General features: G+C 44.4%; 5 protein-coding genes across 8 annotated transcripts; 4 read left to right on the top strand and 1 right to left on the bottom strand.

Annotated features, from left to right (window-relative positions):
• Positions 1-5,308: 5,308 nt before the first annotated feature.
• tsr1 (TSR1 ribosome maturation factor) lies at positions 5,309-9,973 on the bottom strand. Its single transcript, XM_061281440.1, has 15 exons — positions 9,793-9,973; positions 9,447-9,550; positions 9,119-9,347; positions 8,895-9,029; positions 8,377-8,807; positions 8,164-8,308; positions 7,921-8,084; positions 7,273-7,502; positions 7,053-7,212; positions 6,874-6,984; positions 6,662-6,794; positions 6,477-6,593; positions 5,988-6,128; positions 5,843-5,917; positions 5,309-5,753 (listed from the first exon to the last, which is right to left on the bottom strand). The coding sequence occupies exons 1-15, from the start codon at positions 9,908-9,910 to the stop codon at positions 5,575-5,577; spliced, it is 2,472 nt and encodes an 823-aa protein (XP_061137424.1). The 5' UTR covers positions 9,911-9,973; the 3' UTR covers positions 5,309-5,574.
• A 1,487-nt stretch (positions 9,974-11,460) lies between these two features.
• Positions 11,461-23,809, top strand: taok1a (TAO kinase 1a). 4 transcript variants are annotated; one of them, XM_061281955.1, is made up of 23 exons: positions 11,461-11,799; positions 14,279-14,537; positions 14,659-14,730; positions 14,815-14,916; positions 15,018-15,063; positions 15,143-15,239; positions 15,371-15,484; positions 15,577-15,668; positions 15,751-15,844; positions 15,916-15,997; positions 16,072-16,239; positions 16,331-16,531; positions 16,643-16,771; positions 16,870-17,106; positions 17,190-17,318; positions 17,476-17,679; positions 17,760-17,999; positions 18,226-18,438; positions 18,536-18,718; positions 18,974-22,644; positions 22,984-23,109; positions 23,366-23,447; positions 23,507-23,809. In XM_061281955.1, the coding sequence occupies exons 2-20, from the start codon at positions 14,406-14,408 to the stop codon at positions 19,523-19,525; spliced, it is 3,087 nt and encodes a 1,028-aa protein (XP_061137939.1). In that variant the 5' UTR covers positions 11,461-11,799; positions 14,279-14,405; the 3' UTR covers positions 19,526-22,644; positions 22,984-23,109; positions 23,366-23,447; positions 23,507-23,809. The 4 variants fall into 4 exon arrangements, with proteins under 4 accessions (XP_061137939.1, XP_061137937.1, XP_061137940.1 ...); XM_061281953.1 differs by having other exon boundaries at positions 23,366-23,809; XM_061281956.1 differs by having other exon boundaries at positions 18,974-22,648; positions 23,366-23,809.
• Positions 23,810-23,932: 123 nt separating this feature from the next.
• Positions 23,933-27,859, top strand: paf1 (PAF1 homolog, Paf1/RNA polymerase II complex component). Its single transcript, XM_061281958.1, has 14 exons — positions 23,933-24,148; positions 24,496-24,528; positions 24,613-24,705; positions 24,785-24,906; positions 25,026-25,092; positions 25,184-25,285; positions 25,360-25,465; positions 25,957-26,025; positions 26,136-26,239; positions 26,308-26,424; positions 26,500-26,628; positions 26,710-26,815; positions 26,908-27,019; positions 27,254-27,859. Exons 1-14 carry the CDS (start codon positions 24,102-24,104, stop codon positions 27,691-27,693), a joined length of 1,647 nt encoding a protein of 548 aa, XP_061137942.1. The 5' UTR covers positions 23,933-24,101; the 3' UTR covers positions 27,694-27,859.
• A 399-nt stretch (positions 27,860-28,258) lies between these two features.
• Positions 28,259-37,450, top strand: LOC133156152 (protein Smaug homolog 2). The gene is made up of 13 exons (XM_061281957.1): positions 28,259-28,405; positions 29,367-29,883; positions 30,127-30,603; positions 30,709-30,945; positions 31,012-31,121; positions 31,608-31,694; positions 31,833-32,088; positions 32,325-32,410; positions 32,560-32,675; positions 32,756-32,957; positions 33,045-33,171; positions 34,181-34,264; positions 34,363-37,450. The coding sequence occupies exons 2-13, from the start codon at positions 29,688-29,690 to the stop codon at positions 34,389-34,391; spliced, it is 2,007 nt and encodes a 668-aa protein (XP_061137941.1). The 5' UTR covers positions 28,259-28,405; positions 29,367-29,687; the 3' UTR covers positions 34,392-37,450.
• Positions 37,451-37,590: 140 nt separating this feature from the next.
• Positions 37,591-39,839, top strand: socs9 (suppressor of cytokine signaling 9). Its single transcript, XM_061281959.1, has 2 exons — positions 37,591-37,730; positions 38,201-39,839. The coding sequence occupies exon 2, from the start codon at positions 38,207-38,209 to the stop codon at positions 39,710-39,712; it is 1,506 nt and encodes a 501-aa protein (XP_061137943.1). The 5' UTR covers positions 37,591-37,730; positions 38,201-38,206; the 3' UTR covers positions 39,713-39,839.
• Positions 39,840-69,820: the final 29,981 nt, after the last annotated feature.

Below are 69,820 nucleotides of genomic sequence, written 5' to 3'. Positions count from 1 at the left end.
TGCTTGCAATCAGTTGTCTTAAATAAAGTGAAATATGTCGAGTTGACAGGACTTTTATGACACTTGTGACCAGCTTGTTCTGCTGAGGTCCGCTCGAACCACAGACGGACACTGACACTTTATGCCCCACAGTGACACCTAGTGGTAGAAATATAGCAGGATGAGCCCCTTGAATTGGGAAATATTCTTTTTTAATTATAACCTAATTCAGTTGATGTGTATCTATCCATTATCTGAACTGCTTATAAAATAAATACAAAACAACAGCAATCAAATTAATAATGATAAGGAAAATATTTTTCAACCACGAGTCAAGAACATTTTTATTTAATTAACTTTGGAATAATTTTCCATGTATATTTTTTTCATATACATATATATATATATATTTTTTCATATATACATTTATATGGAAGAACATTTTATCTAATCTAACTTTTAACATGAAATATTTTTTCATATGTGTATATATAAAAAATATGTATTTAATATTAATTAGATAAAAATGTTCTTGATTTTATATATATATATATATATATATATATATATATATATATATATATATATATAGCCTAGCATCACTTCTTTTAACTTTTTACACTACACTTAGCAAAGGTCACGACCTCCATAAACAAAGAGTGTTCCTGAGATTTTAATCTGCTCAGTGTCAAGCACTCGCTGTGATTGAAAGAACTCGAGCTGATTAAACGTCTCATTTTTCAACCACGGAACGGCTCGTTCCTAAGCGCGCCTTTGTTTCATTTTGATGGCAACAGCATGCGATAATGTCACAAAGGCCCCCGGTGGCTTCCTCTGGGCGGCTGATCCCGGTTCAAGGTGCTGGCCGCCGGTGTGCGGAAGTGATCCGCAACACCCCGAGGAGCCCGGGCCGAGGAGAGGACGAGCGCATTGTCTCGGGCTTCCATGTTGCCCTGATGAACTGCTGATAAACTGGCAGACAGACATGGAGCGGCCTGGAGAACCCATACGCTTTGTGGAGGATGTGACTTTTTCATCCAAGGTCCAAAATAGTTTCCACGTAGAGTACAGTGTCATTCCAAAACTTGTCACATAGGATACCGACGTTTACAGTACGGCGGTCGGGCAAACCTTTTAATTCCGCAATCAAATTTTCCCACCCCATCTCTGTAAAAATTTCACGTGCGCCTTTCGAGCGCAGCTGTTGTCTTTGCAGACTTTATCTAACTTATCAATCAGGCTCCTGAGGCCTGTGCTGGACTTTTAACTTGTCAAAACACAATTTTAGCCAGCCGTAGTCTGGCGCTAATAAACCCCCTAACGTTGAACTTTTTATGAACTGCTGTAGGATTTTTTTTTTTTTTTTATAAGCACCAAATTGCTGGTTGTAAGGAATAATTGGGCTACCGCTAGAAGAGCGTCCAGTACGGGGCAGCTTTCCACCCAGAACAACACAAAAGTGGACAGAAGACAGAAGCTGTACAAGCTCAGCCACTAAATTACACAACATTCCTGCAAGAGTTGCAGGTCCACGCCATGTGACGCGGCGCGGAGCTTGCGCAGGGAACGGAAGATCAAGTGGAAAGCATCTTTCCACGCGGACGTCTGGCGGCAGATCGTCCGCAGGCCCCCATCGGCTGCCTGAGGCCCCGTCGCACTTTGGATTTCCACTGGCCTTTATTGTCTTGCAGACACACGGCGGAGGCTTGACACGATGCAGGACTGCGCCACGTGTAAACTTAACACCTCAAAAGCAGACGCCATCGCCATTTGAGAGAAAATTCTCAAAGCTTGGTGTCTCCTCTCTCTTACGTTGCCATCAATCACTGCAATGTGTTTGTCGGGCAAAACAAGTTAGTTGGATAGATTCGGTACATAGATGGATACGTGTGTACGTGGAGATGGAGAGAACCCAAAATCCACGTTCCCGATACGAATTGACGGTAGAGAACGGGCTCCGGTTGTTTTCTCCCAAAAATGTGATTTTTCGTGAAGCATTTTTGACCCCTGTGGATGGATGGATGGATGGATGGATGGATGGATGGATGGAGGGATGGATGGATGGATGGATGGAGGGATGGATGGATGGATGGATGGATGGATGGATGGATGGATGGATGGATGGATGGAGGGATGGAGGGAGGGATGGAGGGATGGAGGGATGGAGGGATGGAGGGATGGAGGGATGGATGGATGGAGGGATGGAGGGAGGGAGGGATGGAGGGATGGAGGGATGGAGGGATGGATGGATGGATGGATGGATGGATGGATGGATGGAGGGATGGATGGATGGATGGATGGATGGAGGGAGGGATGGAGGGATGGAGGGAGGGAGGGATGGAGGGATGGAGGGAGGGATGGAGGGAGGGAGGGATGGAGGGATGGAGTGATGGAGTGATGGATGGATGGATGGATGGATGGATGGATGGATGGATGGATGGATGGATGGATGGATGGATGGATGGATGGATGGATGGATGGATGGCATGCCACACTTGGAGAATCATCGCAGCCGACCCATTTAATGCAAATGACCTTTCAGGCATTGGCTTAACCGTTCACTAGCTTCAGGGAATAACATTAGCCGGCAGGTGTACCTAATAAAATGTCCAACGTGTGTCCGACACATGGACCCCAAATTCTCCTCGTTAAGCCTCACACAAAGCAGGAGCCCCTTCACCTCCTCCCCCTTGCGAATCTTTTGTTTTCCCTTGTCCGACTTGGAGCCACGCGCGCACACACTTCCCAGACCTTCTCGCTTCTTTCCGGCTTGCTATTGCTGAAAACCATATGGAGTGTGACATCATGAGGGGCAGGAAGCAAGGGGAGAGATAGAGACAAGCTTGCCAGGTTTCTGCGAGGTGATGTCAGCTGCAAAGCACTCTGGGAGGCCCATCGGGGGTGCGCGCGGCGGACGTTGGAAATTCTATCCCTCCCCTTCGCTTTCTATTTCATTCCCACCTGGATAATCAGGCGGGTGGAAAGTCGGGAGGTGGATGAAAGGTACGCGTGCACCTTGAAGGGTGAGGGGGCGCGGGGGGGGGGGTCCGGAGGCCAAATAATTAGCGGTTACACGGCAGGTCACGTCATGCCAGCTCGGATCGACTTTGGTGCCAAAACATCCGAAGAATGTTGCGTTCGATGAGTCTCACGTGTGGTTGTTACTTTGCAACGTGTTCGCCAGGCGTGTCACCTTCTTGAACTTTATTGATAACAGAATTGTGACTCCGCCGCCATCTTGCACCCCTCGTGCACCCCTTTCGTTGTGCGATGCCGTATGTATTTGAGGCTCTTGCCCCCCCCCCCAGTCCGGATACTCTTTACGGCTTGTGTGCTGCGGCTCGCTGACCTCGCTCTCAACCCGGTGCCACCCAGCCGGTGCATGATTTAGGCGCGCGAGGGCCCTGCCAAAACCCCACAGCGCCACATCTGCAATCCATAAAGCCAGCCACTCTCCCACATTCTCTCACTATTTTTTATTTTAATTTGCAATTTTTTTTTTTACACACACACCCCTTTCCCCTACATTCCTCCAACTCCTTCCGCCCACATTTTCTTTTTAAAAGTATTTTATATATTATTATTATTATTAAAGCTGGCCCTCGTCTTATCTCTCTTGCCGTCTTCTTCCGCCCTCTTCATCTGCGTCCAATGGAAAAAGATCTCACCCGTTATATCTTCAGCAGGGCGCCTTCCAAGTGTGGTGGCAGTGAAGTGGGAACCGCAAGACATTCTTGGGCCAACCAAGCACTAAGTCACCAGCATTCATGTCTCCTGACTGCAGACATGTGCCAAACACTCAAAGTCACGGCTTGGATTCGGCGCTATGTACCACGTTGCAGTTGGTCTTCGGAATTGAGCTCGGAAGAGAGAGCCGGCCGGGGGAATGGAGCGTGCGAGGGCATCCCAATCTGGTATAGTGGGACCTTCGAGTGTGCCAAAAAATTGGAAAAAAAATAGCTAAAGGAGGATTTTTTTTTTAATCATAGAGCTAGAAACATTTAGGAGATGACAACATGCAGAAAAATCTTGCAAGACCAAACTGTACCAATAGTGGCGTGCTGGCTCCCTCTAGTGGTGTGTGAAAGAATCAGTTCAGTTGTATTTAACTTGAAAGTTCCAAATATTTGCCTTTTTTTTAGCTAAAAGAGCTGTTTAGCTAAAAAATAATTACTAATCATTTGTGATACATATTAATCGAATCACTATCAAATGTTTTGTTGAGGTTTGATGACGGTGACAGTTTACGCCTGGAACAAATGAATTCACTTTACATGATTTCCTATGGGGAAAACTACATGGAAGTCAACCGTGTTAGCCGCATATGTTGCTGCATTTAGGGGATATCCAATTGCGCCTTCCCTCGCCGTGACCTTGAAAACGGCACACGTATCGTCGTTATCACCTAATTCGTGCAAATAAAGTGAGTGTTGGCACAAAAGTATGCCGCTCCTCCAAAAAAGTACGATACATCACTCGAGTGTATCGTCTTTCTTTTCTAATAATACTTTTATATTTTGGAAGGGGTGGGGGGGGGGGAGCACAAGGTGAACTTTTGCTCTACTTTGTATCACGTTGCCTCCATCTCAATGTCTTCGCCCTGCGCTTGCTCATGCAGACATCTTGGCATGCCCGCGGGGATGAATCATGTTTCTGCAAGCATGCAAAAAAAAAAAGGAGGGGAGGGGGCTGCGATTTGCGATAAATACTCAGATTCATAAATCAAGCATTTCCCCCGTTGCATTTTTTTGGCCTTGGGTCTTGACGGCAACAATGAGGCTCCATCGGGTCAAACGTGGGGCAAGCCACAGTCCCAAACCACATTTTTTTGGAGGGCATAATGATTTCATTTCTCAAGGAGTCAGAGGCGACAGCTCAATGGATGTGTGCACAAGTATTGTTCGCATGGGTCTCATGGAGGTGCCAGGTTTCTTTGCTAAGCTGCGATGGGTTAAAAAATAAATTGGAAGGCTTTTTCCATCCCTCTCACATACTTGAGCTATTGTTTCATACTGTAACAAATTTGTTATGGGACAAGTGATTAAATACATTATACAAAACGGCTGAAGTGAATTTGTGAATTCAGATGAGCAGCTGTATTTTTTTGAAAATAGCTTTTAGAACACACATTGGTATTTTTCTTATTGATATTGTTACGAAAACAGCAACCAGATGGGTGAAGAAGTCAGCGAAAGCAAAAAGCCCTGATTAAAGAAATACCAGTGTGTTCTAGAAATACTCAGATGTGTATTGTTAGTCATAATTTAAACAATAATGCATTAAGCGAATAATGAAAATAAATGAATAAACATCGATAAAAATCAATATGGAAGTTTTAGTTGTCTTTATTCTGCAACTTTTTATACAGGATCATATCTACTCATGGAATATTTATACATTGCTGCCCTCTAGCGGCCAAAACCAAGATAGCAATCTAAAGGCTACAGAGTCAAATCAAAAAATGTGCAGGGTTTAATTTAAGATGGGATTTTATTCTTTTGGAAATGATGATACCAAATCTGCACCCACTTGTAGATCAAACATATAAAAAAATTAAACCGGGTTCAAGACCAATTGTGTATTTGTTGTCTCATGCTACTCCATGTCCAAGTCGTGCACGTCCACCGTGGACTCCCGTTTGAACCAGGGCAGAGGCAAAGGCACATAGGGGTCGTACGTCCAGCGTGGATAGATCCTCTTGTACAAGTTCATCAGCACCGTGTCTTGAGAGCGCAGCTGACTATCAAACACGCACTTCATGTGACCGTGTGTTCCTGTTTAAAAAAAAAAAACATATGAGTTTAAAAAACACAGTTCCTTTTTTTCCACAAAAATGTATTTACACCATGAAAGTTTTTCTTACCTAAAGCTTCCTTAATGTGGCCCCTCCGACCCCATTTCGTTCGCAGCTCCACAGGTTTGAACCACATGATGTCATCTAGCACGCAACGGAGACAAAAGCAAGTCGTACTCGCTTCGGTGCAGAAGTGAAAGGGAAGAAGGCTCACCTCTGTTGAAGAACATGTAACGCACGACGGCAGAGCGCCGGTTGATTTTGAACGGGTGCCCGCTCAGCACGATCCTCTTGAGCACAACGCGCTGAGGGTCACAACTGAGCAGGCTGCCGGTCGCCACCAGGTCCTGCACGCCTATACAGACATAAAAAAAAAAAAAAAGAAAGATGTCACCTGTTAAAGGCTTCATATCACAATAAGAGGCGTCCATTTTAATTCTGTAATATTCCAGAGAAGTGTCATTTTCAATTTTTTATTATCGAACAAAAAACTATTTTTCATTTCCATTTTAGGAGGATGATTGATAATAGCATAGATTGTAATTTAGAGAGGAAAAAAATGAGAATTTCTTGGGTTATTATACAAGAAAAAAAGAAATGTACATTCCTTATTTACAAGGACAGAAAGTGACGCCACAGTGAGCAGCTATTTTATAAATGTCTTCATTATTTTTAAAATATTGAAAAATTCTATTGATCTCACCATCATCTCTCTGTTTGAAGAGCAGGACTCCTGTCGGGGGGAAGGTGATGGGCGCGTACACTGACACCACAAAGGGGGTGTCGGGCATGAGGAAGCGCTCCATCTTGTGTTTATCCGCTGAATAGCAACGACAGTCAATCCCTCGGTCGTAAACTTGCACCATCAGATCTTACCGTCCATCTTACCTGAAGTGTGTTGAGAGAAGATGGGCGAGGCCCTGAAGCGGCGAAAACCGCAGTGGAGCACCAGCTCCTCTTTGGATTTGATGGGATCTATGTTGCTGGGGTGTCTCCTTACCAAAAGGTGCATCACTGACATCTAAATATATTAAAACAAAAAAAGTTACACTTGCTTTTAAAATGGACATTTTGGTTGAAACATGGAGGTGCACAGGGACCTTCTGTTCATGAGGGAGAAGAGACACCAGGACCAGTGGCTTGCCCGCCTGCACGCCTTCCATCACCGAGGAGGGCACGTCACACACGTGGAGCGTGACGTACCAGCCCACCTGCAACGGCAGAGTGTTAGGACAACGCTCTAGAACACAATTCAAGCAAAAACATTTTTTTTTTTAACCATGGCGCCTTCCTCCTCTTCGGCGGCTTCGGCCAGGATGCGGCGGCGGGTACGCTCGAAGCTTTGGAATTGGAAGATGCGCGAATAGTCGTGGGGCAAGTTCTCCATGGGATCCCAGGGGGACGAGCGAAAACTTTTAAGACCCCTGTAGCGCTGGAACCTGGAAAAAAACAATCATAATCAAAATCAAGCACCCTAAATAGCACACGTCCGAACCCACCTGATTTTGGCGGCCACGTCGAGAGGCGTGTCCACCTCGTCGGGGAACATCTCGTTGGCTCGCGCCTCGCGGTAACGTTTGAGATCTTCCTCTTCGGCCACCTCATCCACGTGTTCGTCGTAGCGCTGGTCGGCCCCCGCTCGCTCCGTGGAGCACAATTCTTCTTCCTCTTCCTCCTCCTCTTCTCCATCATCATCGTCCTCTTCTGAGGGCAAGTCGGAACCTCCGTCCTGAACAAAGAGGAATTCTTTTAAGCAAAGCTGGAAATAAATCATTTTGGGCCAAGTCTCCCCCTCCCTTATTGCTCCCCGCCCGCGTCCAGACAGGAAGCGAGTTGTGTGCGTCGAGCAGGAAGGCAGGAGGCTCCTCTCGGGACGACTGCTCTATTGTTGTGGGCTCGGGCCCACCGCGGCGGATGCTTGGATAAACAAACTAACAGCACCTCGTCAAAGCAAGGTGCACCGAGTATGAGTCACGTATGCACGGCAACACGCTAGCCACATTGTCACAACTTTGAATTTAGGAGAGGCAAATATTTGTCAAAATTGGATTTAGTAATATAAAACAAAATTTGGATAAAAATCAGAATTAAAAAAACAAATATTTTTGTTGCTGTAATTAATCCAAATAAACTAGAATACAATTTACCTGGGATTCATTGTCGGGGGCCTCATCCATCATTTCGTCGTCATCGTCGTCTTCGCTGCTTTCTTCATCCGGGTCATCGTTTTCATCGTCATCCACAATCCACGCCGCTTGGTAGTCGGACGTTCCCTTTGGGACTTTCATCACGCGTTTGGTTTTTCTGGCCTCTAAAAGACACCGATTCAATTTCAATTGTTTTTTACATTCTGTCAAACCAGTGGACTGAGACTTGGTCCCATTTTGTACCTTCGGCCTCGAGCAGCTCTGATTCTGTAGGCCAAGTCTGCTCTCCATCCATTGGGTCCACCTCAGCCTCAGTCTGCAGGCTTTCCCTACAAGAGGGGTCAGCTTTCATCAGCACCCGCACAGGGGCATCCGCTTCGCCACCATCCTGTAAAAGAACCCGCAAACATCAATTCGTAAAAGTTCTGAGCAATCAGTTTTTAATTTAAATCCTACCATCATGTCAACCGCCCCATCCTTGCCGGGCTTGCTTGCTCTGGGCACAGTTGCGTTTAGGGGGAGTGGGTCCATTGGAGCGTCGATCTGGCTCAGCTGGAAATCTCCGTGTCCGCTGATGTGCACGAGCCTGTCCACTCGAAGAGGCCGCCCACGGACATACCCAGAGACGCAAAGGGTGCCGAGACCGGCGGAGTCACTCGGCGTAAAAGTGACGTGTTGGCCCAGGAGATGGGAGCGTCTGGACCGGAAGCCCAGCTTTCGTTGTCTCTGCGTGCCCAGATGTCTGAGCAGAAGGGTGACGTCCTGCTCCGTGTCCAGAGAGAAGAGCCGAGCATCGGGGAAGCGGATTTCTGTGACTTTGGACAGGGCCCTTCGGCAATCCACCTTCTTCTTTACGGGGAGGTCGGACATGCCCTGACACACGAGAGCTACCAGGGTGTGGATTTTGATGACATACAGATTATCAATAAACCTTGATAATATACAGATTAAGATGTGATAAGGGTTGATCTTACCATAGCTAGGGAGGCCCTGGGCAAAGAGACAGGAGAGACAATAGTCTCCATAACTGTCCCAGCCTTCAGCAGAGTCCAGCACAAACACAAGGTTATCCGCCATCTTTGCTACATCGAGCAGTGAATGCATGTCATCTGGATAGAAAGAAAACAAACGCATATTATTTGTTTTTGTGGGAGGTCGGCGTGGCCGAAGATTCTAACACGCAAGCACCCATCCTTACCTGTGTTGGTTCTGAGAACGGTAAATCTTTGTTTAAACCGAGGCACAACCAGTCCAAAACTGTCACTGGCGCCGCTGACAGAGTGCTCCTGGTGTACGACGCCGCCGGCGCCCTCTTGACGAAGCAATTTGGTTACAGCGCCGGCATCGACTGCTGCGTGAAGAGACACCACGGCGACCAGAATAGGAGGACCATCTCTGCTGCCTAAACGCCGCTTCTCTGTTAGGACCTAGGAGGATAAAGAATATATGCATGGGAGTTTTGCAGTATTGGGGATGTGGACCTGTAGTGTCAATACAGCCTCATTGATTATCATTTAAATAAATACCATGTCTCTCTTGTTCTTGCGTAGTTGATTAGCTTTGTTCTTTCGGTCATTCTTTCGTTGCTCTTTTCTCAGTTTTTTCGTGAGGGCTATCACCGACACCCTTCCTGCAAGAGATCGTTTAGATAAAATGGGGGAAAAAACAACACTAAACCCGGATGTGAAATATACAAATTGTGTGCATTCTAAATTAATGTACACAACAATCACATTAGCTTCTCCACTGACATTCATATCCTCGTAAATGCACATTTGTTCAACTCGAGATGTAAACACGTGTGTTTGGTTAGCTGCCACAACACAGGTTAACAAAAGCTAGCCCGTGTTCTATTCAAAACAAAACACTCACCTTTATTTTCTCTCTCAATTTCGCCTTTCGTCCGATGCTTGCCATGTTTATGACCTTTGTTTTTCTGTTTATAGACACCTGGTCTATGGCCTTGTTGTTTTTCCCCTTGCGCGACCATTGTTCGACATGTGGGCTGGGACAATCGGTCGACTTCCGCACTCGTGACGTGGGGTCATGACGGAGGAATTGCGTCATAGACTTCCGGGATACGTTTCTACTTCAAAATAAAACGCTCAATGGTACTCCTTCAAAATAAATGCTTCAGTAGTAAATAAGAATACGTATGTTGCCGCGTAGCTGATCTTTCTTCGAAAATGTTTTTTGTGAAATCAGCGGTTTCGCCACAAAGGTATTTAGGATAAAAAGCGTTTTTAACATGATCTAATGAGAATACTTGCAGTGAGTTCTGCAACAAATTAGCAATTAAAGCGTCTATTGCCATTTGTCACATTAAATTGGAAATCAGACAGTTATAATATATAATAATAAATATGATGATGATAATAAGCACTAAAGTGCAGATGTTAGGATCATAACAATGAGTGATAATTGGTTGGATCTTATTCAGAATGCTACAGAGTCTTCTTCCAAACAATATTATGACACATCAAGCAACTGAATGCAAAAATAGCATGCACAGCCCTAAGAGAAGAATGTCATGCCTTTGTCTTCTGATGAAAGATTGGAATTGGAAGTTGTCTGTGTGGGAAGCCAGTTATTGGGGGAAGTCCATTGTTGAGGATGATTCTAATCTGATTCAAACCTGATGATCCTTCTCAGATAGTACAAGCTTGCCACAAAAAATAAAATTGCAGATGATACTTTTCTAACTAGAATTACAGGTCATGTCATTGCAGTGTATTTAACTGGATATCCAGTAACATTTCAAATAAAAAAGAATAAAAAAAAAAAAAGATTGTTCAACTTCAATGGCAGGGAAATAATATTGTCCAAGGAAAAGTTCTTTTGCTGTAGGATGTTTCTGTATAGATGGACTACCAAAATGTCCTCCTACAGACACTATTGGGCACCCTCCTTGTGATTAAGTGAGTCAACAAAGAAAGAATAATCTGCAATACCAGGGAATCCATTATTTCAGTCTTCCCTCAAAAAACAATGAAATTATCAGAACAGGATGCGGCGCATATGGAGATAGATAACCGCAGTGGCATAGTATTCTGAAATTGGTCAACAATTCCTCCATCTGTGCCCAACATGCGCTGATACACACCAGGTTTTAAGTTTTGATACTGCTTTAGACATTGCTAAGTGAGTACATATTCATATTGGTCCAGACCAATTAATTGATGCATCAGGAAACTCCTGGAGATACAGCCAGGGGCGTCGCTAGCTTTTATGGGTGCGGGGGCTAAGCCCCCAGGAGAGAATGCTGAAGGGTGGGTACTTTTGAGTGTGTAATAAAAAAAAAAAATCTGCCAAAAGTCGGCATCAGCCTAAAAAAAAAACATAAGGTCAGACTTACGCAACCCTTCACGTCCAACCTTTTGGTGTAAAATAAAGGTCAGAATAGGATCTTTGATTTCACTCGTCAGATATATTGGATGGAGAAATGGATCGATAAGAGTGGCATTAAAGAGAAACAAAAAAAGGTAGTGTATGAAGTGTTATTGGCCTGGAATGTCTCCACCTCCTCGTGTTTGTGGGTCAGAGAGAGTTGAGTGCAACAGGCAGGGCGGAACTGCTCGAGTGCGTCGAAGCTCGGATCTGACTTGAGTTCGTTCCATCCAAGTCGAAGTTAAACCACGCTGACGTGCTCGGCCTTTTTCTGACGTAACTCGAGCGCACCTCGGATATGATCGTGGCTCGTTTAAAAGGCCGTTTTTTGGGCACCGTTTGAACTTCACTGACGTTATTGCCCTCAACTTGTTTTTTTTCTTCTTTTGACGACAAGGGAGGCGGCGGAGGCAGCACTCGGCAGCCATCTTTGGACCTGCCTTGCCTGGGAGTGGGATTCGACCATTCTGGCAACCCAAGTCACTTCTAAGGGTGTGTATGCTCTTTTCTTGATTTTCTTTCTTTTTCTTTCGTCATATTTTTTTCTAACCGAAATCTACTCCGTCGTCTTCCTGTGTCCATCGAGTGACAGCCGAGAGAACCGCAAGAATCCGACAGGCTAATTCGGCCACAGGGCCAAGGAATGAGAAAGAACGGAACACGTAGTTTTTTGTTTGAATGTTTTGAATTTGACGACATTTCTACAGCACCGCCTGAGAGCTGGCCTGTCACAGGAGGGTGAGTTCGGAGCTAACGTGGCTAAGCTAACGTAGCAAACATCCGTGTAGCTTAGCCCCCGAATATCTCTTATCGCTACCAAACGAACTCGAAGTCAATGTTTGTTCCTTCCATTTCGCAATCGCCGAACGACACGCTCGGTTTTGAACACTACGCGCATTGTTGGTCTTGTTTTATCATATGACACGTAACTTAATCTCGCTAACGTCAAGTTCGGTGCTAATATCACAGCCAACGCTGGGCTAGTTAGTTGTCCGGGGATCTGACCAAACCACATGATTTGAAACGCTTTGCAACACGGATAAGTGGGTTTATTTATTTTCCCTGAGAGTTTGTCGTAGAAAAGTGACAAGGATAAGATAATCTCTAAAGCTACTTGTGTTGCAACTTCACCGGTTGGGGGGGTGGGGGGGTCTACTCACTAACCACAGGTATAATCTCGTTTGGCTGGCGACAATTGCTGGTTAAAGTGGGCTACTCAGTTAGCATGATCTCGCTTATAACTGCGACATATGTGTGTCGTAACGTAATGAATGTTTCCACATACCGTAACACGAAACTATATAAGCCTTTGATACCCAAGTTGTGTGTCAAAAGGAAATGACTAATCTGTTTAATCATATGTTTACCAAAAGTGTGTTCTGGCAGTTGATAAGCTTGAGCTCAAATCTGAGGAATCAACCCAACCGCAATACGTGAAATATTGCCATTGGATTCACATATATAAATAAATGACAATACGACACTGCCATTTTTCCGAAGTGCGCTCACTAACGACTGCCTTTGACATTTATTTTCAGACACCGCTAATTCCTTTTAAGGTCTAATACGAAGATACTCGAGTACTAATTGCCTTATAGCTATGTGAACAGGAAGTGGTGAGAAACCCTCCAGCTCAGTCGCCTCGTCCTGCCGCATTCTTGCACGAGTGCGTGCCGCTGCGCGAAAAGGTGACACGCGTGAAGAAGGTACGAGTGGTCGGCGTTCACGCATGTCGTCTGCGAATGTCGTCACGTACTGTGGCCCTAAAACTTATTCGTTCCATGCCAATTGTGGTGGTAAAAATGGCAATAAAGAGGGCCCCAGGCATCCATATGCTTTTTTTTTTTACATAATATAAACCACTTACAGGTGTCTTAATAACACGTCTGTGCCATGCTTTCTTTAAGAATTCCAGAAAATTATAGGGTAGTTTTAGGGGTGGAGCTTTGTATTTGGTGAGCCAGCCTTCGTAATGGCAGGCATCATCTCGGTCGTCTCTTCTCGGATGATGAGGGTTCATGGTGACTGGCTTCTACTAGCTCAACGCAAGGCCAAGCTGTGGCAGAGACGAGAAGTCGGTTTTGCCGCTCGCTTTGTTTGGAGTTGCGGCTTGTTTAGTGTTAGAAGACGATAGCCTGATCTGAGGCGCTAGTTGTCCCAGGCAGGCAAAGAAAAGTCTTGTGACTCCCGCCGCGACTTTGCGTCTGCTAGCAGCTGATCATCTGAGCGGGCCTTAGTGATTATTTTTTTTTTTTTTTACACACGACATCTGTATGGCAGTTGCAAGAGAGGGCATAAATAGCCCCCCCGCGACATGAAAGTTTTGACAGGATTTGTTGATCTCGTATGTAATTTTGAATAACACGTAAAAGAAGTTCTTTTCTCACATTAATCTCCCCCCCCCCCCCTTGTCTAGAATTGAAGCGAGCTACAACGACTTATTTTTAAAACGTAGAGACCCCCGCATGTGACGATACACAACAACAAAAAACCAGACTAGCCCGTGGTAGCTTTGAGGACATGTTTTCCAGGAGCGTACAGGTTTGACGAGAAGTCCCATCACTGGAATGCTTTGTCTCAGCCAGGCATCTGACAAGTGAGGCAGTGTGTTGTCACCTCGGGACCTTTTGTCAGGGGGGTGACATCGCTCTGTCCGCATACAACTGGCGGCGGTGTGAGGTGAGGGTTTTCAGGACACGGCCCTCCTGATCTCATGACTAGAGTTGTCGCCATGGCAACCCACTTATCTTGCGCTACCCTAGGATGTCCTCCACTCCTGAATTTAAGACCTTGTTCCCATTACTCGCTTGAAATGAAATTTGAACTCTGGGTCACCACAGAAAGGTAAAAAACGTAAGATGTGGAGTGATCCCCCCCCCCCCCTCCTGAAATTTCATTCAAATTTGGCAGCTGATAGAATTTTTTCGAATGGAATTGCAACATGTATTTACTTTTTTTTCTTTGCTTTCAGCGGTGACCACGTATGAGGCGACTGTCCTGCAAATGAGCCGTCGGTGGGGGCTTTCTAGTCGCTGTCGCAGACCCGGATAGTTCGGCGGCAGCGGCATCAACTCACCCCCGACTACCACCTCCCCACTATGCCCAACAGCAGTCGGACGGGGAGCCTAAAGGACCCCGAAATTGCCGAGCTCTTCTTTAAGGAAGATCCGGAGAAGCTCTTTTCGGACCTACGCGAAATCGGACATGGCAGTTTTGGCGCTGTGTATTTTGTGAGTATCTATATAAAAAAAACAAAAGTCCGGTTCAAGCAAAGACATGGAGAAAGAAGCTCATGACGTACTTGCGTGACAAAAGTGATTACATCAGTGTCCTGCTCGCTTTGTCATTCAGGCACAAGATGTGCGAACAAATGAGGTGGTGGCCATCAAGAAGATGTCCTACAGCGGAAAGCAGTCCAGCGAGGTTGGACTCCCGAGAGTTCTCAGCGTAGTCTTTAGCTGTTTTTATTTTGCCCTCTGACTTACTTTCCCTCTGCATGCTCCTCAGAAATGGCAAGACATAATCAAGGAGGTGAAATTCCTGCAGAGGATACAACACCCAAACAGCATCGAGTACAAAGGATGTTATCTGCGAGAACACACGGCTTGGGTGAGAAGCACCGTGAAGATGTTCCAACTCTGCTGGACCGGTGGAAGCCTTTAACGAGACACTCGATACACCCTTTGACTTTATTTTGTGTATTATTTCAGCTGGTGATGGAGTATTGTCTAGGCTCTGCTTCAGATCTGTTAGAGGGTGAGTGGGAGTTGAGCAATTTACACATGAACCCCTGAACCCCTTCTGGATTTGCATGTCGGTTATTTTCTTTCTCCAGTGCACAAGAAGCCCCTGCAAGAGGTGGAAATTGCCGCAATTACACACGGCGCTCTTCAAGGTTTGGCCTATCTTCACTCCCACAACATGATTCACCGGTGAGTGTTCATCAGGAGCGTGTGTTGCAAGCGCCGATGGCCTCGGGCTTTCTGTTTTCTAAGCAGAGTTGTTATCACTCACTCATCCCCCCCCCACCACTACCCCCCTCCCGCTCGTGTGTGTTTGACAGAGATATCAAGGCAGGAAACATCTTGCTGACAGAGCCAGGCCAGGTGAAACTCGCTGATTTCGGCTCGGCCTCCATCGCCTGTCCTGCCAACTCCTTTGTTGGGACGCCATATTGGTAAGCCCAACGACACGAGCTTTTGAGCGCCGCATTTGTTTTTTTGTAAACGCAGTCATTGCTGATATCTGCTTTTTTTTTTTTTGTTTTAGGATGGCCCCAGAGGTGATCTTGGCTATGGATGAGGGCCAATACGACGGCAAGGTGGATATTTGGTCTTTGGGAATTACCTGCATTGAATTAGGTAAAGCCGTGGTTTATTTCTTTTTTTTTCAAATCTGGGAGCTGTTCTGATTTAGCCTGACGTGTGTGTCTTTTGTTTGTAGCTGAGAGGAAGCCGCCACTCTTCAATATGAATGCAATGAGTGCCTTATATCACATAGCGCAGAATGAGAGCCCCATCCTGCTGTCCAGCGAATGGTGAGCAGCCGCCGCGTTTCTCTTTCACGTTCAGCGCCCCGGAACTGACCGCGTCTTGTTTTTGTTTTTAGGACGGATTATTTCAGAAACTTTGTAGATTCTTGCCTGCAGAAATGTCCCCAAGATAGGCCCACCTCCGAGGAGCTCTTAAAGGTCAGCACAAAGAAAGTCACTGACTGGAAAATCCATATTCCTAAAAGTTGAACACAATGTGTTTCCGTCCTCAGCACGCGTTCGTCCAGCGTGAACGCCCCGAATCGGTTCTGCTGGACCTCATCAATCGGACGAAAGATGCAGTGCGGGAACTGGACAATTTGCAGTATCGTAAAATGAAGAAGCTCTTGTTTCACGAAGCCCACAACGGCCCCGCGACTGAAGCCGCGGACGAGGAGGAGGTCCGTCGAGCTCGGCATCCTTTTCCGTCGCCGTCATTGGAATATATAGCGCGTTTGTTTTTTGACACCGTACACGTCGGGCTATTTTTAGGAGCCGGAACACAGCGTGGGCAGAACGGGCACGGTGAACAGTGTGGGCAGCAACCAGTCCATTCCCAGTATGTCCATCAGCGCCAGCTCCCAGAGCAGCTCCGTCAACAGCCTGACAGACGCCGGAGATGACAAAAGCGAGGTGGACATGGAGGGGGACCACACTGTCATGTCCAACAGCTCCGTCAAACACGTCAAACCGGTAAAACATGTCTTAAGTTCTTTGAAATCCATTTTTTCAAAAATATTTTCTGCCTATTATGTCCAAAATGTAATCTACTGTTTACAAATAATTGCCGTGCTTAACTTTCAGGAGAGAGGAGCGAACAAGAAAGATTCTGAACCTCACGTTCGCTCATCCGAGCCTCAATCCCAGCCCGCCAACGCCCCGCGGCCCAAACGCAACCGTGAACACTTTGCGACCATTCGCACAGCCTCCGTGGTAAATGTCGTTTTCAAACCGCGCAATTAGGCAAAGCGACCTCATTATGTGTCGAGCCAGCACCACGGCAAAAATCGCTCTTCTGCCATGTTCACCAGCTCACCCGGCAGATCAAGGAGCACGAGCAGGACTCCGAATTACGAGAGCAGATCTTGGGGTACAAGCGCATGCGGCGGCAGCACCAGAAACAGTTGATGGCGCTGGAGAACAAGCTGAAGGCGGAGATGGACGAGCACCGACTGCGGCTGGATAAGGAGCTGGAGAACCAGAGGAACAGCTTCGCTCAGGAGATGGAGAAGCTGATCAAGAAGCACCAAGGCTCCATGGAGAAGGACGTATGTCTTAAAGTGATTTTAGTTGCAAAACATCCGCTTTTTTTTTTCCCCTCTGCCAACTAACGCGTTTTGCCTTTCAATAGACAAAAACGTTCAGCAACGACGAGAAGAAATTCCACCAGCACATCCAGAGCCAGCAGAAGAAGGAACTGAACAGTTTCCTCGAATCACAGAAGCGGGAGTACAAACTTCGCAAGGAACAACTGAAAGAGGTCGTGAATCCAGGACCCTTGTTGTCTTAGTTAGCCCGACTACTATTTCAGTTTTCCACACAAATATTGACTGTAATTATTATCGCGGTGGTTTACGTTCTCGTAAAAAGGGGTGAAGAGCACAAACAAACCTCTCACGCGGTTTCCTCCTGAACAGGAGCTGAACGAAAACCAGTCGACGCCCAAGAAGGAAAAGCAGGAGTGGTTATCCAAGCAGAAAGAGAACTTCCAGCACTTCCAAGCCGAAGAGGAGGCGAACCTGCAGCGCCGACAAAGGCAGTATTTGGAATTGGAGTCCCGCAGGTTCAAACGGAGGATTTTGATCGCTCGCCACAACATCGAGCAGGATTTAGTGCGCGAGGTTAGGGGCGACACGATTTGATCCCACGCTCGATTGCCTTTATGTCGTTACCCATCGTTCTCCTCTGTGCCCGCAACCAGGAGCTGAACAAACGACAGACCCAGAAGGACCTGGAGCACGCCATGCTCCTACGGCACCACGAGTCCATGCAGGAGCTGGAGTTCCGCCAGCTCAACACCATCCAGAGGACGCGGGGCGAGCTCATCCGACTGCAGCACCAGACGGAGCTCACCAACCAGCAGGAGTACAACAAGAGGCGGGAGAGGGAGCTGAGACGCAAGCACGTCATGGAGGTCCGCCAGCAGCCCAAGAGCCTCAAGGTAATTCAAATCGATATCACGATCTGCTCAAGTATCAGAAATTTTGGCTCACTGGACAAAGCCTGTAAAATGCTAATTGTGTTTATTTTCATGATCTCTCCTCACAACTTGGTGTATTTTTATATTTAATAAAATCCTATCCATTTAGATTTGGGGAAAAATGACCTCCTGGAACAAATGAGGTTCATGATCAGCGGTTCAGTCCTAAATTCTTCTTCTTTGACAGTCCAAAGAGCTACAGATCAAGAAGCAATTCCAGGACACCTGCAAGATCCAGACCCGGCAGTACAAAGCGCTGAGGAATCACCTGCTGGAGACCACACCAAAGTCCGAGCACAAGGCCGTGCTCAAGCGCCTGAAGCAGGAGCAGCACCGCAAACTCGCCATCTTGGCCGAGCAGTACGACCACTCCATCAACGAGATGTTGTCCACTCAGGCGGTGAGTAGTAGCAATACGTCAGAAAAAAAACCCAACAACTTCATCACGTGACATGGTGTTTTATTCTTCTTCTTTTAAATTATTTCTCAATCTCCAGCTTCGGCTGGATGAGACTCAAGAGTCCCAGGGCCAGGGCCTTCGTATGCAGCTTCAGCAGGAGCTGGAGCTTCTCAACGCCTATCAGAGCAAGATCAAGATGCAGACGGATGCGCAGCACGAGCGCGAGAGAAAAGATCTGGAACAGAGGGTGTCGCTACGCAGAGCGCTGCTGGAACAAAAGGTTCGTTCTGTCAAACTCGTCATATAACCATTCCCATAAATTGTAAAACACAGATGATGGAGGACTGAGATATTAGTCATCTTTATATAATCTCCAACAAAAGCACAGATGTGGGCTGCCGCCAAGCGGCCAAACGTGGAATTACACCTGAGAGTAACGTCTGAACTAGCTAATGGAATCTAGGGGTCACTGTAATATGTTGTTTTTTTTTTCAGTAGTTGCATATGGTGGTTTTGACCGCTTGTTGCCTTTCAGATCGAGGAGGAGATGATGTCCTTGCAGAACAATCGCTTAGAGCGAATCCGCAGCCTGCTGGAGCGCCAAGCGCGAGAAGTGGAGGCCTTCGACTCTGAGAGCATGCGCCTGGGCTTCAGCAACATGGTGCTATCCAATTCCCCGGAGTCCCTCGGCCACAGCTTTCCCGGATCGCCGTCAAGTTGGAGCGTCCATCTTCAGCAGCAGCCGCCGCCGCCGTCGTCAGGAAGCTTTCACGGGTCACACTGGAGCGGCGGCAGCTCGGGCGCGGGGGGGTCGAGCCGCCAAGGCAGCCACCGCCATTATCACTCCAGTCCCGGTGGGCCACCTACGCCGCAGAGCTGGGGTCAAGGCGTGCAAGTAGGAGGGGCTCCGCAGCCATGGGGTCACCCGTCAGGCGCGTCGCTCGTGTCCCGCACTGGCGCCGTGGTGCAAAACAGCCCCCAAGGAATGGGGAGGACACCGCCCGGGGGCCACGGCGAGCAGGGCATGAGCAGGAGTACCAGCGTCACCTCGCAAATATCCAACGGGTCCCACCTGTCCTACACATAAGTCCTCGGGTTGCTCCGCTGGCGCACGTGTCAAGTGCAACCAAACGCAGCAGCCAAGAAATCTCCCCCGCTCCCTCCCTTCGTTTTTTTCTACTGTGCGCACCCACACGTGGATGTGTGGTTGAATCAATGTTGCTCAGGTCAAATGGTCTGCAAATAGACGCAGACCCCCCCCCCCCCTTCACATCCTTTAGGTTTATGACGTCAGCACATTTTTACTGATACCCGCTAACCTTTTTTTTTTATTATTATTATTATTACATTGTCCTTCACGGCTCCCATTTTGCACATGAAAACACTGTTGAAAGATCACCATATATTCAAATATTAACCCCCCCCCTCCCCCCAATGGCCCGTACTGATTGCGCTTGGAGACAGTGTTGTAATGCCAGCCTGCTGCGATGGCCATCGGGATTCATTTTAGACCGCCGCCAGCCAAAAGTCACAACCACAAAAAAAAAAAAAAATCCCCCTCTCAAGTTCAAGGCCGCAAGCTTGATGACGGTGCCTTTTTCAGTTTGTTTGATTCCAAACATATTAGGCCTATATGTTCAGAGTCTGCTAAATCCCTTTCATGCTTAATCGTGTACACCGCCCCCCCCCCCCCCATTTCAAGGAAGTTCTCGTGTTCTTTTGGGTGATGTTGAAATAGACTCCGCCATATGTGTAAAATGTAAGAGCCCCGTTTTGCAGAGTGTGGGTGCGTGTTTGAGCATTCTTAGGATCCTTCTTATTTCCACAAGTTCCAATTATATTCAGAAGTTCACGCCGTAGTGATGTGCCGAGTAGTCTTAAAAAGAAACTGTGAGAAGTGGAGAGGAATGTGTAAATAGTGCTTTTTTTTGTCTTTTTTTTTTTTTAATAGTAGTTCTTTTAGAGCAGTGGTACTCTTTTGAGGTGACATATCAGTGTCCACAGTGACACACTTACCTTCAAAAACAATCAAAATCAGATCGTGATTTTTTTTATCAGTGCCTTTTTTTTAGAGGAGAAAAAAAACTGCTGCCTTTTCAAAGCACTTTATGCTAAATGCAAGATTTTTTTTTTTTTTTTTAAAGTAAATATTTGCTTTATTTTGGTGAAAGCACCTGGTCGACGAGCGTTGTCGGAGGGATGCGGCGCCTGTCGGTCGAAAGCCGCCGCCGCGTTGGCTGAACGTGTGGAGCCAAATTTGGAGTTGTGGCTTTGTCGGTTGAGCAACTTGGTGGAATTGTTTAAAAGCCATGACCATGACAGCAGGCTGGGTGCCACGGCGACAACGCAAAAGGTGCGACAACACGTCGCCGCTGACTGAATCCAGCACACGCGTGTGCGTTTGTGAGGGAACACGCAAGTATGAACAAATGTGGCGTCGAAGCACTTAGCTGTTTATTTTACACGTTGCAGGAGCAGCCTGCATTGCGTGACAAAACTGTTATAGGGGCTGTTAATTTTTTTTTTTTTTTTTTTGTGGGCCACATTGTAATCACTAAGTGGAAAATACGATTTTTTGTTTTACCCACTTAGCAAGAATGGTGAGTTCTAATTTACAATGTCGGTGTGCTTCAACTGTGATGGACGCATCTCGGAAGCAAATTGTTCATTTTAAATAATTTGCTTTTTTTTTTTTCCTGAAATAAATATTTTTCATGTTAATAAATGCGATGACAACAGGATAAATGTGTAAAAATTCTAAACAAAGTTGACACCAAGAAAAGTGCTAAAACAGGGTGTTGCTCGGTGACGGGACCAAAGCCAAAAGATCTGAAACAGGAAGTGTGCGGTCAAGAACTTCATCAAACGTTTGACATCGAATTTAAAAATACTTATTCCATGCAATAGAATATCCAAAAACGACGCAATGTGAAGATTTGACCTTTGATAGAAATTAACCCCCAAAATTACAAATCTCTACATTTTAATTTGTGTGCCACAATTATTATTTTTTTCCCCCCAAGTGTTCAACTATTGTCCAATTTGTGTTGAGTGTTTTGGTGGAGTAAAAAAAAAAAAAAAATTAAAATCTTTGTGCCAAAATCACATTAAACCCAATTAGATCCAATTTGCTCTAGTGGGCCGGGCCACCATAAAAAAATGCGTGGCCTTGAGTTTGACACCATGTTAAGCAAATGAAAGCACCTTGTTGCCATTTCAAGCACCGGTAACTACCGCCATGTTTTAAACTACCATGACAACTTTCTGTCATACAAAGTTTGGAGAAAAGCGAATTACTCTTAACCATCCATTTTCTACAGCAGAACCTCACCGACCCCATGCCAACTTTCACTTTTGTTTGTGTGTGATTGGATGGTTATCAATGTCTCATCGCTTCACCAACCTGGATGTGTTTTTAATTGTCTTTTTCCTTTGGGGGGGGGGGGGGGTGCAGGGGGTCTTACTGACTGACTTGACTGACTGACTGAACGAACGCAAATTGAGGATTCTGAATAAGGCAACAGACAAGAGAGGGCTAAAGTCTTCTGTGGTCCAAACACTGTGCCATAGTTGCCTGGCCCATATGCTGCCATGTGGTGACCCCTGACCCCCCCCCCCCCCCCCCCTTTCCCCCTTCAGTGAGCTGTCACATCTGATCCAGAGGCCAACACACCCCCGCACGCTTTGGTGACAAATCCAGTGAGAAGATAGAGATTGCATTTCTTTTGAAGATGTCAGTATTTTTATTTTTTGTTGGCGCATTACCACTACAACTTGTAACCTGTATTAAATTGTATAGATGGTCATGAGAGTTTATGAAGATGCTACACATAACGAGATGCTCAAATACTTAAAAAGTCGATTCGGATTGTATTAAAAAAAAAAAAAGATTCATTAAAAAGAATAAGAATAGAATCAAATCTACTATTTTGTTTGTATTATAATGTACCATTATGTTGGCAGAGGGATTATTGAAAATAAATGAGCTGTAATAAAGTAATTTTAGTATAAACGGCGTTGTCTAATTTTATTTTATATTTTACTTTATTTTTAGCGTGTGCGCATTGCATTTCCGACGTTCATGAGGTTTGCGTTCTGATTGGTCCGTGGACCGGAAGTAATCACAGCGTGCGGTATGACGAACATTGTAAACAAATGTTTTAACGATTGAGCGGAGGAATGCCACCCGAAGAGAAACTCGTTTGAGTGAGTACGTTTGTTATAATGTACGCAAGAACACGATCGTGTGCTAACATTAGCCACAAAGCTAATAACAGCCTCGCGAAATGGTGGCAAAATAACATTGTGGTATAAAGTGCTATGTCCTAACCTTCGACATGTGCGGGCGAAAATGTCCGCTTAAAACCTGAGCTCAAATGTTTAATCCTGAAAACAAAAAGGGTGTTCCTCAAATTTGAAAATTCCTGATTTAATAGCTAGTTAGCGTTAGAATGCTACAGCTAAGTCGGATTTGTTTTGTATCGTCAAGAGTTACTTCTATTTGATAGTTGTCATTGTAATTGTTTCTTCCCTTTTTATTTTCAGGATGTTGTGCGAATTAATTTTCACGTCACTATGGTTCCTGTTTGTCATCTTCTGGGTGGAGACCAGTGTATGGTTCTTCCTCGCGGTGTTCTACCATGATCGAGCCTTGTACCTTTGGGAAGATGGGTGAGACATTTACATTTTTTTTAATCGCAAAAATCTGTGATTTTAACACATTTTATACCCGCTGTAAATCCTAACAGGCGATTTGGGGATGTTTTTATGCTACCTTTTGAAATTGAAGTGAACTAACCTGCTGTGCAGATATAGTTCATGTTTTAATAAGTCTAAATAAATAAAAGATGTATCATGTTATTCTTCAACCCTGATACCAGACCAGCATTTTTTTTTTAATCTCACTTTACCTTGTGTTTCTTCACAGAGTTAATTCCCACTTGCAGAGAGAAATGTAGCCCTTGGACATGAACATCTGGGAGCACCTCCTGAATGCACTGTTTTGAGATGTGTGTGTCCACACCGTGCTGCCTTTATTTGTTCATTTTTTAATACTTATCTGCAATAGATGCACACGGAACAAAGGGTATGGATGGAGCTCTGCCGGGACCTGTTGCCTTCATGTTTTGACTTTTGGAGATGATGGAGAAATGATTAGTGCCGTTCTATGCAGCTTGTAAATGTACATATTGGATATGTTGGAGCCAAACATGGTCGAATACAAACATCATGTGATGTCTTTTGTTATCAAGAACGACGGGGGGTGGGCGGTTCAAATATGGATGTAAAATATTTCATTTGAACATGTAATTAGTTCTGTTTGGTTCAAATTTTAATTAATTATAATTAACCAAATAAATATAAAACTAAATGTGTTTGTTAAATGATTTATTCTAGTATCTTTTCACATGATTTACCCGAAAGCCGTGACGTACAAGACAAAAAACAAATGAACCCAAGCCTTGTGTTACAGGACTATAGACAACAGGGGGCGCTCTCAAAATCTTTGACTACATTTTAAGAGCATCTCGGTATAGCACTTCCGACACAGTTCGCTTAATGGAGGGTAAATTTCGATAATTTTGTGTTCCTCTTTATTCAGAGGATCCACTTGTTTTTGTGGAGAATATTATTTCTCACTTTGGAAGCCGCTTCGTCCTATAATGGCGCCGACGATTCAGACGCAAGCACAACGCGAGGACGGCCACAGGTAAAACATGTTAGGCGCTAGCTTTGCAGCTAGCTAACTTGTCACTTATTAGTCTCGTATTCGCAAATATGGCGTAATTGTTGGTTTTGTTGAAAGGCGAATTAATTATGCATCTCCATTGTTCTCATAATACACCCATTGTACCAGGATAACAAAGCATCTGTCAAACTTCATGCAATCTCGTGATAAATTTAGGAGTTCGATGATAGAATCTCGCAGCTGCACATAAAACAAATTGAAAACTACTACGACCAAACTAATAAATTTTGAAATTTTTGCATGGCCGATGACATATTATTCATTCTGATTGGTTAATTATCAATTTTTTTTTTTTTACCTTCTTTCAGTCGGCCGTCATCACACAGAACTGTCCCTGAGAGGTAAGTCGTGCTGATATGTAAATTTGTTTTACTTTAAATGGAAATGTCAAATAATTTGTGACAATATTTTTGTGTCCACAACAGGTCAGGTGTGGTCTGTCGGGTGAAATACTGCAACAGCCTGCCCGATATCCCGTTTGACCCCAAATTCATCACATACCCGTTTGATCAGAACAGGTACTGTCATTGCCTCTTTCTATTCTTACCATTATGGATGTAAACAGAGTTAGTCATTTTCTTGTTGCCACGGTAACAGGTTTGTACAGTACAAAGCTACATCTCTGGAGAAACAGCATAAGCACGAGCTTCTGACCGAACCGGACCTCGGCGTCACCATCGATCTCATCAACCCGGATACGTACCGTATAGACCCAAACAGTAAGCTTCTTTAATCATGGCCTCCATTCCACTGGAAGTTGTGCTAGAAATGAAACGCAACTGAAGTGTATTTTGTGATTCTTTTGCAAACCCATCTGTCGTGCACATTTTTGTTTCAGTACTCTTGGATCCAGCTGATGAAAAACTGTTAGAAGAGGACATCCAGGCTCCGTCCAGCTCCAAGAGGTTAAAAAAAAAAAAAAGCTGAGCTCACCCAGATTGCTTGAAACGCCTTTACAGATGTTCATACTTTATTTTTTGCCCTCCACCCTTTAAGATCCCAGCAGCACGCTAAGGTGGTGCCTTGGATGAGAAAGACGGAATATATTTCCACCGAGTTCAACAGATACGGCGTCTCCAATGAGAAAGTGGAAGTCAAGTGAGTTGACGGTCGAGTGGCATGGCACGTTTATCTGCGAGCCAGCACGAAGTCATCGTGTGGGTTGTGCTTAGGATCGGCGTGTCTGTCAAGCAACAGTTCACAGAAGAGGAAATCTACAAGGATAGAGACAGCCAAATCTCCGCCATTGAGAAAACTTTTGAGGACGCACAGAAAGGGGTGAGGGCTCAGTCGCTTGTCAGACACCAATACTGCAATGCTTTTTTTTTTTTTTTAATTCCATTTCGGTCTAACACATCTCTTCAGTGTAATATTCGTGTTGACCACTAGATGGGGGTACACAGAAATGATTTTACTGTGATCCTGCTTTTTATGCAGCTGTAGGTTTGTTTTCTAGTGTACATCTTTGGGGAAGAGTCTTAATGTGACATGATAAGTTTGCTAGTTTGAAAGAAACAACTGGATTTGTTTACTGCTATCACACAAAAAGATTGGTACTGTAATTTTCGGACTATAAGTCGCGTTTTTTTTTTCATAGTTTGGGTGGGGGGGCGACTTATACTCAGGAGCGGCTTCTATACATATATATGTTTTTTTTTTCACTTTTTTGGGCATTTTATGGCTGGTGCGACTTATACTCCGGTGCGACTTATAGTCAGAAAATTACGGTACTTCTCACTTTCATATCTAAAAGCGCCTTTTTCATTCAGATCGCTCAGCACTACAGCAAACCTCGAGTTACTCCTGTGGAGGTTTTGCCCGTCTTCCCGGATTTCAAGGTAAGCTTCGGACTTTTCCATCTGCTCAGGTGACACCAAGCGTCACTAAAAGGAAAGTGGCGACTGTTTGCGTATTCCCGACGCGTAATGTCGTCCGCGTGCCTCGGCAGATGTGGATCAACCCGTGCGCTCAAGTCATCTTCGACTCGGATCCCGCTCCCAAAGACATGTCGGCAATTGCAGGCGTGGAAATGATGTCCCAAGCCATGATCAGGTAGCGGCCAAAAAAGAATGATCAAAATATATTGAGGTTGAGTGACAAACAACTTTCCATGCACGCAGAGGCATGATGGACGAGGAAGGGAACCAGTTTGTGGCCTACTTCCTGCCCAACGAGGACACGCTTCGCAAACGGAAGCGAGACTGCGACGAGGGGCTGGACTACATGCCCGAGGATCTGTAAGAGAAGACGAGACGAGAAGTCGCTTCATTAGGTACGCTGTGTTGATCAGGTGGCTTCTTTTTCCTTTTCAGCTACGACTACAAGATCGCCAGGGAGTACAACTGGAACGTGAAGAACAAAGCCAGCAAGGGCTACGAGGAGAATTACTTTTTCATCTTCAGAGATGGCGACGGGGTTTACTACAACGAGCTGGAAACAAGGTTCGGCGCGGTCCAATGTGTCTTGCGTGTGCTAACCGGTGTTGCGTGTTGACACGTGTTGTTGATTCGCGTGTGGCCCAGGGTGCGGCTGAGCAAGAGGCGAGCCAAGGCGGGCGCGCAGTCCACCACCAACGCCGTGTTGGTGTGCAAGCACAGAGACATGAACGAGAAAGAGCTAGAGGCCCAGGTCAGTCTTCACCATCCAAAGACTATTTTTTTTTTTTTCTCTTCTTCCTCCTCCCCGCACCGCTGATGACTCTCTGTTCGTTTGATTTTCAGGAAGCCCGAAAAGCTCAGCTGGAGAACCACGAGCCCGAGGATGAAGAGGAAGACATTGACATGGACATGGACATTGACATGGACATGGACATGGACATGGACAAGGACTCTGGTGAGTCATCCTTTATTCTCTCAAGACAGCAGTTTTTTTTAAATCCTCAAAATATAATCCCATTTGATATTTTGTCCATATTTATTTTATTGTGATAAGGCCCCAAAATACAATTATTCAGAAATTTACATAAAATTGCCAATGTAATTATTTTATTATACTTTTGTTTAAATAACGTAAGTAACGTGTGATGTTTTTATTTATTTTTTAAAAATTTTTTTAAAACCCCTCCAGGCGATGACAAAGAGAGAGGCAGCGGCAGCGAGCCAGAGAATTCCGCCAGCGAGTCAGACAGGGACGACGAAGAGCCAGAGAGGCGGGCGCCAGAGGAGGACGACGACGATGAAGACCGAGACCGAGCCAAGATTACGAACAAGAGGAGGCGGTCGAGCGGAAGCGAGAGCGGCGAGGACCGCACCCGCAAGTTGCGCGACGAGGAGGAGATCTTTGGCAGCGACGATGACGACGACAGCGACAACGAGCCGAAGAGGAGCAGCGGCGAGGATGCCAGCGACGACGACGAGCGAGGAGGAGGAAGCGGAGGCGGCGTCAGGAGTCTCAGCGCCTCCCCGGCTCCCAGCGAGCACAGCAGCGAGCACTCGGAGGCTCAGGCGCCGAGTGCCAGCGCCAGCGAGAGGGCGTCGGATTCCAGCGATGCCAGTGACTCTGAATGATTGCGCAATCATCTTCAAGTCTTCCCTTTTCATAATACGTGGATGTCGACTTGTTGTGATGCGGACATCGCTCTTGCGTCTTTCGTCTTTGAAGCAGAACGTAAAAATGTTTTTTTAACATGTCATAGCTTCACATCCAAATAAATGTTGAGCTCATTTTTAAGAATTCCACTCGTTTTTCTGGCATTTTAAAGCAGAATTGAATTAGTTTTGGTAGTGATGTGGATTTTTTATTTCAACTCTATATATTCACCAGTAATCTAACCGATACAAGTTGAAAAGTGAAAAATTTGAACGATATTGAGTCACCCACACCAGTTAAACGTAATCATATTTTCTTAATCACCACTTATCTTGTGTTTTGGCATTATTGCTTGCCGTCCAGACGTATGACGTCACACGCATGACGCTCGCCTACGTCACACGGCAACTAAGAAAACCCCAAAAATTCAAGTACATTTCTTGCCAGGCGTCTACTCTTGTATTGTAATAAACACTTTTTTTTGTACATACATTCTTTGACTTTGTCGGATCCACAGCGGGAATATCTTTCTCATGGACACCACTACGACGGAGAATCGGAATGTACGCCTCTCGCTGCTACGGCAACATTATTGCTAGCAAAACTTGCTAAGCTACGACGAGGCTAGCGCTAAGCTATGCATTACGCGTTAGCTTCGGCTCGCTAAAAGCACCCACAAAGCGACAAAAGGTAAACAACTTTGTGTCTCGTCCGTGTATGTTCAGGTAATAAGAACACCGAGGTCGTGTCGGGGAATTTATTTGACGCGGCCACGTTTTTTAAACTGTTTTGAGGCAGCAGCAACAGCGCCAACGAAAAACAATACAAATCCCTCCCAATCACTAGCAAGGCCGACTTTGCTAGCTCTGGTTAGCTTATTCCAGCTGTCTGAGTCGTCGAGAAGTCTCTTTTTATTCTCCGGTGACTATTCTTGGGGACAGTATTCTGACCAAAAGCCTCCGTTGGAGTGTTAATATCGGTTGTATAGCTGCGAATGTTACAGGTGTTACCATTTTGTAGTGACGGGCGAGTTTTTGAAATGCTAAATTACACTTGCCGGTCGCCCAGTTGTATATAATGTACACTGTACGTGTGGACACATTTTGATTCAGTGGGTAATGGTGGTATAAAGCCAAAAAATAATAATACGGGCACTATGACACCGCCCATTTTATGACTTGAAAAATAATACATCTGCGATTTCTTTCCTCCCACCCTCAATGGTTCGATTTAATATGCGAGTATATTTTCAAGGTCTTCTTCCCATGTATATATATTTGTTTATATTATTAAAAGCAAACCACAAACTAATATGTATTACTGTAATAAACAATATAAGATCCATTATACATAAATATATTTATTAGGGTAGCTTACATCACAATATATGCAAATGAACCATCAGATAAAACGAGTTTTACCTACTATCTAACTTTAACCTGATGAAACTCAAGACTCTCGTTGCGGAATGCAAAAACATTCAACTCACTTTGACAACACAGGTTGTATTCTGTTATCATAGAGGATCATTTCATGTTTGTATGTAGCTATGATTCTTTTGAAAGTGCTCTATAAATAAAGTTGACTTGAGTTTTCGGGTATTAAAGACTGCTCATCCTAATTCAAATGCTAATAATATTCCTTTCTGTAGCCTGCTTTTTTAGGTGACCAACATGATCCCAAGCATGCAAGAGTGACGACAATCTATTTGGACTCCTCCTATCGGGATTACTTTCCAAGGAATCCCCCCAAACAGCCCCCACTGCGACTTGTCAAGATTTCCCATTATGTTTTGCTGCACGTGAACCATGTGAGGGTCTCTGAGTTGGCGTCTGGGGAAAAGACTTGACCCTGTCTGTCCCTGAAAATTGTGCTTCCCCACCCCTTGGTCCCCTCCCCCCCCCCCCTTCACTCCCCTCAACCCCGCCGTCCTCACATTCCCCATCTCCTTACCTAAAAAAGGAGACACGCCATGATGTTCAGAGACCAGGTAGGTATCCTCACGGACTGGTTCAAGGGCTGGAACGAGTGCGAACAGACAGTGGCCCTGTTGTCCCTCCTCAAGAGGGTGTCCCGCACCCAGGCTCGCTTTTTACACATTTGCCTTGAACACTGGTTGGCGGACTGCACAGAAATTCACATCTTAGAAGCAGAGGCCAACAATGCAGGTAGATGAATACATATTTCCGCGCTGGTGTACAGTGGAACCTCGGTCGGTCACAAGATGATGATGAACATAGTCGGCGTTAGAAATGGAAACAAAGAATGTTCAAAATGTCTAATGAGGTTGCCAAAGTGCAAAATAAAAAACCGAGGTACGCTGTGGCATCTTTGGAGGTTCCCCTGTATATCCGGCGTGTTGTGTGATCATCATAAAGGAGCAGCACTGATGGAATGTTCTCTGTCCTCAGCCATAGTCAACCAGTGGCACCAGGAGCCCAAGGAGAAAGTGGTGTTCTTGCTCTTGTCCCATCTGCCTTTGTTGCAGCCACGCAACAGCGAGGCCAAATGTGAGTACATGAAGCTGCTGCAGAAGGTGTTGAGTCACACCATTGAGAGTAGCTTGTTTGTGGAGGAGAGCAGACAGCTACTGTCCTACGCGCTAATCCACCCCGCCACCACGCTGGAGGACCGCACGTCCCTGGCTATGTGGCTCAACCATCTAGAGGAACACCTATCCGGCGGTTATACGCCGGCCACACGGGCGCCCCCCAGCCCGTACCACCCCCGTCAGGGTTCAGATGAGTGGGCCGGCTCGGCCGAGGGCCTGGAGCCCGGCCAGGCCTGGCACGACAAGTCCCCCTCGTCCAGCACGTCTCCTGCAGGCCAGAACGGGCACATGACTTTTCCGGGCGGATTGTCCTCTCCTGTCAACAGCAATAATACAGGTTTATTTTTAGCTCCTGCTGTCAGACTCGCAGATAACAGTTTTATTTGAATTCTTTTTTTTTTTTTCTTCTTCTTTGTCCTTACAAACTGTTCCTTATTCCCAGGACTAGGCGGGCAGATGCAGCCCAGCCCTCTGAAGAAATCCGCCATCCCCTCCGGTTCACAGTCGTGTAACTCTGATTGGCTCGGTCAGGATGACATGGGAAGCCGGCAGAACTTCCTCCCGACGGACCACGCGCCGCTCTCCCCGCAGAGCAGCGTGGCGTCCTCAGGCAGCGAACAGACTGAAGACCAGGGCTCGGTACGCAACACCTTCCAGGAGGACGGCAGCGGCATGAAAGGTCAGACGACTTTCTCGGTCGTGCGTGACGCGGCAGTATTTGAAGACGACCTCTGCTTTATCGCAGATGTTCCCGCGTGGTTGAAAAGTCTCCGCCTTCACAAGTACGCATCGCTTTTCTCCCAAATGAGCTACGAGGAGATGATGATTCTCACGGAGCATCATCTGGAATCTCAGGTTTGTGATAGACGCGGGCTGACCTTCCAAAAGAATCCCCGAATTTCAATGGCCGTCATTTTGATGGAGCCGCTGATGAAGAAGTCTGCAGAATTATGCACAGTCAGCCCATCCGGACCTTGCAATGACAACAAGATTCCACCCGATGGCGCCACAGTATTACACGCATTGCCTCTAAATTGACTTCAAATATGTATAATTTGTGTTGGGAAAATTGATGGGATGAGCCCCAGCTCACTCGAGGCCCTATAAAAAGCGGATTGATACCGGTGCTGTCTCATCAACGGTAAACACTTGTGTTCTTCAAGCTGATGATAATACATCACCTTTCAACGAGGCATGAAATGAAAGAATGTAGCCCGCCGGTCACACGATTGTTGTCGCCGCCCCCTCGGCTTGAATGAAACAGACGGTGATTATTTTTTTTTTAGTTGTGTAGCTCGGGCAAGAAGTGACACGTCGTCTTGTTATCGCTTTCCTTTTTAGAACGTCACCAAGGGAGCGCGGCATAAAATTGCCTTGAGCATCCAAAAACTGCGCGAGCGGCAGAGTGTCCTCAAGTCTTTGGAAAAGGTAATTTACACGACAGGGTTTGGTTTGCATGAGTTTATTTTCTGGGCCCAATAAAAAAAGGAGTTCATTTTCAGGCCAGGGTCAGGAAATTCCTTTTGGCCGCTTGGGTTTTAGTTCCATCTTGTGGCGTGTTTGCAGGACATTTTGGAAGGAGGAAACCTGCGCAACGCTCTGCAGGAGCTGCAGCAGATCATCATCACGCCTATCAAGGCCTACAGCACGTTGACGCAGACCCCGCTGGAGCCGGCCGGCTCCCCTCCCGAAGCCGCAAAGTCGGCCGCGGATAAAGACGCGGCCCCCGAGGGATTCCATTCTCACAGCGACGGAGACTCCTCGGTGACGCCCATCTCGGACGGTGACATTGCCGGACAGTTCACCCGAGTCATGGGCAAAGGTAAGAAAGGCCTCCCTGTTTGTTTGACTTCATGTTACAAATCTCTTGCAAGTTTCATTTAATTCAGGAACTCGTGTCTTCCTGTGGATATTGTCGTTGATTTCCCAGGACATGACTGAACGGAAGCATACTTAAGTGCTTTCTCGAGTTGATTGTATCATATAATAAGTTATTAATTGTCCTCGTCAGCGTTCTGGACTCATTCCACATGAACGGGCTCGCTTCTTTTGTTTCAGTGTGCACGCAACTGCTCGTGTCCAGGCCAGATGAGGAAAATATCAGCTGCTACCTCCAGCTCATCGAGAAATGTCTAATACATGAGGTAAGTGTATTCGAGGAGTGTTTATTGGTTTTGCTACAGATGAGGGCGGAGACCTTAACGGCCGTAAATCTCGCGGACACTGAAAGAAATATCGAGATCACCATCGAATGAGTTGGTTGAACTTTGTTGTTTTTCGTCCTTCTTTGAAGGCTTTCACGGAAACCCACAAGAAACGTCTGGTTTCCTGGAAGCAGCAGGTCCTCAAACTGCTCCGCCTGGTCCCTCGGAAAGCCATGCTGGACATGCCCGTGTACCGACAGAAAGGGTGAGCCCGGCCGCCGCCCCTCCCAATCCGAACCGCCATACTTTCAGCAAAGTCAAAAACGGACTTCTGTTTTCTTCCAGCTGGGCCTACGGGTCCAACTCCCTCCCCACAGCGGGCTCTGTGAGCGGAGGCGTGGGCCGGCGGGGCCAGAGGCAGTTTCAGATAACCCCCCGCGGACTCCAGGCGGGGCGCATAGGTCTGTTGAGTCCCGGCGGAATCGGCGGCGTCTCTCCTCGCCACACGCTCACCAGCCCCGCCGGGCTGGCGGGCCAAGGTCGTCAGGTCGGTACAGCTACCCGTCCGTCGAAGGCGGCTGAGGCCAAAGACAACCGACTGACGTGACTCATCGGTATGTTTCTGTTTTTTTAGAGCCTGTGGTTTGCCAACCCCGGAGGCAGTAACAGCATGCCAAGTCAAAGTCGCAGCTCCGTGCAGCGGACCCACTCGCTTCCTGTCCACACCTCCCCGCAAACCATGCTCATGTTCCAGCAGCAAGGTACTGTATCAACCCTCTTCCATCCATCTTGATTTTGCTTAAATGATAATATATTCCTCATTTCATCACTTTATTTTTATTTTTTTTTAAATGCCCATTTTTTACAGTGCAGTGTGTGTACGTTGTGTGCCATTTTTGCGTATACTTTTTTTCCCAACTTTAAATTATGTGCTTTGGCGCAATACAATTTGGGAAACTAGATGCTTAGATGATTTGCATAAATACGTGATCGGTATTTTTACACGCTGAACACTTGTAAGGGACTCTGCTCATTTCTTTCCATACACCCAATGCTTACCCAGTTTTCTTTTCGCACAAAAGTAGCTTCTTACGCAACAATCGTGGAGAAGAAGCTTTGTCGCCTGACAGCCAGTTTGTAGCATCTGTCGTCCTTTGTGGGCAAATAAAAAAGGTACATTGTGTATTTCAATGAATAGGCAGGAAGCGGCTTCAAACATTTTCACAGGCGAGGCTGCGTCGCGAAAAAAGGTCAGCGTTGACGCCGTCGGAACACGACAGGGCCATTAGAAGAGAAATCCGCAACACGACATCTGGCGTACCAGCGCTGGTGCGCGCTTCGCAGAATGTGCCGGATTGTTTACAGCCACACGCTGTTCGCTTCGTCTTGTTATTGTGTGTCTGGCACAGAAGGGAGCGCGGCGCTCTGTTGCTAGAATAGCATCAGTGACTTCTTTGTTTGTTTTGGTTCACTTGGTGAAGCCGTGCAGCATTTGTGCGATGCAATATTAACCGGTTGGATGAAATATTAACAGCTGACACTTTAAAATCTCCAAAATTGTTACCCTCTTGATTTTTCGACTAATCTAGAAAAAAGAAAGAACAAATTCCCTTTCTTAACCCAACGACTTTCCCCTTGTGTTGTTCTCCCCCCCCCCCCCCCCCCCGGCCATGAATTGCTCCTTCGTGCAATCCCATCTGGAGATGATGAAATAAATGTGGATTCAGTAATCCCACAGCAATTTAACACCAAATTATGTTTCTTTATTAGATTGCCAAGTTCCAGGCGCTGACCTGGAGATCAACCCAACGCTGGAGTCGCTGTGCCTCAGTATGACGGAGCACGCCTTAGGCGGTGAGTGAGCCCAATACGCTCTCCCTATCCCAAAAAAAAGAAGAAAAATACGAGTGGTAAGGATAAAATGTCTTGACACCTTTTCATCCCCACCGCAGACGGAACTGACCGGACATCGACGATATGAAAAGAAGACAAAAGAGAGTGGGGGGGAAGAAAAAAAAAAAAGCTCCTCATCACCCAGCACAAAAATTACGTACGCTCGAGCAAACCAGGCAAAGCAGTCACTACATAATGACAAAAAAACTGTGTATATGTTCTCTAATATTTTTCTACTTTATTATATACAGCTAAGTTTATTATTACAAAAAAAAAAAAAAGGAATACAGATAATTATTATATTGCAGGACAGGCAGGAAGGTTGCCGCCCGTGTCACTTGCAGGACTGTGACATGGCGCAATGGCGAGCGAGACAGATAGGTGCTGTCTTCAAAACGGCCCTTTTTGAGTTCTCCTTCTTTTCCTCCTTCTGCGCAGACCTGCACTGCCTCGCGTGTTGATCGGCCGCATGTAAGGCACTTGGATACAAACGGCACCGGGCTGTAATTGGCTTATGAAGACACTTTTGAGAGCCCGAAAAGGCGTCTGAGAACTTGTTGAAACGGCGACTTGTCACCTCACGGTCATGCCGCCCAAAGGCGGGCGTCGCCTTTTAGTTGAAGCGTTCCGCCCTGTAGACTCCTCCTCTCCACTAAAGCCAAAGAGAAGGGTTGTTCGGTCGATAGTTGAGCCGGGAAAAAAGTTCTGGCGACGGAATGGTTGAGCAGTCGGAGAACGCTCGGCTGCGTTTTGTCTCCGTTATCCTTTTTTTTTTTTTTTTTTATTAAACTCCCTACCGGCGTCAATGATGATGAATTATCACGTTGTGCCGAGGAGCGAGGGCCGGCCGAGGGTTGGGCTATTGCACAAGAGCTGATTTCAAACCTGGTTCCTCTCCAGGGACCCCAAGCACACGGGTCCTCGGTTTTTAACATGCCATGGTCTCTCACTAACCCGGCGGGAAAAAAACGACCTTATTTGAAAACAGGCCATAAATAGGTATAAAACAATCTAATGGAAAAAAAAAGTAACCCATTCATAACATTGTAAAACGAGTACGCCATATTGACGGAAGATTCTCATCTACTGTAAAAAAGGGAAAAAAAAAAGAAAACACTGATTGGGAATCCCTAAAATTGTTTCAACTCTTGACAATCGGCCCCCCAAAATACACCCTCTTTCCTCACACGTGACGATTTGATGACTCATGCATTTCCAAGGTGCTCCAAGATGTCCGTATTTTTCCGTTAGCGTCTGTGTTTCAGTAAACCCTCGACATTATCGCGTGGTATCAGTGTTGAAGTTTTTTTTTTTTTTTTTTAAAAACAAAATAATAATAATAAAGAAACAGAAGAAGCGGTCTTCTAACCCCGGCGTCTGTCTTGGAATGTGGCAGAGCGGAGGTGCATGTACCTTTTGGATATGGTCTCTCTTTTGGATCACTTTGTTTGTTCGGTTGCTTCGTAAGGCAGGGATAACCGTTTGAGTTTTTTATTTTGGTAAAGATGGTCATACAGTGGAACCCCCAAAGTTGATTTATTCCAATCTGAATTTGCTGTTTCTACAAATTAAAATTGTGTTTTACATAGGGCGGGACCAATTTGGATTTTTGTTAGGCCGAGTCTGAGATTTTTCAGGATAAAATTCAGATATCCATAATTAATCGGTTGATTATTACTATTTCTAAATATATAATAAATTGATCTTTTTGTGTAACGCTTAAAACAATGAAGATTGAAAAGTCACATTACTGTAGCGATGATTTCAGCTAAATATTTTTGACAAAATAATTTTCTCCGATTGACTGCCGTGTAATAAATTCTTTGATTGTACAAGAAGCAGCTAGACAATTTTCTATCTCGCGTAACTAACAAACAAAAAAAACCAATTTGAAATGCCATTTAATTCCAAATTCTTTCATGACTTTGGAAGTTCCACTGTATCCACAAAATTTGGGGGTTGTTTTTTTTAAACTCTCCCTCGATACGGATAACTTCTGCTTTCTTTCTATAATCGCATGTTTTTACGGCACTGTTGTAGATAAGAGGTGAACGGACATCTTGCAACTAAAGTTGTGTGTATGCTTCAGCGTGTGCGTGTGTTTAAAAACGCCTGTTTACATCTTTCTAGAAAATAATGCCCGTGTCATTATGTGAAAAAACAGAACACCCCCCTTTTTTTTTTTTTTTTTTTTTTGCGGATTTTTAACATGTTGGCTTCACGGTGTCAAGTTATATCGCAGTCACGGTTTTCTTCAGAGCAGGCTCTTGGATACATCTGACTTACGAAAAAAAAAAAAAAAAAAAGACGCATCACGCTCGTGCCCGACATGGACCTCAAACAACGGCAGTTGACATTTTTAGGACTTGTGTTACATATAGCTCGCATTACGAAGCGCCGCGGTAGAATGCGGTACAGTGGCCGTGCAGAATTATGCGTTTTTCTGAGCCACGCTCGATGACTAACTTGTCAAACACTACACAACAATACAAGGCCAAGGAGTACTCCATGTTTACATTCCACTGATGCACTTCCAATTTGTGTGTTTCTGCACACGGACAGGGGTGGGGAACCTGCGGCCTTCTCCCCCGGTGGCTTATGGTACACATAAAGTTCTGAATGGGCCTAAGGTCAACCTAATTCGACCTCTACACTTTTCATTTGGAACTTCTCCGCATTTTAATTTTCTATATTTCTGGGTTCCATTAAAGTCATACTGCGTTTTGGTATCATCCTGAAATTTCACCCATAAACCTTTTGCTGGATGAGTCAGCTCATGTTTGCTTGAATTTTGGATGGGCCTCAGAGGACCAAGTGGTTCCCCCCCGTCCCTGCAAGCGGTGCTTACAGTCATGCTGAGATCATCAATGTCCCTGCCAAGCTTGATTGATGCATTCGATGCAACCAGGCTGTTGCTTTTTGTCTTAACACAATTTATATATATTTTTTCCATTTCATTCAAGACTACCCAAATAGTTTCTGTTTTATGAACTCTTGTGCATCCCGTGCTTGCTTTTGTTTTGTCTTTTTTTTTGTTTTGTCTTTTTTTTTTTTTTACTAAGTCCTATTTGTGAATGGTCTGAAGTGCAGCATTTGTCAAATCATTGACAGTCCAAATAAAGAGGTTCGGTTCTTTTTGCAACAGAACTGGTGGTTTTTCTTGGTGACTCTTGATAAAGACCAAATAATATTTCAGGAAGGAATAATGCACCCAATTAAAAGTATAATAAAATTATGAGGGGAGAAAACGACTTTTTATCCCGTCATATATTTGAATTTATACGTCATCAAAAGTACTTCCGGGTTGCGCAAGCTTCCGTGTTTGTAATCTAGCTAACGCGAGCTAGCCGCCTATTGGCAGCGGTATTAATTCCTCTGAGATGAAGCCAAAGTCCAATCGGTGCTGAATTCGATACGACCAACAAAGGTATGCAAACACATCCCGCTCCAATAATCTATTTTTCTTTTCTTTCTTTATTTGGTGCTAAGAGTGTGTCATGCTAGCAAGTAGCTTCGTGGCCACTCCACGGAACGTAAGATTAGCATTAGTTTCGATTTGTTATAACTTTTTTGTGTTAAATTTTGTTGTTGTTGTGGATTCTACCTTTTAAAGTAGGACTCTTGTGTAACTCATCCATGCCAGAATAAGAACTGTAATGTTCAAAAAATGGTAACTCATCCACTTTTGGAATGATTTATATTTTACAAGACTTTATTATTTCGCACATGACAGTTAGGTTGGAAATGGTCGAAACGTTCAGAATTATGGAAATATTCAAAGTTTATTTATTTAGTTATTTATCAATTAATTTCTACCCAAGACTATTTACTGTAAATTAATACGTACTGCTTGTAATATTATGACCCATGTATCAATCATTTTTTTTCTCGTCCTAGTCCACTATGTCATTACCAGAGGAGTCCGGGGCTCGCGGCAAAGAGCGCGAGAGGGGAGCTCGCCCCAAGGTGCGACAGAGCCGTTCGGAGGAGAGACGAACCACTGGCGGCGGTAACAGAGCTTCTCACGGCAGATGGAAAGCTTTCGGCCCGCGTGAGCGGGCGGCTGAACGGCCCGTCAGCGATGGCTTTGAGTATGGGGACTTTTTAAACGATTTGGAGAGCGGGGACCAGGCTGGAGGTAGCTCCTCATTTTCTCAAAGAGCTAGCTGCCAATGTCACGCTCAGGAAGCCTCAGAAGAGGCGACGTCCAGTCCGGAGCTGGGAGCAGAGTCGTTGGGCAGCGAAGGCAGTAGCGGTCGCACGCTCCGGCAAAAAATCCAAGACGCAGTGGGGCAGTGCTTCCCCATGAAAACGCACAGCGCGCCCAACGTGGCGCCGTCTCTCCATCAAGCCTTTTCCCTGTCGGCAGGCAGCATCGCCTCCAGGCGGAAGATCCACCTGAGCGAGCTGATGCTGGACAGCTGTCCATTTGTGGCGGGCTCGGAGCTGGCTCAAAAGTGGCATCTCATAAAACAGCACACGGCGCCGGACCCCGCCGCCGTACCGCCGGCGTTCCCCGTGGACGATGTGGATGACCGGTTGAGGGAGCGCCGGCGCATCAGCATCGAGCACGGCGTGGAGCCGCCGGCCAACGCCGAGATCCACACGCTGGAGGTGACGTCCCCGGCCGGCGCGGCGCTCCACAGGCGCCGTGGGCCCAAGTTGGCGCACGGTGCGGCTGAAGTGGGCGGAGTTGAGCAGAAGCAGCTTCTCCTACAGCGCCATCACCAGCTCCTTCTGCAGAGCTGTTTGGATACTCTTGATGAGGTGGTGGCATCCTCCTCCTCCTCTTCCTCCTCCTCCTCCTCCTCTTGCGACATTAGCGCCACGGGCAACCCAGAAGCCGCCCCGAGGGCCACGCCCCCCCACGCCGGACCGCACGTTCACACTCAGATCGACTACATCCACTGTTTGGTCCCCGACCTGCTGCAGATCACCAACCTGCCTTGCTACTGGGGCGTCATGGACCGTTACGAGGCAGAGGCGCTCCTGGAGGGGAAAGCGGCGGGCACCTTCCTGCTGCGCGACTCGGCCCAAGAGGACTACCTCTTCTCCGTCAGCTTCCGGCGCTACGGCCGCTCGCTGCACGCCCGCGTCGACCAGTGGAACCACAACTTCAGCTTCGACGTGCGCGACCCCAGCGTCTTCCACGCGCCCACCGTCACGGCCCTGGTGGAGCACTACAAAGACCCCAGCTCGTGCATGTTCTTCGAGCCGCTGCTGTCTTTCCCCATGCACCGCACGCAGCCCTTCAGCCTGCAGAGGCTGTGCCGCGCCGTGGTCAGCAGCCGCACCACCTACGACGGCATCAACGCGCTGCCCGTACCCAACGCCTTGAAGAAGCACCTCAAAGAGTATCACTACAAGCAGAGGGTGCACGTTCACAGGCTGGACACAGGGTGGGAATGACCACTCACCCAAGTGGACTTATTTATTTCTCTGTATATCCTGCTGTGTATATTCTAAACACACTGACAAGATACTATGTCAACTGGTTCTTTCTGCTTTAATAAACCTGCTGAATTTATGTTTTAAATGAGAGCAATCTCTCAGCAGGTTACCATAAATATTTGTTCTGATGATTTGGAAAAAAGATTCTTCGGGACACTCAAATTTGACTTTGTCAAGAAAAAAGTACTTTAGTTAATCGGCTAAAACCAAATAAAAGGAGTCATTCCTATTAACAGGCATCATTCATATTGCATTTAATTGATGCTGGAGTGGTTTGAAGGTTCCAGCTCTCGTTCTTTACTGACAGCTTTTGGTTCACTGGCGCGAATTTAATGAGATCCAGTCCACTCCATCCTACTTTTTATCAACGAGCTCCCGCTGTGCTTGCTGCAATACAGCCTTAAGCGCTTATTTCAATACGCTTGCTGCTGACACCTCCTGAAAACCTTTCGAGGTAGAAACTTCATGCTTCCTCAAGTTTCTTCATAACGTCATACCATTCCGGTGTTAAAAGTTTCTATGGGATGAAACGAGCGTACTGTCAAGTCATGGAGATGCCAAATTGTTGGTCACCTGTGGGCAGTATGAGAGACTGCTCAGTGCATGGAGAGTCTGCTCCTCACAGAGGATAAAGAATATGAGTCTGGAGTCAGAGGTTTGGTTTATTGGACATTTAAAGCTGGGTGTCATTCGCAAAGAAATTAAAGAGAATAATTACGGAAAATAGACGCAAGGGGCAGGAGGTAGATGATGTAAAGCCAAGGCCCCGGGAAAGAGCCCTGGGGTGCTCCTAAAGTGATTTGTAGATGGGGATTTTTTTTTTTTTTTTTTTAAAGCAGCTATACTGCAGTGAGCACAGCAGGGGGCTGTCTGGAGCTTTGTTCCGTGCTGGGCAAGGATGCGTGTCCCTCCCTGCTGCAGCTGCCAACAGCGTGGCACTCATCATGCAGGTATTTGAGCCCCTGAGGCAAGAAAGAAGCATTTCATCCTGGATCAATGAGTCCAGAGGGGACAGCAGCGCTCAAGGAGAAACCCAAGCTGATTGGCTACACATTGTCAGTGTGTTTGAGCCTCTCACCACCACCCCCCATTGATTTTTTTCTTCTCACCATTGAGCTAAGAGATTCTTCTATGAGTTTAATCCCCACACCTGAGCTTCATCGGGTGGAGAATAAGCTTGGAATGGTCACACCTGGGGACAAACACACTGCCAAGTCGCCCGGCGGGGTTTGCGTGTCGAACAAATGCTGCAAACGGACTGGCATAGGCCCAACTCGGTTGCTTCTGGCTTTTTGTGGAGACCCCTAAATTCCGCTTTAGGAGGATGGGCTCCAGTCCAGGAGAATATCTGATGATCCACCAGATGGTACTGTTTTCCCCCCTCAAAGGTGAACCTGTCGAGATGCTGTCACCTGATTAATGAAATAAACAATGCTTTCCCAACCACGAGCGGGCGTTGCCACTGAGGAACTGTAATTGCATTTGCATAAGCTTCAGCTTTCGGAATCTTCAAACCAAAAATAATAATAATAACACGTTCATTGAATCGTAGCCATTCCGCGTCTGGTAGATAGTTGTTTTATGATTTTATTAGATTGCCTTTATGATTTATAACCTTGGAGTTGGAAAAAGATTCATTGAAAAAAAAGGCCTTCAGGGGATTGGTACCCCACCATTGCATTTCCATACAAACTTCATTGATGTCGTGAAGTCAGTTTCCGAAGCGTGCAGTGTATGTAGGCCATTAATTCAGATGAGGATGTATGAAATCCATTCCCAGTTCCTGCAACGATGGTTACGTGTTTTCCTCTGATCCTCCTACCAAGCAGGCCAACACGTGACAGAGGAAATACCGCAGATAAAAGAGAACCCCCCCCCCCCAATTCTTTTTTTGCTGACGGAAACTGCGGCTCGGTGAATTTCTCCTTCTTGAAAATTAATAGGAACATACCTGCCTATTTTCATCAAACCTTTCATACGGAGCACTCCTTGTCAAAAAGAAGGTTGAGTCATTCTCGGGTTATAAAAGTTTAATTAGTCTTCACAATTCCCACTTGCAGATACACACGGTCACACAGACTTTGTGTAAATGTTGGTTTGACTAAAAGTATGATTTGGACCGAATATTCTCATTGATGTAGTACGCTGTGAGCTCTTGAAATATGTTTTTCTATTTCTTCAATCACAGCTTGTTTTCACCACAGTTTATAAGACAAACCATTCCCATGTATTTTGCTTTGTTTTTACACTTTCACTTCGATAGCTAGCCGCACGGACAGGTCGGAGATGGAATAATGGGTCGTCCACGAAAGTACGCCACGTATTTCATCGTAAATAACACCAGGTGACCCTTATCCTACGGCTGAGCCTCTAAAGTTATTACCCGCTACTTAATGGAAACAGTTGGGATGTGCCACGGCTTTGTAAATGATCCTATCGTCGTACTTGTAATGTATCATAATCTGTTTGTCGTAATGTGTTCTACAGATACAATTATAGATAAGCGTTGTTTGTTTTGAGAACAATGCTCCTTTATTACCCGCTTTGACCTTTGCTAAACAAGGTCACATGCGTCATTAATTGGAAATTAAAAAAAAAAATCACGTATTTAAATTAGCTCATTAATGCTAGGACAGAAACCACAAATTAAAAAATATATTTTCGTGAAATTGTCCGACTAAACCAGTGCTTCTCAATTATTTTCTGTTACGCCCCCCCCTGGCAAGAAGAAAACTATTCGCGCCCCCCCTCCCCACCGTGACTATCCTAACTTGTCTTGTAAGTCGTAAAATGTTGCTTGTTGCAAACGTGACAGAAGTAACAATGAGAGCGCCACTGCCCCCTGCTGTAGTAAACGCGCAATTACACTTTATTCTAGTACTGCCAAAAAAAAAGCCTGTTCCCCAGGGTCACACGCGCCCCCCCAGGAATAGCACCGCGCCCCCCAAGGGGGGCGCGCCCCACTATTTGAGAAGCACTGGACTAAACAAAGAAAAATATTTTAATGGCTCCCAACCAATCACAAAGAGGAGTTACGGGTTTGTTGCATAGCGACTGAGTGGAATCAGTGGCCAATCAGAGAAGGCGTAGGGCGGGGCTAAGAAAGACGCAGGTGTCGCATCAAGGTAGGAGCTCAATCGATGCAACGACAGAGAAATGTAAGCATATATGTATTAATCTAAAGTCCAATATAAAGCTGAGAGGAAAAAAAGCATTGTTAAGACGTTGGTTAAAGCTAAAGATAATGCTAACTGATTTTATTTGACCCAGTCATGCTCAGTTTGTCAGGAATGTTGTACGTTTTCACATTGGTGGTTGGCTAGCTCTTTAGCAATACGTTACCTGGTATAAAATACATCTTCACTAATGTCTAACATATAAACTGCGCTTTACCCTTGTTGACCTGCTGGTAACACTGAGTGAAGAGGTTTAATGAAGAGCCGCTTAGTACAAATGTACGACTGTACAGCAATTGCGAACATTTCTCTTATTTGATGTTACTTCCGTTTAATGACGTCATTTCCCCCACTAATATTCGATTAAAGCAATATTACAGTACATGGGAAAATACTATACATAAACTTTCTTTTAATTTATTTTGTATTTAATATAGTTTAGGAGTCATGAAGGCTGTGTTGTGGGGAGATGTGACGTGCGCTAAAGCTAATTAATGTATAGCCAAACATGTCAGTGTCCACTAGATGGCAGATTTGTTATCAGCTGAAATGCTTTGAAAAGTCGGGTTAAGAGGGCCTTGGGGTTCGTACAGACTAGTGCAGGGGTGGGCAAACTTTTTGGCTCGCGGGCCACATTGGGTTCTAAAATTTGACTGGGGGGCCGGGCCAGGAGCATTTGGATGGAGTGTTTGGGCCGGATATACTAAAGCATTACATGTAGTGTATGCAAACCTCATAGCACAGTAAGAACACTACAACCCAATTTATTAACTATCTTTCAAATATTAAAATAGCCCTTATCAGTTAATAAGTTTGTCTCAAGCAATATGCAAGCCATAGCGTTTACATACTATTTTGCATGATACTGGGAGGAGAAAATGTAAATAGATTAAAATAGCATACGCACTGTGATTTATCAAGATTGCATCTGTTTTTAATAAGTTTCAATCGAAGGTGCAAAGTTAAATAAATCAACATTTATTGAAAAAAAGAATCACTTTCAACATTCAAAACATATTATTACACAACGATATACTCAAGCTCAATAAAATCTACTTGTGTTAAACTCCGCAAAATCAAACTCTGCAAACTCGTTTTTCATAACACAGCAGAAAAACTCACCAATTTCAGTGGGAACAGTGCTGTTGGTTTCCATTTTTTGCCAGTGCATCAAAGTCTGGAGTTAGTTTTGTTGTGGCAATTCTCAGGACAGATCTGAGGTGTTGGTCTGTTAACTTGGATCTGTGATGAGCTTTGTTGATTTTCATGACGCTAAACGTCTGCTCACACACGTAGGTCGAGCCAAACAACACCAGCATCTTCTGTGCAGTCTTTCGAAGGTTTGGAAACATGGTCTCGTTAAGTGAAGCATAAAAGTCATTCAGTTTAAGAGACTTGAACTTCTCCTTTGAGACGGAGTCAGACTGAAGATCAATCAGTTCCAATTGCAGCTCCTGCGGTGCTGATTCGGGGTCTTGTGACAGGGGACAGGACACCAGTTGAAGTGACTTGTCAATTTTTTCAAAATCACAGAACCGACGGCAAAATTCTCTGTGCAGGTCGTCCAGTGATTTGCAGTATTTCTTCGCATTGCGGGCGGCCTCTTTCTGCACGGCTAGTGTGGGGAAATGTGCGAAAGATTTGTTTGACATTTGCCTGGAGAATAACCCCAGCTTGGATTTGAAGGCTCTCACATTTGTGTACATGTCGTGCACAAACTGATCTTTCCCCTGTAGCTTCACGTTCAGCTCATTCATGTGTGAAAATATGTCCACAGCAAATGCAAAGTCACAAAGCCAGTTTGTGTCGCTCAGCTCGGGGAATTCGTCGGGTTTTCCCATTAACAACAAAAATGAGTGAATCTCCTCTTTGAGCTCCCAGATTCGTTGAAACACTTTCCCCAAACTTAACCAGCGGACGCGAGAGTGGTAAAGTAGGTCCTGGTGATCCGCATCAGTTTCTTCCAGGAACGTAATGAACTGACGATGATTAAGTCCCCTTGCTCGTATAAAGTTAACAAGTTTTACAACTGGATCCACGACGTGATTAAGCTGCAATACAGACTTACACAGAGACTCCTGATGAATGATGCAGTGAAGAAAAATAACATCCTGGTCAGGGTTTTCTTCTTTCACTTTATCCTGGATTCTTTTCAGCAGCCCGACGTTTTTTCCAGTTAAATTTGGCGATCCATCCGTAGTGACATTAGCAAGTTTACTCCAAGGTAGCTTCATTCTCTCGATGACAGCTGACACCTGTTCATATAAGTCCTCTCCTCGCGTTTTCCCTTTCAGTGATTCCATGCTCAAAAGCTCCTCCGTTATCTCAAAACTGTCGTTAATCCCTCGTATAAAAATTAGGAGCTGAGCAGTGTCTTTTATGTCGTTACTATCATCCAGTGCTAGTGAATATAACTTAAAGGACTCTGCCTTTTTGTTTAACTCGCTCATTATATCTGCGTCAATCAGTTCCACGCGGCGAGTCACTGTCCTGCGTGCTAAACTGATTTTTTCAAACTTGGCTTTGCTTTCCGGACACAAGAGACCTGCTGTCTCTACCATGCACTCTTTCAAAAACTCGCCTTCGGAGAAAGGCTTGCTAGCCTTTGCTAATTTGAATGCCAGCAAATAACTAGCCTTGGTACTTGACTCTTGAATTGTAGTTTTCCTGTGAAAAAAGTTCTGTTGACTATGTAAATTAGCTGCCAACCTTTGAGCAGTAGCCGCCCGTTCTTGTGTTGACTGCTTGCTAGCATAGTTTGTATGCTTCGTGGCAAAGTGACGGCTGATATTGTACTCTTTGAAAACCGCAACAGCTTCTCGGCATATCAGACATACAGCCGTTGATCGGACTTCGGTGAAGAAGTATTTTGTTGTCCACTCCTTATTAAAAACTCGGCATTCACTGTCCACTTTCCTTCTCTTTGGTCCACTCATTTTCACAGAAGGGCTCAAATGGTGACATGAAACGAAGTGAAAATTAAAGTGAAATAAAGAGAAACACGCGACACTCCAACAACGGTCAATGTGTTTTAAGTGCGCCATCTTTTGGGGAACGTGGGTATTGCAGGGAAAGGGGAAAATTAAGGAGGTTTTTACTATAATTTGGACAAGTTCGGCGGGCCGGATTAAAAAGCCCAACGGGCCGTATGTGGCCCGCGGGCCGTAGTTTGCCCACCCCTGGACTAGTGGGTGTGCCATACCTCTTCGTGTATACTTGTTCAAGGCCAGGCTGGGATTTATGTTCAAGTAGTGACTGCCGAGATCGTGTGTGCGTGGAACTGTTTGCGATTAGGTGTTTCGCCTGTCGCAAATCATTGACTCTCTCCAGAAATCTTTTTAAGGAAACATGGAGTAGCAGCAGAATTGCCCAGAAACATGTTGGGTGACAAATGCAAGTGGAGTCTAAAACTGTGCTTTTACAGGACCATGTAATGCAGGCACTGAATGAAGATAGATGAATGTAAAATGAGGGCCATTTATTGGAAACGGGCCTTCACTTAGAATTGAATTGGCCGTTGATTCGTTGGTGTACGGCCAAAGCGGCAAATGCTCAATTTGTTACGTTTTGGCTTTGACGCCAGCCAGCAGTCGAAGAATTCCTTGGCAAATTAAATTTTGTCCGACTATAAAGATATTTTAGTGCCTTACTTTGTTAATATAACTTTTTTTTTTTTATATATAACCCTGTATGTTAGCTAGCTTAATGCTAACGCTAAATAGCATCTAAGGCACAGGGCTGAAACTGAATTGCATTTTAAAAGATAAAATACAAGGAGTATGTATTTGTTTTTCACAATTTGTTTTTGCCAAGAATGACAGCACTCCAAATTCTTGGCTTGTTTAAGATAAGTTGACTAAAATGAAAAAAAAATTGCCCATTGATACATAACACATAAACCGAAAGAATGGTTCAGTTCGATTTAATCATCTGTATCATTGTGGGCAGTCAAAAAAAATTGCCAGCATTTTTCGCTCCACGAAAACAAATTATAGAATGAATGAATTCCACCTTGGAGCGTTTTTCATTTTTTTTTTACCCCCCTTCTATTATTTTATTAATGTGCTGAACTTCTAGTCATTTACGAAAGAATCCACATTGATTAAACACGGCACGCCTTAGTTCTCGATTGAATGCGAGGTTATGCGGACCTAAATGCTAATCTAGCGTCGATAGGAAGCCTTGCGCTGAATAGTCTTATGATTGACAGCAGGAAGGCAGACATCGATTATTTCAACATCATTGTGTTACTTGTGTTTGTGCGAGGAAAAGGGTGACAAAACGCATCTCGAGGCGTCGACTACCTGCCGTGTCGGGCCTGCACTTAGTGCACTCCCAATTAAAACCCAAACTGTTTATTGGGAAAGGAAACGAGTACGTACCCGTCCCGAAACGTCCCCGCCAGCTCGCAAGCGACGACAATCGGGCAAAGTTAGCAACCGATTACATCTATTGGACAACTTTACGAAGCGTGACGCAAACTTGGCTTGATGAGATTACAGCTTCTTAACGCTTTAAATTTTTTGTTTGGGTGTCCGCAAACTTTGAATTGGACTTTGCAGATCTATCATTTGATAGCTATTTTGCATCCCTTGGGTCAAAACATATATTTGATGAATTTTTTTTTCAGATCGATGGAAACATTGCGATTATAACTTTCCGCGTTAGCGTCGTGTCAACTTGCGTACAAATTGGACACGATTATCGGACCTCGGCGGAGGTTTCATAATTGAACTCTCTTTGAGTTCCGCTCGACTTTTATCTGTAACAAAAGACGGTTTCCGCTTGAAAGACAATTCCGCCATCCGTCCACGATGGCTCGCGCAATATTTGACGGCAAAGATTTGGTTCGCAGTCGCCAGGTAGTTCTTCTCTCGTGCTCCTCCGGCCCAGTAATTAGAGAGGGGAGGGGGAGAGTAATAACGGTCTGCGTTCAACCTTCACATCTCCTTGCACTTGTCGAAGTGATCCTCTTGCACAACTTGCGCTTTTGTTACGAGAGTTCCCTTGCGGTTCGCCCGGCTCGCTTTTCCGAGAATCTGTTATTGTGTTTGCGCGCGCGTGTTCCAACAATGATATCTTCTCGATCGCAATGTCGGATTTGTCAATTCCCAAGACTCGCCCCCCCCCCCCCCCCCCCCCCCGCCTCGCGCTTATCGAGAGGACTTGTGTTTAATGAGTTGTAAGGCGTTATCTCTATATTAATGCCAAAAGCTAATTTGGTACGCTAGCTGGGGGGGATGCTTGGCCCACTGAACCCCCCCCACCCACTTCGATGATGGAAACCCAAATTCCTGCCCAGTGTTGGGTTAACTAGTTCTCATAATTTGCTATTTTCACTTCCACTGACCTGAGTGGGGGGGGGGGGGGGAATCACTTGAATTATTTTTTATTACATTATTTTTCAAAACCGTACTATTTGTACACGGACAATCAACTCATCGTCTGCCAGCCCATTTAAAATACCCTTTGACGTCTTTTACCGTCAATGGGAGTGAACGAGTTGCAAAATCGGTTTGTCTCCCATAACGTCGCCCTTTTGTTCTCGTCATTCCTTCAGCCTCTCCGACCTTCCTGAGGCGAGCCGATGCGAGTTTTGATGGCGGCAAATAAAGAAATGAATGTTGCATTTATCCGCTCCTCCCAAAGGCGCCGCAGCATCTGTAATAAAATCAGCCTGGCGCCGCTAACGCGCACACGCCGCAGAGATGTGACAGTGTCACTCGGATTGGTCTGATAGCGTCTGACGTGCGCATTATGTCCATATTGGTCGTTCCTATCGCTCCGGGGAAAATTCGATTTGGACCACGGTCGCTGGAGTCACTCGCCGCATTTCGATCCTATCGCATTTTATTTCTGGGCCCTAATAATTACATTACGATGAAGCTTGAATCCCGCAGTGTAATTATCCAGGTGAGCTTGATTGATAAACAAACTAATAGGCTGCCATTTTTTCCTCCCCCCCCCCCCCCCCCCTTTAATCTGTGTGCAAGAAGAGAATGAATTTCAAAGGTCACCCCCCCCGGCGCCGGCATAATGAATATGTCACTTCACTGTGTGTTTGCCGAGGCCGCGGCCAGAATATACAAGTGCCGCGACAAATATTCATCTTGAATACTCTAGCATGAAATTATATTCTCACCCCATTAGTTTAGCTGGGGTATTTTTCTCTCGCTCGTTTTTTTTTTGGGGGAGGCGATTTTGCTAAACGTAAATCGTACGGCTCGGAGTGAACAGTGGGCTCTTCTAGAGCGGGATTTAATAATGGCGACATGCAGCATTAATTCATAATCAGTGAGCTCCTTTTTGCTGGTATGAATAATTGTACTTGTACATGCGCCCAAAATGAGGACGCAGGGAAAAACACCTTTTTTTTTTTTTTTTTTTTTTCTTCTCACTGATGTCAGCCTACCTGAAGACATTCATTTGACAAGAGTTTTTTTTTTTTTTTTTTACTTTACATTATACACGCTCGATTGGATGTTGGATGTGTGAGGAGCGGAATGACTGTGATGCATTAAGTTAAAGGCTGCCAACCTTTTTTTTTTGCATTTTAAAAAAAGCCTCGTGATCAGATTTGATGATGGAATGAGCCTGATGGTTTTTAAATGGAGTTTCACACATTGAATTTCAATTGCGACCTAAAGCTCAGTTCTGGTTCGCCCTTGGTTTGATAGTATCGCTTCTGAAGTACATAGGATCAAACCAGATTGGATTTTGTATTTTAAAAAAAATCTGTTAAATTGAGATCAAATCTGATGACAGTAGAACGTCCGTTACATCTTTTAAGTACATAACCTGGATCAGATTGATGAAGCTAAAACTTCCGATATTGCTCCATATGGATTTTTTGGTATGACCTTGCCATTTTTCCTAAAATAGAGCAAAGTGAAAGAGGCGGAGGGGACACGTTGTGGTCCACAACTGGTCGAGGGGACAGAAACAGGGAGGCTCGCCACTTTCCAAAATGGAGACGAGGCCATTCATCTTTGTCTCGGCTTTCCTTTTGCGAGGAGCTTACCAAATTGCCGCATTGGATGAGGTTCCGTGCTGACCGTGGACAACAAATGCTAGCACGAGGGAAATCCATGCTGAATGATGCTCTATTTTTTTTTTTATTCATTTCTTCATTTTTGTTTTCTTTTCTCCCTGACTTGTACTTCCATTTAATATTTTCGGGATGAACAGACAAATCTAGCCGTTTAATATCCAATAATTTCTTTCAAGGTCGTCATGCATTTTTTATTTTATTTTTTACCAACAAGCAACACAAGATTACATTTATTACCCAAATGTTTTCATCTTTGAAGTTAAATATGAATTGCTGAAGCATGAATTTGTCTGAATTTATTTACTTCCTTTGTCTTGCAGTCTCAACGCTCACTCCGACAGCCGCTAATGATGACGCCAAAGAAGGTAAGCCGAAGTCATTTCCAACCTGTAAACTTTTTTCTCATTCACGCGGCGCTTGCAAATGGCCCGGAAGTAAGAACACAAGCGACCATTAATTTTCTATAAAGTTCAAGAACGCAGGTGGCCTCATCCCAGACGACCATGTTTATTTTATAATTCATTGGATTCGTGTTTTGACTTTGATCAGCTCGTCAGTCAGCGCAGAGTCAATTTATTATATCACACGAGCGATCGCTGAAATCAAACAAGTAGCAATTAGCATCGTCATTTTATCCTCCTCGCTCATTCGCATGAATCTTTCAGCAACTGACACTAATGCAGACATTTTTACACTAGCCCGATTGTATTTATTTAATCCGGTCCTCTGTAAGATTCCAGCATGAGTCACTTGGTGCCTGAGGGCTCATTGTGGCGTCAATAAAGACCCCGCTGGGAGCTTTGGCAATGAGCTGGCTGACTCTGTGGACTTTTGCAATATTTAAGCATATTGCAAATAAACAGGCACATTTCGGGACACACTATGATGAAATGCCTACAGTTGCAATCATTTAATGTCATTTTGTGGGAAGGTCCCCTCTTAAGTAGCAGAGCCTCAGGTAATCGGAGTATCAGGTTATCCCCAGCCAATGGGGTATGAATGATTCTTCTAATTAGCCATTTATACCTCCTCATAATACTGTAATTATATCCAGCTACAATCTCGTTCTTTGCAGGGGATAGGGCCCAGGCTGATGTAGCGTATAATTAATTTGCGTATAATTAATTAATAATCCAGCGCAAACCCCCAAAAACATATATATACTATATAGTATATATATATATATACTATATAGTATATAAAAGCAAAGGGGAAGAGAGGTGGAGGAACCCCAAACATTAAAAGAAATATTTGCAAAAAAATCCAAATCCACAGGTGGGTTGACCATTAAAATACCAGACCAAAAAAAAAAACTTTCACCTTCAACTAATTCTCATTGGAAACTTCAAAAAGCAGCAAAACTAAATTGACCAAAACAAAGTGACAATTAAAATGCAAATACGAGCTAAGCTGTGAAGACACAAAGCGGCAAACGATCACTTCAAAAAATGAGTCATCGGATTCATTTCATTATAAAATTTGTGTTTCTATTAAAATAGTTTCGACATGCAATTAGTGGCTTAGTCTCAGATGTCCGATGGACTTTTATGCTCTCCTGCACTGACCACTGTGTGTGTGTGTGTGTGTGTTATGTCACACATAACCCCAATAGATTTAGCTGACCTCCCTCCTGGTGCTAATGTAGTCCAAGCTAACTCTCGTGTCCTGCTGGGCTTCTTCCGGATCGATCGGGTTCACCAGAGGTTTGCGCGCACCCAAAATTTGAACCGCGACAAATCTAAGTAAGGTTGCGTAGACGTGCTGTGGAAATGATACCATTTCCTCTAATTGATCTGAAAATGATTGACTTTGGTTCTTTAATTTATTCCAGTGACGGCAGCGGGTAGTTGTCGGTCTCTGCACGTTTTCAGCAATTTTCTTCCAGCGTTCCATCCGTGCCTATAAAACGCCACCAGGTGCGAGCAAAAGCGACTTACTGTGCCGTTTCCCTTCAGTCGCTAAGATCTTTTGATGACAAGATTGGAATCTTCGAGGCTATCAAACGTGTCAGTCGGGACGAATTCACGTCAAACCTTTTCCGAAAGGGAAAAGCGACGCACCTGAATGAAACCGTCATCGCCCCGGTTTGAAAACAAGCGACGTTTGACTCGCGCAGGCGTAATGTCGCCTTCAAAATTCAGCGGCGGGTCCTCCCGAGCGGAAGCAAAATGACGCTGCCGCTGTTGCTGCTTTGCAGTGATGTAAAAAAAAAAAAAAATCTCAATTGCACCTTATCGATCCGCCGGGGGAAGTTTACTCGATGCGGCAGCGTTTACAGGAAGCATATGAGCTCGCTAGAAGGACGTTGCGGAAAAAAGAGACACAGAGAGCGGGAGGTCACGATCATCTATAGATATTAAAAACAACTGCACACGATTAAACATTATACTGTAATGGAGAATCAATGCGAGAGGAAATGAAGGGAGCTTGTCTCTTCCTGTTTCATAAGCCTGACCCAGTTTTCTTTCTCGGGCCTATTACAACTTCAGACTGTATTAATCAGCACAGTAAAATTCGGTTGCAAATCATACACAGACGGAATTGCTCCAGTCGCTCCATCCGAAGTTATTTTCTAGTCGGGTGTGCAATTTTGCAGGGCACACAAATCAATGATTTGAATTAGTACGCAATTGGTTGGATGATTATTTTTGAAATCAAAGGTCAATACAAAAAAAACAACACAATCGAAGGGGGAATAGATAACAACAAAAAAAATGCTCTAAATATCTCCCCTAGCAACAATTACGAAGCCCATTATTTGTTTTTGCAGGCGGGCCAGATCTGAACCCCCTGGCCTTGAGTTTGACACCTGCGGTCTAAAAAGTGGCCACCACAATTCCTTGACCCCGACCCTATTGAGAACCCACAGAGTGTCCCCGTGGTCTCATTAAGTGTTCAGTGAAGATTATAATGAATATTTTTATCAAATGTCACGACAGGCGTCATAAGGCGAGGAACCCCTCTAAAGACCCAAATATTGTCCATGAGCTAAAAATGGAGAGTGGGTGTCGATCCTTTCCAAGAGCCCAAACAGCTGCGGGGAGTCGCAGTTTGGTGAGTCAGAGTCGTCGCCGCCTCTGGGCTCAGACGTTAACGTCATTCCCACTTAATTTTTTCATTAAAATTAATACACGTCGGGGCCCCTTTCGAACAATGTTGGCTGCTTGATGCGTGATGAAACTTTCCCCGTTCTCGCCTCGAGGAGCTTAGCCCGGTCAAGTTAACTTTTGCGATAACAAGGATTAAGCTTGAATAAACTGCACGACTAAGAATGAGGTCTTCACAGGACAGGACAGGACAGGACAGGGCGGGCGGGATCTTCGGCCAGACCATCAAATACCAAGCCGCGAGTTCTGGAGTTCTGAAATTCCTTTTGGTGCACAGAGAAACCTCCGACGATACAATTTGCTATTCAACCAAATTGTTTTAACTCCGCTGTCAATCAAAAAACTGTCCTATGCGGTGTGTTGTACTAGTTTTGAAACGAGACCAACTTCAACTCGCTTCACATAATGGACTGAGTTGTCCCGTGTCACCTTTTAATAGCCTTAGCTATCGATGGAATTACTACTCGCAAGTGAATTGATGTTAAAAAAGTAGCGTTTGCTTTCTCGTGTTCGTAGCCATTATTCAGAGTCGCTAGTTTATCATTTAAATGACGCCGCCGCCGCCATGCTATTATCTCATAAAATGCCTCTTGCTCTTTTTCCGGCTGTAAATTTTTTCCAGTTGTTCCCCACAAAAGCAGGAAGCTCATTGTGGTGGATGTCAACAGCGCACTTTTTCATCTTTATTTCGGCGTGAGCATTCGTTTCACGCTAATTGCCGTCGGATTGTTAGCCGTGTGGACGTCCACAAACAAAACTACCAATATCCATTAACTGTTCACACATGAATATCATGAGCCTTTGTGTAGAGCTGGTCGTGCGAGGTAGATGAATGTGTACGCGTGGTGTTCTTTTTCATTTTCGATGTCGGGTGGAGTTAATTGAATAATTGCATTCATTATTCATTGCGTTCCGAAATACAGAAGGGTCATTGAACAGCACTCGGAATGTATTACCGGGCCTCCACATTTTGAGGCCCGCGTCAAATGTTTTGTCCGTACAAAATATACAAACACATTTGAATCTAAAAGATTGTTCGCTTTTCTCAACTCGTTCACTACCATTGACGGCTATAGACGTCAAATATTCATTTTGTGCTGGATGGGTGAACTATAATAAACCATGCCACGGGTCAGTCTTAACGACAGCAGACTTGTCGTTCCAAAAATGAATTACAATATTAAAAATGGTGTGTGTATGCTTTTTTTAAGTTACAATATGTAACCTGCTCGAAAGTCTCTACTTCCTGCCCATGTCATCACTACTACGCCCACCTTTTAAAGACACTCTGAAGATAAAAAGGAAGAGAATGATGTAGACATTTTTTTGTCGTTGTTGCCAGCAGCGTCTGTGTCGCCCGATAAGAACAGTCGGTTTTAGAGAATCAAGACCCTCGACTATCTCCGTAAGCCTCGTTGCTCGATGCCAGCCCGGATAATCTCCGGCTTGCAAATCATCCACCTGCTGTTTAGGGGGAAAAGGATGAAAGGAGAAAATCTGTTCGGATCCGTGTTGTCCAGGTCAGCTCTGAGCCTCAATGGAAGCTTCCTCTTTTTGGAGACGACGTATTTTCTTTTGTAAGTGGCGATGGCGGGGGTGTGTTTTTCAGCCTGACAACACGGCCCCGCGGCGGGTGCGAAGATGAGACGCTGTAGTCGCCACGCATCATTCGTCTATCTTCATCTGTCGTCCGGCGCCACGCTTCTGTTTGAGGGTGACGAGTGGGCGTGGCTAACACGAGTCTGACGAGATTCAGCGTTGTCCATTATAAAACGTGTGAAAATGATGGAGTCACCAGTCTCAGATGATGTTCATTCAGTTGTTTAATCTTGCAGGAATAAAAAAGCAGGTCAGACACGACGCAAAACTGAATGGATTTCAAAACCGCATCGCTAATCATGTTTTCACTCCCAATCAAGTTCAGTCAACTGATTTTCATTGACTTTTAATCATCAGTAGCGGCAGCTGTTTAGTTTCTTCTTTTCGAAATACACTGATTGCAATGAGTGAACAGAATAAATAAAGCATCGCCTGACCTGATTTTTAAGAACGAGACGAAATAAAGCACACAGGCTTACCGAATGGAGGAAAGTATGACGCGGAAGCACAACAGTTTGGATGTGCTCTCTGCTCCGGTGCCCATCGCATCACTTTTTGGCTCCGACCGCTATCGAATCAATCATCCGAGTCCGTGCGCAACACCCTGTGACGCCAAGTGGGTACTGAAAGCCTTCACTTGCGGAGGCGAACACAAAAAGTGATTGCACCGACTACAGACATTGATTTGACATTGACTGCTGAGAATCTGAAATATTGAGCATTTGGAGAATTTTTTTAAATTTCAAGAAAAAAACCCGATAATAATAACAATAATCGTCGATGGATTCGATGATCGATAAGTTGTTGATTTTAAATGATTGTGTTGGCAAGCGGCGATCAAATTAGGATGAAATTGAAAAAATCAAACCCAACTTTTGTTTTTGCAGGCTGTGACAGTTTTAAAAGGCCGACACGGGCGCAGCACATTAAGGCCGAGACGTGAACGCTATTTCTTCTCCCGTGCCACCTCCCGCTACGTTTCGCTCACGAGAGACGGCATAAATCTTTTATCTACGTTTGTGTATTTGGCGCCGGTGTCCTGTCACGCAGCTCCAAGTAAGATTTATCTGCCGTCAGCGGACAGACAGCAGCGTCTGGAAAACAAATATGTCTGTAGCATCCAATGCCAACGTGGCTAACGACAAAATGCCTGAAATGTGTCTGCTCCGAGTGAAGCGGTTCTCCTTTCATACGGGTGCGTTACTTTGTACTAATCAAGGACTTCTTGATGGAGTTTACTGGCTTTTTATTATTTTTTTCCCACAGAAATAAAAGAAGGGCAGGCTGCCATAAATAGCTGCACAGCGTGTGCCGAGAATTTGAATGCGAGCGTGTGCATGCGGGTGCTAATGAGAAGCGAATTCATCGACACGGTTCTATTTGCAAGTTTGAACACAAGCTGTGGAGCAACACTTGAAGACAGACACTATCGCAATACTCACTGGCGTCTTTACCTTCTGTAAAAACAACAAATAATAGCAGATTGAGTCACACGAATTATTATTTTATCATTTTATTCTTTTGTTATTTTGCTAACTGTTCATATTGGTAGGATTAAAAAACGGTTAAAAGTCAATATTCCAAAATTCAAATATACATCGACCTTGGTGATGAATGCGTGGTTTCACATTAGCAATCAGGCTAATGTCGGACATTTTGTTAGCGCCGTTAGTTTCCTTTTTCTCAACATGGATGTCTATTTGTCGTGGTACATTTCGATTTGTTTCCCTCGTGTTGGCGCTCCTTAGCCCCCCCCCGGACGTTGGAGGCTGTCTGCAAACAATGCGCAAATGCAGCCTATGTGCGTTTTTTCATGTCTCACAAAGTGGCTGCCGCTCATCGTTGTCTACAGGGAACAAGGTGATGAAGACTTAATAAGCACAATTCACGTTTCTCATAAATAACTAATTGGAGCAATTTATCTTTTTGTCTCAAGTCGTCGGAGCGCCTTGGGAGTTTGCTTGCAGATGTGACGTCTTAGTCGAGCGCAAATTACGACCCTCATTACAGTAAAAGAACAACAATTTAAAAATTTAGCCTAGTACAATGCTGCTTGTCTTTCCTCTTTGGTCACCTGGGATGCAGAACAAGCTAGGTATGACCTTTGTGCTTCGATCGGGAGTACGTCTGGCGGGCATGTCTGACATTTAAAATCCTATTTTAAGCAACCGTCGCCATCCTTTGACAAAACCGTAAGTCACACTTTTTTTTTTTTAACCAACAGTAGCTTTACCGTTGTTGGTGTTTGGATGAAAAGAAATTTGCTGCGCGTTAGCATACTATACTTTGCTATATATACAAACATGGATGTTAGCCTTTTAGACATTACAGTTGTGCCTTAAGATAAAAGTTTAAAGGTTAGAGACGATAAAATATATAGTCCCCTGTCTGTCTACATGTGTTGCTCCACCGTTGGTTGTTTCTACAAATGCAACTAGCGGTGCTAAGCGTTAGCTTGTCAACGGTGTTTTGCATTATCATTACGCTAAGTGGATTTTTCCTAAAACAAATCAGTGTGTTATTTTAAATACCAGACGTGCAATTCTCTTTTTGTCTCGTTCGATAAACGTCACATGACAGACAACTTGAAGTCTCTTTGTTGTGTATTTTTTTAATATTTACCCAAGTGCTGCTTCTCGAGTTTGATATTAGAAGTAGAAAGTTAATAGGACAAAACTGTGATCTTCCGACATGTCAGGCATAATCTGATACTCATCAAATGCTACGATGAGCAAGAAGGCAATAATATATGCTGCATTTTTATTTATGTAAATTCATTCAGCTGTGATCAGCAGTGATTGCACTAAGTCACAATTCCATGCTTGACAATTTTAGCAAAAATGTAAATAGATGCAAATGCCTCGAGCGCACCTGAGCTTCTCGGGTCACAGCGGCGATGCTGGAATTGCTTCTGACTCGGAATGACTCCTCCTGGACTCTTGTTGTAGATCTCATGAAACTGGAGATGCTGCAAGTATTGTAGGCTTCCTTTTTTTTTTTTTTGTGAGCTACTTGAATGAGCACGGGCATAAATTGCCGAGTCCGCTATCGTCGGGGAAAATCAAATGAGATCTGTAAAGTGCGCAGCCGGTCGAGCAAACTCTTCTCAAGTATCGGCAGCGGTGAGACGTGATTAACGTCACGGTGGAAGAAGAAAGCCAGATAGGAGTGACAGTTGTGGAGTGGCCATTGGTCATGTCCCTCCTCAGCTCTTCTTTTTATTGCAGTTATTTCTTTCCCCCAAATTGTAATAACAAAAAAAACTTGTGGACAATGTTTCTAAATTCAATTTTTATCTGTTTGTGTCCTTGACATTTTTTAGTTTTTTGCGTCAATCTGCCATACTTCTATTTTCTACATTACAAACTATTTGCATTCTAGCATGTTATCACTTTTTTTTGTCTGACTGCAGGGCAATGTGTGTCCCTTAATTCTGTACTATTTTATTGCATGCAGTGTTCCACTCTAACCCTGCAGATGTACACACAAGTAAAAAAAAAAAAAAAAAGGTAGATGGTACTAAATTTGGCATCAGTGTACTAAACACCACACAGTACAGAACGTACACAAGCACCAATGGATTATTTTCCAAAGCAAACAAAGACGCTTCTCTATGAAAAGCACAGCGTGTGTGTGTGTGTGTGTCCGTGTGTGTGTGTGTAGGGATTTACCCTCCTACACATGTACATCATTGACATCAATAGAACAATGTCCTGAGTCCTTACCACTAAGGATGCCAGTGCTGACGTTGCGAAACAAATGGCACTTTTGAAGTGTGCTGCAAGCTACATTTTGAATGGCCTTGATTTAAAAAAAAAAAAAAAAAGAAGCAATCAAAAAAGTATTTCATATTTTGTTTTTCAGGTTAAGACCCTGTAAATAGATAAATATATTTTTTTACGTTTTTTTCTCCACTCTCCATGGTGACGCTTTTCACCGTTTATTTAATATTTAATTCTTATGTATCCTCCAAATGACTGATACCTTTGAACAATGAGGTCCCTCTGAAGGTCTCTGCGGACCACAGCGGATTTATGACGTGACTGCGTTACTAATTAGTTTAGATAAGGAAACCTTGAGTGGTTTACCTCCATATATTCTGTATTTCTTGCTATTTTGTAACATCTTCGCTCGAACGCTAGTGTTAGCATGTAGCCTGCATTCTCGTATGAAAATGCTCTCTGAGTGACTATTGGGACGTTTGTCTGTTTCGCGCGGCCTTGGCAAGACAGCGAAAAGAGCCATTTGTTAGCATGTTAGCATATTACAAATATCTTATATATTTTATTGTGACCTGTGAGCAACGTTGTTGGAATTTGTGTTTATCGGTTTTGTTTTGTAATGAGCAACAGTATTTTTTTAATTGCAACATCTGCAAACCTGTTGGTCCTCCTAATGATTCAGCATGGCTCCATTCCCTCCAGCTGGGACTTATCTCTCTGACAGAGTCCTTGAAGTGAGCCAACAAGCTCTCGGCAACAAATGAGCGGCGTCTGCCTGACATTTTTTTTTTTTTTTTGCGTGGAAGGAGTTAATAGTCTGGCCCCAAATTGAAATTCGGCCCCTGTAAAAGACTCCAATGTGAAGTGGAAAGATAACGTGCTCGCTCCTAATCTACCTTGCACGTGTGTGAAGCAGGTGTTTGTTGTAAAAAAAAAAAAAATACAGGACAAGGTGCTCCTTCAAAGTGCATCGCTTCATAAATTCAGCCATTTCATCCTGTCAAATGACCTCTGACACTAAAAGAACACAAAGCGCCCTCTCGTTAAATCGTTAAGATGTGGAGGGCTTCGTTTAGGGCCGCTCTAAACGTTTTAATGCTGAGGTTAATAGTTGGTTAAAAAAAAGCTTTGCGAGGTTATCATCAATTTGAGAAAGGCAAACAGAGGAAATAAAAGGGACTTTAGCTCAACTGGTCCTAAATGGTTTCTGTCGGAATCTACTGGAAGCGCTATCGGAAAGAGAAGAGGGGTTTTGTATTTGCTGGAAAATTCCATTCGCAGTACAGACTGTGCGAGGCGCTCTGCAATATCTTTGAATTTGTTATCATTCATCCGAAATACTTTGGCCATCTGTAATCAAAACTCGGCAAATATGAAGTCGCCGAATCAGAGCGTCCTCACAATTGCACAATTTGACTTGGGGATTCAGAGAAACACTCCCATTGTGAAACAGGTTGAAAAGTTGTTAAGAATGTGGACCGCCGACAAAATGCCATCATGCAGAAGCAAAAAGAAAGATATTTCTGGGACGAATATACATGCAGGAAGCAGAATTGATATAAACCGAGCTAGCGAGCTAGCTAGCCTAACTCGCCGCTTACACGCAGCGGATTGGTCACTAATTTTGAAAAATCAACCTGTCACTAAAGCAAATTGCAGACATGCCGACCCATCAGCAAGTAAATTAACTTTTGTTTGGGGTTCTTTCAAAAGATTTGATGGCTTTAATGTGTTTTATGAAAATGGCACTTAGTATAATGAAGAAATGGTAGCAAAAAGGTTTTTGAAGCAAAATGCATTTTCAGCTAATTATATGTCCCCCGTCTTTTAATATGTCATTCAGTCAAGTCGAAGGTATTACTGTACAATTCTCATCATGCATCACAAGTTGGATCAATACGAATAGATTAAGAGGGGAGGGTGTCATTATCACCTTGCCTTCTTGCTTGTCTCCTTGGCGATGTGCATTTACGACAATGTGGGTGTCCGAGCCTTGCAACTGAGCTTGCGTATTGAGTCAAAATGCAAAATGTTTCATCAAAAGCCCCTAAATATGCCCTCGTTTGAATCCACCATTCGTTTTCCAGATGAGACAGGGGGAAATGTTGACAATCTAATAACAGTGATATTGTAATATATCTATATACTGTGTGTGTATACATATATATTTTGGTGTGCTGCAGAGAAAAGCATAATAGTCATTTTTGCTTGGACACATCACTAACATTTTTCAGAGCGGTTTGGCGAGAGAGAGAGGAAAATATCAGACAAAGCTTCGTATTCATATCATTGTGGTTATGCATGAATGTGCTTCTGTAATGAGAAATAGATTTCATTTCACTCTGTGGACATTCTCCAAAAGCTGCAGTTTTCTCCAATAAAAAAAAAAAGAAACATATTTGGTCTGTACTCTGCAAATGAAAACCCTGCGTGCAAATGGTGATGTTATTGCTGCGGTGACAAATAGAGGGCGATGTTTTTTAAAACGTCGAGCGACCGTTTCGATATTTTGACAGCAGGATGTAAGTCCTTGTTTATTTCGGAGTGTGACTTTGCAAAGGGACTCACGGATGCATTTACATATGGGTGTAAATAACTCATTTCCATAGTGATACTTTTTTCTAACTACCCCACCGCAAAAAAAATTGGCAAAAGTTGTTTGATTTTTTTTCCCGATTTTTATCTATGTTGTAAAATCAGATAATACAGAATGAATATGCCCGCCACTGTTTCTGCTCTGATAGCACATCTGAATTCGGAAAATCGAAGTGGTAACTTCTTCGTGTTCCATGCCTGCATTATACAGAAAAAGTGAAACGGAAAAATCCAATGTTCCATCTAGCTTTCCTTCTGATATCCCGCTGCAGCACATGGAAATGGGACGTTCCTCATCTGCGGCTAATATGCAAATGAGCCGGCTAGTTTAGCAGACGGGTGGAAATGTTATGTTGTGATGCAGCGCGCGATGCTTTCCGCTGCCCCGAGGCTATGTTGTGCTGTTTGACAGTCATTATTGGCGCTTAAGTAGTTGGTAGGGGGGGGCGCGTCTTTAGCCTCCAAGGCTACTGCCTGCTTCACAAATAGACTGTTTAGTTATGTGAGGAAGTCCTGAGACACTTTTACACACACACACACACACACACACACATGCCCCGGGGTTTTTTGTAGGTCAAAAATGACTTTGGGGGGAAAAAAAAAAGTTTCCCCACTCACGGGAGCTCAACCCTATAGGCCAAAATCAACATATGAGGAAAAACTCATTTATTTTTTTTTAAACCAGAGATTATTATTTTTTTAAATGGATGAGAGAAGCCACTGTTATTGGCCGGAAATCAAGTCGTCTGTGTTTATTCCCACAACGGCGCAAACACCCATTTTTAGTAAATTAGAAAAATAAACAAAAATCGGTCGCTAAATGTTACACTTTTTCACAACCAATATACAATGTGATGAATTTTTATTTTACCCACACTCAGTTTTGGATCATTTCTATTTTTTTTTGAATGCGTAACTGATTTCTGGACAGATTCCTAATTAACCACTTTCCTTTTCAAACAGGACTGGCGCCATCAGGTCATGTCTGAAAATGAGCCAAAAGGTGAGTTTCTCTGTGAATTACATTCCAAATTTGTTTTGTCGCATTTGTCGTGTCACAATCTGAATCTAACATGGCGGATTTCACCCTAATAACATTTACCTTCACGTAGCAGTTTGCGCTCTCATTGTCACAATGTTGTCTACTTAAAGAAAGAAATACCCCGGCACAAATAAATGTCTTGTACTTGATGCAAGTTGAGTCAATAAACACCCCAGGCCACCAGTTGAGGAAACGGTAATCAACGTGAAATGCTTCCGAGGCCTTGCCGGCAACTCACCAGCGGCAGGGAAATTAAATGTTAAAAGAAAATCAAGCGCAAAAAGCAGTTAGCTCCATCTTTGCTTCCATTCGCTGACCTTGCTATCCGCAGACAAATGAAATGGACCTATTTTACGATCCATATAAATTGGCGAAGAGGACGATCTGGTTTTCATAAGGAGAAAGCCGAATGAGAGAAAAAGATTGAAAAGGCAGCGTCCGTTTAGAACAAACCAAAGCGCTCGCCACTCAATTCTCCGCAAAGGCAAGTTGATTTTTCTTGCGTTTCCTACAGGCGACAAGGTTTTATTAGCACTAGCTTCCATCGTTCCTGAGCCCCGGGCCACGGTTATTGCACGTCGTCGTGTTTGCGTGTGTCAAATGGCACTTTTAGGCCTCTGCCATCGATTTGTGAGGCGAGCTCAAGATGGCTGGCAGATGGCCGTCGTCTCATTATTCTCCTTTGCTCCTGAGCCCCGTCGCCTGACAGTCGATGCGATGCCATTAAATGGAATGCCGTACGCTGAGGTGTCTCCGTATGGGCGTATTAGTTGGATGATTTGTAGGTTCAAGCAATAAATGGCCAAATTAAAAAAAAAAGTCCTAGTAATAATAATAATTCACACTTCTGGAGCTACAGCTAGCGAGTCGGTTCAAATTTAGGCTAAAGCCATTCCTGGCAATCCTCAGCTGCCGGGCAGATTAGCCCAAGCGTTTACAGATGCTGGCTAATTTTTTTACAAATTAGCAGTTTTGGAGTTTGAATCAATTTCCGCCACCCTTCACTGCTAATTAGAAATCGATGAAAATTAGCCACTTAGCATTCGACCGTTTGTGCTGTCAATTGATCGGCCACAAAACGAAGCGAGCCGACGCCATCATTTGCATTTTTGTCTTTTGTATTATTTCCAGAGTATTAGCTTGCCGGATAGCATGACTGTGTATCACCTGTTTTGCTTATTGAATGGCATAGACGCGATTTCTTTGTCCACAGCGGGTTTTATTTATCCATGATTCCATTTAAGCCACCGGCGCTCGCCTGAAAATAATTCTCGAAAGTTGACTCAAGGCACTTAGATTAAACTTTAGTATAAAAACAGATCGCTGCCAGTGTTGCCATAGTTACCGTGCGAACATACTTGATTTTGACGCTAGCTCGGTTATTAACATTCAGAAGCTGCAATTTCTTATATAATGCCGCCCAAGCAGCGCTGAAGTCCAGCGGTTGGCAAAAATAGGAACGCGGTGACTCCGATAACGAATCTGACAGTTAACGTCGACTTCATTCAGATCAGCGATTTTAACAAGCGGTGCTCTTAAATTGCACTTGAATTAGGAAGGACTTGACGTAAACAGGAACCTGCGAGGACATTTGCGAGGACATTTGTCCACGGCAACGTCAAAGCACCCAAACGTTTGACAAAGAGTCGCATTGAACTCTTATTCCGCTGGCCCGCTGAAGCCTATTTCTCTCAAAAATATTATTTCTTTTGTCTTTCGAGTTCAGCCGCCGAGTGAATGGAAATAACCAAAGCAAATAGTGTGTGAGGGTTTCAGCCTTTGATTTTTAAATGCTAACCCTGGAGGTCAAATAAATATTGGCACAATGCTTAACCTTGTGTAAGTATGCGCTCGAAAAACATTTCACGTCTGCTCATCACAAACTAGGGTGATTCCATTTCAACTGCCGTTTTGCGTGCTGAAATTCTTCACGCCGTCCGGCGATTTGACGCCGGGACGAGATCCAGGCTAGGTGGGACGCGCGATGATCAACGCCCGCGGCTCTCACCACGAGCGGCAAACGAACGACCTGACGAATGAAGATGATTCATCACGTTAATGCACAGAGCGGGGCTCTTCGTCACGGCCGCAAATTAGTCGCGGCCTATTCATTTGCAAACATCCCGCCAATTCCCGGATCCACAACCTGTCATTTATTTCGCTCGACAATCTGGACCAAAGATCACATGAGCCTCTATTGTCATGTGATCTCAATTGTAATTAAATGGAGCCTTCATTACCGAAACATTTATTTATTTTTTTTTAGATGAGAATGATCATTTCAGCACATGTCAATTTTTGGACATGTTTATTTGGCACTTTATCACAGTGATACAACTGAAATATTACAATTTACCAACAAGCTTAACTGGCAATTGGGCCAATTAGCGCTATTCACTATAATCAGCCCAACATTTGTTTGTCTTTTTATTTAATCGCTCCGCTCTTGCATGTACACGATATAAATCCACCGACTCGCACAAGCGACAGCGTGCATTCATAAACTGCAAATGCCACTTCAGCCCGATACTTATTGATGGTGTTGACATTACAGTTTCCCTAATGAGGAATAAATTCCGCATGTGGCGCAGTTCATGGTAAGTGACGGTGTTTTTTTATTCTTTTCCTCCCCCCCCCCCATCCATTGAGTGAAAGTCCAACGCCCCAAAAATTAAGAACGACGTACCTCAAAGCTCACTTAACGATAATTTACTGTTTGTTGTCAATGCACACATTTTGTAGCCAATGCTAGCTGTAAGAAAAGCCAAAAATATGCGTAGGTGAGCTTTCAACGAATAGTTGCTAGGTCGTAAAAAAAAAAAAAAGAAAGAAGGCGATTCGGCGCATCGTAAATCAGAGCGAATCGGCGTGTTACTTAGTCTTGTCACGATGTAGTATAAATGTATGTAGCTAGTTCCTGCTCAGGCTGTCGCATTCATTTCGGAATGCGTAAACGTATCGGACCTGACAGCACAGGAGTGCAGTTCATTAAGGAAAGCACATACGAAAGGAGAGGCCGTCTTATTCCTCCAGGGATAAATCGCTCGCACGGTGTGCATCATTCAACTTAATATCATACACGGGGTGAATGTTGTTCTGAGGCCGGCTCTCGCCACCGACCCCCGCCCGCTCACCGAAACAATTAGTAGCACTTTGCGGCAAAGCCCGGTGGTCTGTCTTTATTAATCACGCTGCCAAGGCGGCTGATCGTAACCAAAACAATCAATGCGACATTTTCCCCACACGGGAATGTCAAATGAAAAGTCGACACTGTGAGGTTTTCGATGATGAGGTAAGATATTTGATATTGCCAATCCTTGTAATTACTTTTCAAAGCGGCGGAAAATTTTGTGGGCGCGTGCGTACGTACGCTTATCGGCAAGACATCAGGATGAAAAATTAGTTTTGTAGCAGCGGACCGAGAAGATGCTTGTTTCAGCAGGTTGCGCACGACACCCGGCCTATCAACCGGCCCAATCAATGACTTTTTGAAAAAAATCTGTCGTCGTGTCAAGCAATCGAAGAGCGTTGGTCGGACAACCCACATCCCTCCTCCTGACTTTAGCGCTTGGGCAAGATTGACGCTATACAGCATCGGTGTCAAACTCAAGGCCCGGGGGGCCCCAGATACGGCCCGCCACATCATTTTTTAAAATAGCGATATTGCTAGCAATTCTTGTTACCGTTAATCGTTTTAAGCTATATCTATACTGTATTTTAATAATATTTCTAAACTCTAGGCCTCAGGGGAGAATGTGATACCACCAACTGTAACTGCAAACGACGAAAACCTGTTTGGCGTTGCGTGGCCAGATGTTCCTCAGGAAGCTATATTGGATGCGTCATGCAAATATGCAAACAGGCAAGTGCAAGTGATAATTGGCCGACGACCGCGAAAAGGAACGAGTGGCGTTGGAGATGTGTTAATCAATAATAGATTACCCGCTTCCCTCTTCCGCCGGTATATATTTGAATAGTAATAAGACGGCGTGTTTTGTAATGTTTTTAACATGCCGGCTTCTTTACATACCGACAACCAAGAAAATAGAAGTATGCCAATTTCAATGGAAAACAAATTATCGTACATTTCTTGAAGACGTTATTTTTGTTCGTATGCCCTCGGTTAGACATGGACATTCTGCCTTCATCTTATCATAATAGTAATGTTTTACCGACTAGTACTCGCTCTTTTGAAGAAAGCTGACAGATTAGCATTGGCTAAACCCGTTAGCCAATTCGTACTGTGCGGAATCAATTCAAGATTCGTCCAAAAGATTCATGATTTGAGGTGACTCCATGCTCGGCATATCCACACATGCTACTTACTGACATATCATGACAAAACCATTTCACGCAGCCTTTTGCGCGCTGCCGTCTAATGTTCAATAAGTACACGATTTGAATGACCCCATCTCACTCTCAATTGCTCAAATGAGTACGTGTCGAACAAAAAAAACGTAAAGGCAATGAAACCTTGCAGTAAGACGAGTTCATAAGAGCTCATCGAAGTGATGGCTTTTTAAGTTAGAGAAGTCACGCTGACAAAGTGGCCCGTCCTCCAGAGTCATTTTACCTGCCAGAGTCTTGTTGAAATACTGCGCTGAAGGTGGCTTAAAGAGGGATAAACGCGAGGTGGTGGCGACCCGGAGGAAGCGGGTGCCAGCCAAAACCTCCTTAAATCAGCGCACCGAATAAATCCTTGTTAGCTCATGGAAATTACTGGCAAAACGTCGAGGCTGCCTACGGTGCGGCGAACTTCTCAAGGTGATGCCTGAGAACCCCGCATTGGCGGCGGAGCGTTGCCGTGGCGACGGAATCATACTTGGTAAAGAAAGTCATTCAATCAGGAGCGAGAGCCCGTGGCGTTCGGAGCACGTCGCCTCTTCGATGAAGGAGTTGTTCACAAATTCATCAGGCTGCATGATTTTTTTGATCATAATTAAAGCGGGCGAGATGCATACCGAAATCGGGGCGGATCTCAGCATGAATTCCCAAATTATAATAATATTTCATATATAATAATAATTAGTTGGAAAGCAAATCGCAAGTACTTCACCTTCCTGTGATCCGCCGTGCTTTTTAATTTTAATTCAATGAGTTCCATCGCGCTGGCTTTTATCGTCTTGTAAAGCTTTTACGCAAACGAGGACTTTGTCTTCGGTCCTTTACGAATGTAATGATGTCCGCCGCTTTGACACGACTTGAAAAGACCGTTGGTGGGCATGTAAAGGGAAAAAAAAATCCCAATTTAGAGAGCAGGCCACTAAAATAGTCAAGTAATAATGATCGTCGTGGATTTTTCTGGAGGCATAGCAAAATATAATTTCCATGTGATGACACAAAGTGTAACACTTTTGTTTCATAGTGAAGACCACATGAAAGTCGAGTATTAATTGCGCGCCTCTATTCATTCTGAAACGACAGACATTACCCACTGTGGGAAAAGAGAGCGGCCACTTTAGTAAAAAATCCATTAAATTAATAACCCTGAATGAATTAAAGTTGCTCAAATTTGCCTCGATGTGATCACTCATTTGAAGGTTCACGATTTTTAGCACTCTGAAGGTATTAAATTACTGGGAACTAATAGACGCTCCTACATGGGGCGTTTCTTTTTTTTCTTTTTTTTTTTTTTTTACATAATATCCCCCTAAAATGGCTTTTACTTCAAGCACGAGTAAGTCAAAAACGTGGAGTAGATCCATGGAGATATTTTGGGCACAAACGAACCTCAGAAATTAAAATGAACTTTTTTTTTGTTAATTTAAAAACTAGTTTTAATTTACGACACAATTAAGCCACAATTGTATTGACACACTAGGCAAACCAACTATCAATCACTATCAAGTAATAAGGCTCCAACTAGCATTAGCTGTTAGCATGTTTGTTTAATTTCTGTAACTAGCATTTTCTCCCAACATCATTACTTCTAAGATAGCAGTTAGCATTAGCTGTTAGCTTCTGAAACTTGCATTTGTTTTTTACAAACTTTTCATCGCTTATTTTTAAGACGTCTGTTAGCATTAGCTAATGTGAACTTAATTTCTTGATTTACTTTTAAGCACCTGAAACTACGATTTGAAACTGTTGGGATACAAAATTAATTTCTTGATTCCTTGCTTCTACATTTCTAGAGCGTTTATTCCAAGGCACCTTTCAGGTTAGCACGTCCACTGATTTCTTTATTTTACCCTCGTGTAGCCTCTGAAACATTTCTTTCACCTCGAAATTACCTCGACATTTGATATGTATGTGTGCTACTATTGAATTATTAATGAATGGAACCGGGATATGCAATATAATACGGCTTGGCCCTCAGGGAGTGTTTTTCAGGTTACCAGGAAAAAAAGGCCCATTTTTCTGATATAGTGTAGGAGGAGAGATTTCAGCGAGCAGATGCTGAGGTCTTCTGAGAAACGTACCAGTTGCTACATAAAACGAGCAATCCCATCACAAACAGGCCATTGTTTCTATTCATCTGGAAAATAAGACTTCGCCAAATTTGAATTAAGGGCTGCTAATCTGTTGAAGTTAAACACAATTACGATCATCAGTGGTCATATTGTGACAAGGACAACTCTGTTACATGTCTCAGGAAGACAAAAACAAAATCACCGGCTGTTCATTTAGCACCTTTCATTTCCGACTGTCAGGCCTTGGTTTGTTTGCCCGCTTAATTAAATAGTTCCACTCGGGAATCTCGTGAGAGCGCGCTCATTCCGCCCTCAGATCCATTTTAGCTTCTTAGCCACACCAATTCGACATCACTATGCTGTGAGTTAGCTTCATGTTGAACTCGTGCTAAACTCCACACTAAAAATAAAAGTAACTGAATTCAAAAAGTCAAAACTAAACTAACTAAAAACTAAACTAACTAAAACTAATAATAACTCTTATAACTCTATAAATAAAAACAAATGAAACACTCTGCTACAGCTTGCAATGCTAATCTTTTAGCGAAGCTAGCAGAGGTTCCCAATAGCGCCGTTCATGGCAACATCAGTTTACTCTGTCTGTATCTCCTTAGGGTGTTTTGTAACAAAGTAAATACCACTTCCATGTGACTCCAAACCATCTAACCTTAAAGTCTGAAACTCTCGAACCAGTGCGCAACGCTCCGCCTGCCAAGAAAGCTTCTCCCAATTACAAGACTGTCAGCGCCAATTAGCCCGTCGGCAGATGAGCCCGCACCAGCGTCTGTATCCGCACTCGACGACTCTCGTATTGTTCCGACTCGACAAAATGCTCCAACGCTGCAATTACCGTGAAAGATTTGTTTAGAGTGTTGGGGCACCCGGCATAATCGTCACTCATCGACAGTTCCGACAGTTAGTTGCGGCTCTTTTCATATTTTCCCAGCAGCTGTTCTCCAATGAAAAATCCATCATTAGCATACGATTTATTTGCGGGAGGCAACGATCGTGCCGCTGCTGCTGCTTGGCTTGCATTTTCCCTTGGTTCTATTCGGCGGAGATCAGCAGTTAAAACCCGCCGAATGAGATTAGAGATTAGACACCCGGCTGGTTATTGGGGCGCCGAGCGGGCTCGAACCCCCCCAATCCAGCATGTGATGAAAAGTCCTGACAGGTCAATAAAATTGAATTTCATGATGTCACACTCCCTCGGTTTGTGTGTGCGAGACTTCAGAAGCTGTCAAAAGAAAAAATCTCACAAACACACCGGCAGATTGTTAAAAGGTCCATCTGACAGATTCTCCACGTTCCACTCTGTGATTCCAGCAGCAAACTTTCATTTATGAGTGGCGCTCGTGTTT

This window comes from Syngnathus typhle, linkage group LG6 (genome assembly GCF_033458585.1).
Source record: "Syngnathus typhle isolate RoL2023-S1 ecotype Sweden linkage group LG6, RoL_Styp_1.0, whole genome shotgun sequence".
NCBI classification, from domain to species: Eukaryota; Metazoa; Chordata; class Actinopteri; order Syngnathiformes; family Syngnathidae; genus Syngnathus; species Syngnathus typhle.
This window is presented reverse-complemented; position numbering and strand designations above follow the sequence as displayed.

Excerpts from the sequence above, each read along its gene's own strand:
- socs9 (XM_061281959.1), top strand. The coding sequence starts at position 38,207 with ATGTCATTACCAGAGGAGTCCGGGGCTCGCGGCAAAGAGCGCGAGAGG.
- taok1a (XM_061281955.1), top strand. The coding sequence starts at position 14,406 with ATGCCCAACAGCAGTCGGACGGGGAGCCTAAAGGACCCCGAAATTGCC. Across the intron at positions 15,998-16,071 it reads CCTCCGAGGAGCTCTTAAAG|CACGCGTTCGTCCAGCGTGA; the intron begins GTCAGCACAAAG and ends TTCCGTCCTCAG. Across the intron at positions 18,439-18,535 it reads AGATGTTGTCCACTCAGGCG|CTTCGGCTGGATGAGACTCA; the intron begins GTGAGTAGTAGC and ends CTCAATCTCCAG.
- tsr1 (XM_061281440.1), bottom strand. The coding sequence starts at position 9,910 with ATGGTCGCGCAAGGGGAAAAACAACAAGGCCATAGACCAGGTGTCTAT. Across the intron at positions 9,030-9,118 it reads CGTTCTCAGAACCAACACAG|ATGACATGCATTCACTGCTC; the intron begins GTAAGGATGGGT and ends CTTTCTATCCAG. Across the intron at positions 6,129-6,476 it reads CTTCAAACAGAGAGATGATG|GCGTGCAGGACCTGGTGGCG; the intron begins GTGAGATCAATA and ends ATGTCTGTATAG.
- LOC133156152 (XM_061281957.1), top strand. The coding sequence starts at position 29,688 with ATGATGTTCAGAGACCAGGTAGGTATCCTCACGGACTGGTTCAAGGGC. Across the intron at positions 32,089-32,324 it reads CACCCGAGTCATGGGCAAAG|TGTGCACGCAACTGCTCGTG; the intron begins GTAAGAAAGGCC and ends CTTTTGTTTCAG. Across the intron at positions 32,676-32,755 it reads CCCGTGTACCGACAGAAAGG|CTGGGCCTACGGGTCCAACT; the intron begins GTGAGCCCGGCC and ends GTTTTCTTCCAG.
- paf1 (XM_061281958.1), top strand. The coding sequence starts at position 24,102 with ATGGCGCCGACGATTCAGACGCAAGCACAACGCGAGGACGGCCACAG. Across the intron at positions 26,026-26,135 it reads CCGTCTTCCCGGATTTCAAG|ATGTGGATCAACCCGTGCGC; the intron begins GTAAGCTTCGGA and ends GTGCCTCGGCAG. Across the intron at positions 26,425-26,499 it reads GACTACATGCCCGAGGATCT|CTACGACTACAAGATCGCCA; the intron begins GTAAGAGAAGAC and ends TTTCCTTTTCAG.